This window comes from Pseudophryne corroboree, chromosome 2, assembly GCF_028390025.1.
Source record: "Pseudophryne corroboree isolate aPseCor3 chromosome 2, aPseCor3.hap2, whole genome shotgun sequence".
NCBI classification, from domain to species: Eukaryota; Metazoa; Chordata; class Amphibia; order Anura; family Myobatrachidae; genus Pseudophryne; species Pseudophryne corroboree.
This window is the reverse complement of record NC_086445.1, coordinates 606,888,472-606,960,560: the sequence shown is the minus strand read 5'-3', so window position 1 is coordinate 606,960,560 and position 72,089 is coordinate 606,888,472. Positions and strand designations below refer to the sequence as shown.

Here is a 72,089-nt window from a genome sequence, read left to right as displayed (position 1 = left end):
TGGAATTGATTAGGTCTTAATTTTAATCCTCCGCTGCTAACTCAGACTTATGACTTGTGGCAATGTAGCACTGATTGTATGTAAAGCTAATTTGTGATGTTTGTAGCTACATTAGTCCTGCTTCTAATACAGTATTCAGCATTTGGAAACAACAAATTCTGTATTTTTATAGCATTAATACTCCGATTATACAATATATTGCACAGAATATAAAGATTTTTTTTTTCTTTTGCAGAATTATCTCTTCTGCCTATTATCTCCTCTACAACATCAGCTACTAGTACTACACCAACAACTACCACCATGGTCCCCTTCCCTACAACTACTGAAACCACCACCACTGAAACTACTACCACCAGCATGACTACTGCTTCCACCACAGTGACCACCACCATTCCCACTACCATCATGTCGACCCCAACAACCAACATTCCCAACACCACCCCTGAAGCCAGCACCACAACGACTGCCACCACCATCCCTGAAACCAGCACCAAGACAACCACCACCCCTGAAGCCAGCACCACAACGACTGCCACGACCACCTCTGAAACCATCACCACATCCTCAGTGACCACAACTCCTGAGAAGACCAACATTATAACACACCCTGAACAGACCACTACTCCTGAAACCACAACCATGACCACCTCTCCCACAACTTCTAAAATTACCACAATAACAACAACCACAACGACCAGCCCCGAAACGACTGCAACAACTACCAGCCCTGACATCACCACCACCATAGCTGAAACCACATCAAATTCAATCTCGGGCAATACTTCAATAACAACCACAACTCCTACAGACATTACAACCCTGGCATTAAAAAGCACAAAGGCACCATGCACTAACACAACTATACAACCTGTTGTGATACCAACAATACACCAATATCCTGACCAGAACATAGCTGTCACAGGGGTGCAAAGCAAAGGTAAATTAAGTGTCCGCATTTTATCAAAATTAATAAACAATAAAGAAGTAAAATTTCTAGAAATTATTGATATTATAACTGTTACTATAAAAATGAAGACCACCCGCGCTAGAAATACCTATATTACAACCACAACCTCCAATTCCCCTACTACAATCCTTATTAATGTAGGTGGTGGAGAAGCTAGATACTCTAGTAACCAAACAGATAATGTGATTGACCCTACTGAAAACACAACTCCAAACAAAGAAAACTATTATCCAACGACCTACTGCCCTGAGCCAGCTCAGAACAACACAGCCATGGCTGGAAACAACTGCTTCAAGTTCATATCAGCTTCTAGCAGACCAACCATTACTACTACTAAGGAAATCATTGACCAAGCACATGATGGATTATCCCAGAGCTGCAGATCCTACTGATTTTGTTTTATTTGAGTGGCAAAATTCTTATTAATGTTTTTGAAACAGGTGGGATTATAGAGGACTGCCATATTCTTTCTTTCTAAAAGGTATATTAACAGCTTACATTTACTTTTCTGAAATATACTGTTGACATACTGTACATTAGTAATTAAGGTTATTTTATGATGTAATAAATTCATTGCTTTGTATTCCATGTCTATTAAGCAAAGAACTAATAGAAATATTTCACACAAAGGGGCATTTCTTAAATGCATTTTTCGTATGAAAATGTCCCAGTTCGCATTTCAGTCATCAAAATTTATCATTCTTCAGTTCTGTCCTGGCGAATAAGTACCTCTTGCTTAGAAAATGGACTTCTGTATTTGTAGTTTGCTGCATATGGCTTTATATAAATGTTTATATGCCAGCATTCATGCGCATGTACCAATTTTACAATCCCATACCAGCTTCAGCATCAGATGAGACTTTCTGTGTATTCAGGTCAGCTGCATTTGGCATGCAGTTGTTACTTGTGAGATTGTACTTATGGGGCCTAATTCAGACCTGATCACTAGGGTGCATTTTTTGCATCCCTGCGTCCAGGTAGTTGCCGCCTACAGGGGGAGGGGGTAGTTGCTGTGTAGAGGTGCAGAGCGCTGCACAAACAAATGTTTGTGCAGTCTCTGCACAGCTCAGGACTTACTCTTCCACTGCGATGATCCGACCTGGAGCTGACATCAGGAATCCTCCCTTCAAACACCTGGGCACGCCTGCGTTTTCACAGACACTCCCTGGAATTGGTCAGTTGACTCCCACAAACGGCCTCCTCCTGTCAATCTTCTTGCGATCGCCAGTGCAATCTCTTTTGTCGACCATCCCGCTACATTCTGGCGCTCCCCGGAGCTGGTGGGGCCTTGCTCCTGCGCATTCCGATGCAAGCACACATCAGACCCATTCGCTGCTGTGCGAAAACGCGCAGCAGCGATCGGGTCTGAATGACTCCCATTATCTGCTTGTGCTCAGAATCTTAAGGTGATGTCAATTCCGCATGCCCAAAAAAAAAAAGCATGCCAAAAAGACTAATAAAAAAATTAAATATAAAGAAGCAACCTGGAGAGGAGCAAAAAAAGTGAACTTGGAAAATGGCCAAATTACTTGGTAACCAGTGATTGGAATTGGCAATTGTGCTTGTGCTTTTGGAGGTTTGGAAGCAGGGCACAGAGGAGTCGCATGAGTAGGGGTAAGAAAAGATCCCTCTCTCACTTTAAAAATCAAGGAAAGCCTTAGCTTACATCATCTTCAGCATAGTAGATCTTCTTTAAAAACTAAATCAGAACCACCACCCCCACACCCCTAAAATGTTGGATTCTTGAAGATTAGGAATGATGGCATTTCCCACCAGAAGTATGGAAAATGTGATCAATAAATGGAACAGGTGTGATTTTTATGGAAAAATCTCCTGATGAATTCTATTGACGATTAAATTTAATGAAAAAAATGCAAGAACATTTGTTTTCACAAAATGTTAATGTAATATTAAAGGGTGTGTATGCCCCAAAGCCTTGTAAACATGTACCTTTAGTTATTCTTTTTTTCTAATTTTACTTTATTCCATCTCTCGTTTCATGTGCCTAAAAAACAATGTATTGTTTTAGAAGGGCTTTATCTTGCAACATTCATCACATTTTAGCAAAGTAATGAAACTATCAAGCAATAGTCTTACACACAGTACAGCAAAACAACTCTTAATATGAGTACAATGATAAATGATAGAACTATTCGTGCCACAGAATGGATTATTGAATACACATTAATTTTTTAGGGGTGCAAAAGCCAAAATAATGTAAGTAGTGTCTAATAATGACAGTATCTAAATAGTGCATACAATATATTTTTTTCTTTTATACATTGTATGAGTTTATAATACCATTCCTAATAATGAGTGTTACAACAATGATAACAATACCCAACAATCAAAACTATTCAAACATAAAATCATAACCCACTGTATGACCAATGATTACATTATTTGTATTACTAATGTATTCTAAGTATATCTTCCATTACAATGAATTTATGTGTGTGATGTTAATAATATCTTACTGGGTATAAATAAAGGGTCAATTCTTGCAGATTTATGTTTGACTGTCTATCCATTGGAAAAGTTATAGACATATACATTGCAACATCTTTCATACCTTCCTGCATCACACACCTTTATCCATACCATCTCCTCATTCCCCTCTTATTAATGCACACATTTTACTGCTTAATCATAGCTTCTACATTGGCCAATATTATTAACTGTATTCGAGGGGTGTAGCTTAGGCACAGTGGTGGCATGTCAGTATCATAGTGGGTGCAGCCATGTCCCTGGTCTGCACTCTGCACATAAAAATGCAATTTTATGGTGTTTTAATGGAAATACGTCCCAACAGTGGCAGAAGTACTTGAGACAGTAGAGTCAGTTGACTCTAGGCACAAGTCCTGAAGGTCACCTCCTCCATTGCCCAAGTGTCAGTGCCAGTCCAGATTACCTGCCACATGGGAACCCTGTACAGCTGTCCATTGGGAGGAAGCGGGGAGCAGCTCACCATGCTCCCAGTATACAGGCACCAATCTCTCTATGTGCTTCAGTCTCAGCAGAAGGTCCACCTTGCAGTCTGTTGAATTTTGTGGCAGTGAGGAGGGGACATCAGAGTAAAGGGTGGAGCAGAAGGGAGGTTGTGGTGTCTGCGTGAGGGTGGAGCACTATGTGTGTGTTTGAAGGGAGGGTAGCTGTGTAAGGGGAAGATAATTGGAGGGTTAATTGGAAAGGGGAACATGCCACATCTACAAGGATTTTTAATTTTTTGCTGCCATTTATCATCTACTCCACTAATTTCTAACTTAGCGGCATGTACCTATTTCTGACCACTACATAACCCCCCCCTTTAACCCATAAAGGGAATCTAGGTTACCAATCACCTTGTTGTCTAAATCTTTATCAGTGCCTCCACCCAAGTATCGGGAAGTATTTATGGGCCTACTTGAGAGAGCCTCTACAATGACCTGTTACCAGATACAGTAAAACCCTGAATGAGGTGCTATGTGAGAGATATTAGCAAGGCTTACATACAATTACGCTAAAATATAGACCTGCATTTTGGTTCCTGCCAGACATCTCTCCTTCGCCACTCACAAGGTGTCAGTAACAATAAAAATTTTATTGATCAATTCAATTAAAGTACATATATGCCAAGGTTTAAATATAGATAACCAGGGTGTTTATATTCTCACCACGTTTCGCTGATATAGCAATTAACCACAAATTGCATATAGTCACAAGATGTATGAATAATCTAAATCATACTCTAAATTATACTGCAATATAATAGCTGGTATTTACATGACTAGTAACTGTTGTACTGAAGTGCACTTGTTGGGGCCCTTTCATTTACAATATTGATGCGTGGTTATCTAAACCATATAGACATTATCCCAAGAGGAAAGATCAAATTAATCACATCTGCAGTAAGTGTTACACTTTACTCCAGGCTGGCATCTCTGAAAAGCTAATTTTATAATAAGCTGTAGTTTTTCTTTAAACATTCCTTAAGGTTCCTAGCATGTAGCACTCTGGATGTATTGCTACTAGTCTCTGCTACCAATCTTATTATGCTCAGTCTCTGCTACCAATCTTATTACGCTCAGTCTCTGCTACCAATCTTATTACGCTCAGTCTCTGTTACCAATCTTATTACGCTCAGTCTCTGTTACCAATCTTATTACGCTCAGTCTCTGTTACCAATCTTATTACGCTCAGTCTCTGTTACCAATCTTAATACGCTCAGTCTCTGTTACCAGTCTTATTACGCTCAGTCTCTGTTACCAATCTTATTACACTCAGTCTCTGTTATCAATCTTATTATGCTCAGTCTCTGTTACCAATCTTATTACGCTCAGTCTCTGTTACCAATCTTATTACGCTCAGTCTCTGCTACCAATCTTATTACGCTCAGTTTCTGTTACCAATCTTATTACGCTCAGTCTCTGCTACCAATCTTATTACGCTCAGTCTCTGTTACCAATCTTATTACGCTCAGTCTCTGTTACCAATCTTATTAAGCTCAGTCTCTGCTACCAATCTTATTACGCTCAGTCTCTGTTACCAATCTTATTACGCTCAGTCTCTGTTACCAATCTTATTACGCTCAGTCTCTGTTACCAATTTTATTACGCTCAGTCTCTGTTACCAATCTTATTACACTCAGTCTCTGTTACCAATCTTATTACGCTCAGTCTCTGTTACCAATCTTATTACGCTCAGTCTCTGTTACCAATCTTATTATGCTCAGTCTCTGTAGTGACTTTGACAGTGTCCTCCAGAAAAGTAAACTTTAGTAACTGAACACAGCCAAAAGTGCTTGTTAAAGACGCAATTGTTCACTACACTTGTGACAACTCTTAGGCCTTAGTTGGCGAGATTAAACAGATATTCCAGATGGACTAACTCGCTCAGTTAAATGTAATTAGTCTGTGAGCTGTTATTCCATAAAAGTCAATCTGTAACGACGCCAAAGTTCAGTTATATATGTCTCCTTTGTATAATATGGCAGCTGAATAACAGAGTTTCCCTTGCTTTATATATAATTTAGTGAGTGCTACCAGGTGGCTAATATCAATTGGCACTTAGATAACACAGGTCGCTTACATCAAATATTGTGCTATCATATGCGCAAAACAAAAGAAGGGTACAGATACTTAGGATTGAAATGTCTTTGCTCAATATCCGAATGAACAGTCAGAACGGATTGTCGTTTCTCTGTTTTCTTGTCAGTTTTTCTCCGACAGTTTATATATGAAAAAGACAAAAAAACAGATATTTCTCCAATGTGTAGTAAGTTCTTTGAAAGACAACTGTAGTCACATCCCTCTCACAGTTCTAAGGGATGTCTTCATAAAAATCTCCCACAAAGTGAGAGCAAAATGTAGTATGGGACCACCCAAAGTGTACGAAGGTCGTAAAAGTGATGCCCACTCTCAGGCTTACATCACACTATAGTATCCATGCTTATAAAGGTATATGTGCTTTATGTACTTCAAACAACAGCTTCCCAATGTCTTATCACATATTAATCAGGGACATCAAAGCTTACATGTATGCTTACTTGAAACATGCAGTATGGACTCCTGTAGTGGTTTCTTTTCCTCCCAGCATGGGTTAATATCACTCAAAAGACCTGTTTTGTAGGTTAAAAATGGAAAAAATAATTTTATTCCAGTGAGCAGTTATATACAAAAATAAAAATAAAAACACACTTGGACAAAAAAAAAATTACACTAGTGGATGTACCATTCCCACAGCTTGAATAGTAAAGAAGAAAGAGGGCCCAAAAGTTGACATCACTCTGCTGGGTAAACACTAGTCCAGGGCTCAAAAAAACATGCACCAACGCGTTTGGACTACTTTTGTCTTCCTCAGGGTGATTATGGATCCACTTATTACCCACATTATTGAAAGGAAGGGAGGAACCTTCCGGAGCCTAAATAGACTGTTCTGGGATACTACACACACCATCACACTGAGGAAGAACAAACTAGTCAAAACGCATTGGGAGATATTTCTGTTTAATTAACAGATATTTCTGTTAATTATACAGAAATATCTGTTAACCACTTCTGTGCCATAAAGAGCATAATCTCCTTATGCAAACTCTCACTGGGGCACATAAATATACTGTTAAAAAAAATAAAGGGAACACTTAAACAACACAATGTAACTCCAAGTCAATCACACTTCTGTGAAATCAAACTGTCCACTTAGGAAGCAACACTGATTGTCAATCAATTTTACATGTTTGTGTGCAAATGGAATAGACAACAGCTGGAAATGATAGGCAATTAGCAAGACACCCCCAATAAAGGAGTTGTTCTGCAGGTGGTGACCACAGACCACTTCTCAGCTCTTATGCTTTCTGGCTGATGTTTTAGTCGCTTTTGAAAGCTGGCGGTGCTTTCACTCTAGTGGTAGCATGAGACGGAGTTTACAACCCACACAAGTGGCTCAGGTAGTGCAGCTCATCCAGGATGGCACATTAACGCGAGCTGTGGCAAGAAGGTTTGCTGTGTCTGTCAGCGTAGTGTCCAGATCATGGCGGCGCTAATAGGAGACAGGCCAGTACATCAGGAGATGTGGAGGAGGCCATAGGAGGGCAACAACCCAGCAGCAGGACCGCTACCTCTGCCTTTGTGCAAGGAGGAACAGGAGGAGGACTGCCAGAGCCCTGCAAAATGACCTCCAGCAAGCCACAAATGTGCATGTGTCTACTCAAACGATCAGAAACAGACTCCATGAGGGTTGTATGAGGGCCCGACGTCCACAGGTGGGGGTTGTGCTTACAGCCCTACACCGTGCAGGACGTTTGCCATTTGCCAGAGAACACCAAGATTGGCAAATTCACCACTGGTGCCCTGTGATCTTCACACATGAAAGCAGGTTCTCACTGAGCACATGTGACAGACGTGTCAGAGTCTGGAGACACCAAGGAGAATGTTCTGCTGCCTGCAACATCCTCCAGCATGACCGGTTTGGCAGTGGGTCAGTAATGGTGTGGGGTGGCATTTCTTTGGGGGGCCGCACAGCCCTCCATGTGCTCACCAGAGGTAGCCTGACTGCCATTAGGTACCGAGATGAGTTCACCAGACCCCTTGTGAGACCATATGCTGGTGCGGTTGGCCCTGGGTTCCTCCTAATGCAAGACAATGCTAGACCTCATGTGGCTGGAGTGTGTTACCAGTTCCTGCAAGACGAAGGCATTGATGCTATGGACTGGCCCGCCCATTCCCCAGACCTGAATCCAATTGAGCACATCTGAGACATCATGTCTCACTCCATCCACCAACGCCACGTTGCACCACAGACTGTCCAGGAGTTGGCGGATGCTTTAGTCCAGGTCTGGGATGAGATCTCTCAGGAGACCATCCTCCACCTCATCAGGAGCATGCCCAGGCGTTGTATGGAGGTCATACAGGCACATGGAGGCCACACACACTACTGAGCCTCATTTTGACTTGTTTTAAGGACATTACATCAAAGTTGGATCAGCCTGTAGTGTGTTTTTCCACTTTAATTTTGAGTGTGACTAATAAATTTGATTTCCATTGATAATTTTTGTGTGATTTTGTTGTCAGCATATTCAACTATGTAAAGAACAAAGTATTTAATAAGAATATTTAATTCATTCAGATCTAGGATGTGTTATTTTAGTGTTCCCTTTATTTTTTTGAGCAGTATATATCAAACCTATGTAAATACATGAATTTAAATCAATTTACATACTACAGGTCAGAAAGTAAATTAGATTACTGTGGGATCTGAGTGAGTGGGGAGAGCTGTGTAAGGAGATTAGAGGTATATTAGGGGAATAGACATGTGAGGGGGCAGAGGTGTGTAAGGGGATGGAGAGCTGCGTAGGGATATCTAAGAAACTGGGGAGAGCTGTGTGAGGAGGGGATAGCTATATTATGGGATAGAGCTGTCTGTGGGCCTGACTGTATATATAATATATATATATAATCTCTCAATATTGGGCCCCAAGGCAGTATATTGCCTAAGTCCTTCTGGGGTATTTATCTGTATCTGTCCAGTCTCTAAAATATTTGCACCACTTGGAGTGGTAACAATGGTCCCAGAAGACACTATCAGGAGTGCCCATAATGTAGCACCTCTTCCCAGCACCTGACTACCCAAAAAGGCTACCGCTAGAGGGTAACTACTCCCAGCAGCAACTCCTATCATATAGTCTGCTCCTGGCTGTTTTTTCAGGTGAGATGTGATGACACACGATGATTCTCTCTCAGGGGAACCAGTAAGCAGAGACTGAGAACAAGAAGGTGATCTAAGGTAAGGGATGAAGTAAGAACACTAGAGAACGTACTGTTGGAGATTGAGAAATGCATTTAAGAATGGGAGTGCATGGAGCAAAATAAAGAATGCGAGTGAAAACCTGCCTCTCCCCTCCAAATACATACAATTTTGCTGATATCCCTCAAAAATGTATAATCCCAAAGCCGATGGATAGACAGACAGACAGACAGGCAGATAAATAGATAGATAGATAGATAGATAGATAGATAGATAGATAGATAGATAGATAGATAGATAGATAGATAGATAGATAGATAGATCCAACACCTGACCTTTTAAATATTTTTGCATCCTATACACATTCCATATCTGTAAAATACTTTTGACTTTGTTGTACTTACACTCTTTCTTTTTGGAGGGATGGCACCTTTAATCAAACAATCTTATGATCTCTTCTATATATATTATAATTGGTTTACTTAGTAATAGTTGTTTCAATACTGGATTTCTCAACAACATATTGAAATGTTTATATAGATTTTTTTTTCTAAGTAATTTGAATCTCTTTTTTACTTTATAATAAAAGGGCATGAAAAATCGTTCTTTTTGTGTGATTTTTTTAACAATGTATCTCTATCTACCGCCTAGACCTTCTGAAAGGCTTTATTTAGGGTCCCTGTATTATCTCCAGCTCACAGCACAGCATGCAGGGGGGAGCAGGATAGCACATATAAACATACATGCAGGGATGTATGTATCATATGTGCTGGCTGCAGGAGTCACATCAATATATGAGTTTATATTCTTTGGTTTACAAAAATGTTTTGTTTTAGTCATCCTAACTTTAGAGCAGTGGGTGAAGTGGGCAAGTATGCAACAGTATGGCATACCGGCACTTCGCCACTGACTCTGAAGTTTTTTGTTTGTTTCACTAATAGCATTGTGCAGTCTGCTATTAGTAGAGGCAGCGCTGAGCAGCAGGAAGATGGGGGAGTGGCCATTAGGAGCCAGGCGCCCACATGGGTTCCTTCACCCGATGCCACTGAAGCTCTCTGGATGCCCGTTTAGCTGCCACCACTGGTGCCGAGCCCAGACACTGCAACATCCCTCTCCTCTACCCCCGCCATGTCCCTGCTATAAAGGAGCGCTGAAAGCTTTTCGGGGTGGGGGGGTTTATAACATGTGTCAAGGTGCTGCACCTGGAGTAACGTGTGTCGAGGTGCTGTACCTGAAGTAACGTGTGTCAAGGTGCTGTACCTGGAGTAATGTGTGTCAAGGTGCTGTACCTGGAGTAACGTGTGACAAGGTGCTGTACCTGGAGTAATATGTGACAAGGTGCTGTACCTGAAGTAACGTGTGTCAAGGTGCTGTACCTGGAGTAATGTGTGACAAGGTGCTGTACCTGGAGTAACATGTGTCAAGGTGCTGCACCTGGAGTAACGTGTGTCGAGGTGCTGTACCTGGAGTAACGTGTGTCAAGGTGCTGTACCTGGAGTAATATGTGACAAGGTGCTGTACCTGGAGTAACGTGTGACAAGGTGCTGTACCTGGAGTAATATGTGACAAGGTGCTGTACCTGGAGTAACGTGTGTCAAGGTGGTGTACCTGGAGTAACGTGTGTCAAGGTGGTGTACCTGGAGTAATATGTGACAAGGTGCTGTACCTGGAGTAACGTGTGCAAGGGGCTGTACCTGGCGTAACGTGTGCAAGGGGCTGCACCTGGCACAACATGTGTAAGGGACTCTACCTGGCATAAGGGGCTCTACATCACGTAATGTGTATAAGTGGTTGTACCTGGCGTAAGGTGTGTAAGTAGCCATTGGCATAATGTGAAATTTGGCTCATTGCATGGAAATTTTGGCTCATTCCATGTGGCATAATGTGAATTTTGGCTCATTCCGTGGTATTGTGGTACATAATGTATATAAGGGGTATATGGTGAGGTACACTACACTTAAGACCATGCCCCTTTTAGTGGCCACACCCCTTTCTAGTGGTCACGCTCCCTTTTCCAGAGCGTGAGCACCTTCGGCGTGCGCATAAGCACAACCTACATTTTTCCATACCCCCACTTCAAAATTTCCACTTCGACCACTGCCGTAGAGTATATTGTAATGGCTAAAACATTAACACTTACATTGCTCGCTGTGTAGGTACAGATATGTCCTCATACATCTTTGCTGTAGTCACTCCAAACAGCCCCTCTTGGAATTCCAGGTCACGTGACAATCTTCTACCATTGGGCAACTTTTTGCTTCTTTTTACCCAAAAATGCATCTTAGTCACAACAGAGGATGCATTGTGACTAGGTTGCGCAAGAAGACTGTGCTGATTAATTTGATATATGACACTTGTATATTGTGTGTAAAAAAGTCTGTACACTGTATGGAGCAGAACAGAACTTGTGTTGGAAAGAAGCTGCAGCTACTACATTGTAGCATTTTGTATACAGATTCAGAGACTCAGTTGCACACAGATATACAAGTGTCAAAAACCTTTACATGCGCTGTAAAAGCCTCTTCACTTCCTTAGTAACTTTCATAGGGTTCATAAGAGCTGGGTTAGAGGTATAGATGAGTGGTGCAGAAATGTTTTGTGAATGAGTTTCCATTTGTAAAGTTTCCAATTTGTTGTGCCTGTTGCTTTTTGACTGTTTTCCTTATAGTTTTATCACATATTTGTAAATCCTACTTGTGTTGTTTATGAGTGAGTGAGGTATATTTTGTGTTAATGTAGGTGGTCTGGCTTGTTTGTGTTTTATTTTTCATGAATAAACTGGGAGTATGGTGGAGTAAGAAAGGCAGGTAGAACAGGAAGAGGCAAAGGAATTGAGGGAGGGATTATAGGATGAGCAAATCCAGAAGACTAAGGTCAGGTGTAACACATGCTTGGCATGGATACCTAAAATAATAATTTAGGGCCTGATTCAGGTTTTTGTTAGTAAAGCAAAGAAGCACAAAACTGGTCAAAAATGTGTTGCACTGCAGGTAGGGCAGATGTAACATGTGCAGAGAGATTTTGATTTGAGTGGGATATGTTCAAACTAAAATCTAAATTGCAGTTTACAAATAAAGCTGTCTAACATTTGTGGGCTACATGCAAAAGCATCCAGTATTTACCCTGCACAGAAACAATATAACCCACTTAAATCTAAATCTCTCTGCACATGTTACATCTGCCCCACCTGCAATACAACATGGTTTTCCATACTTGTGTGCTTTTTTGCTTTTCTAACAAACCTGAATTAAGCCCAGGATCCTAAAGTGGCCTTTTCATGTCTGAGATAAATGATATATTGTGCACTTTCCCCCCTATAATTGTTTTAATAAACATAATATTTTTATTTTAGCCATCCAACTACTGTATCTATCTATCTATCTATCTATCTATCTATCTATCTATCTATCTATCTATCTATCTATCTATCTATCTATCTATCTATTTTTGTTAAACAAAACAGTGCTGGTCTCCTGTATTTATGTACCTTTTCCTTTGTCTCTCCTGGCTGCAGCTGTCCTCAATTTCTAAATCTTTACAACTATCCACAATTTTATTTGTTTAACCAAGAAAGGTAAAAGGTTTACTAGGGTAGAATGAATGTTATGCTTCTTATGACTAGTATATAGATTATATAGTATATAGATATTGTGAGAATATGTGAATTGTAGAACAACAATTGAGTGTAATACAGTATATAGAGGTCTGAGTTATAGGCCCTACACACTGGGCGATATTACTGAAAGATATGAACAATCTCGTTCATTAATGAACGAGATACCGTTCATATCTTTCAGTGCGGAGGCAGCAAAGATGAACGATGCGTGGCCCCGTTCTCGTTCATTGCTGGTGCCCCGTTGCTTGTGCATGTAGGCCAATATGGACGATCTTCATATTTGCATGCACTGCTATGGAGCCGGGTAATGGGGGGAGTGAAGAAACTTCACTCCCCCGTCACCTCCCCCCCGCCGCCAGGTTGCCCGTCTGCCGTATCAGCGGTCGGGCAGCTTGACGGAGGGCCGCGCAGTATATAGGGCCCTTTATACAGTGAAGAAGCTCACTAGATGGCAACAGTGTAACAAGGAATGTGAAACATGTATCAAGACGATGAACATTGTGTTGTCTTTGAGCTATGGTTTGTAGAAAGAAATTTACTGTAGCAGTATGTGAATACTGGAATGTCGAATTGTTACATATTGGCCCTCATTCCGAGTTGTTCGCTCGCTAGCTGCTTTTAGCAGCTTTGCACACGCTAAGCCGCCTCCTACTGGGAGTATATCTTAGCTTAGCAGAATTGCGAACGAAAGATTAGCAGAATTGCGATTAGAATTTTCTTAGCAGTTTCTGAGTAGCTCGAGACTTACTCTGCCACTGCGATCAGTTCAGTCAGTTTCGTTCCTGGTTTGACGTCACAAACACACTCAGCGTTCACCAAGACACTCCCCCGTTTCTTCAGACACTCCCGCGTTTTCCAAGAAACGGCTGCGTTTTTTCGCACACACCCATAAAACGGCTAGTTTCCGACTTTCCGCCCAGAAAAACCCACTTCCTGTCAATCACACTCCGATCACCAGAACAAAGAGATTTCTTCGTTAAGCCGTCAATAAAATACCAAACTTTTTATAAAATTTACTTGGCGCAGGCGCACTGCGAACGTTGTGCATGCGCAGTTTGCGACTAATCGCACCGATGCAAAGAAAAATAACGAGCGAACAACTCGGAATGAGGGCCATTGTTCAAGCTGAACCATGTTAATGATTAATGCAGTAAGCTGTGAGCGATGCTTACTGAATATCATTATTGTCAGCTTTGAAAGAAGTAATCTAATCCTGTGGAAGTGTTTAGAAATATGCTTTAGTGTAATTTAGTATGCTGTATAGAAAACAGTTAATATGTATTAACAATATGTTTTAACACCATTATGGCAGACTAGTAAAGATCAGATTTGGCGGTGTAAATTGTATTGCAGGGACTAGTGCATGGAAGGAAAGCAGAAGCCCCTTTCTGCACAGCTACCAAAGTGTTCATTATAGACAGCATGGCTTAAACCAGAGGTTCTCAAATGCGGTCTGCAACGGACCAGGTATTAGGTATATTCATGGCTCAGGACAGATGGTTAAATCTAATTGACTGAGGTGCTAAATAGTCACCTGTGGCCAAGCATGGATAACCTAATACCTGGACCATAGGGGTGCCTTGAGGACTGCGTTTGAGAACCTCTGATTTAAGCAGTTACAAGTAAGGATATACAAAATGTCATTTGTACAGCCTATGTAATTAAAGCTACAGATAATCTTTAAAGGGTATGCTTTCATGTATATTATTCAGCTTTTGATATTTGTTAAAGGCAAATTTGTGGTTTTATTTCCTATTTAAATCCATTTTGCTCTAAAGCTGTGCTACTTACTAGGTAATTATTTTATTTATTCTTGCAAAGGTGCCGCCACTCACATTTCTCCCTCCCACACCCAGCTATTAGCAAGTATTACCATGCCTCAGTGTCAGATCTGCCCTTCTTCAGTGTGAACTTCCTGTAAGTATACAGCATTTGTCCAGTCTGCTGTGTCATAGTCTAAACTTATCTAGGTTATGTTATAGCCATTAGCCGAACAGCCAATCAGACACTTTTCTTCCAACTTGGGTCTAAAAACTTAGGTTGGATGTGACCACACTAGAGCCAACCCAGGTCACACCCAGGAAAAACCCTCATAGCGAGCAAGGTTATGGATCTGGGACATTTCTGTTCACACATAGCAAAAACTCGGGTTGATGCACGTTCATGGGGTAAAACCCATGTTTTGCTGTATGTCTGAAAGGCTTATGAAAGGGGTATTATTGGAGCAAATTAGTTTCACCATGAGCATCACTAATTTATAAGATATACTGTATAATCTAGACAGTTAATTTCTGTTCATCTATTTAACCCAGACAACAAATAGCAAGAGAGTTCTCATTAATATTTATTTAATGTGCAAAAACTCTAAAAAACTTGTTGGCAAGGTTATCAATAATAAATTGCATGCATGCTATTGGTAAAGGAGTATTTTGTTATGTGATTGTTTAGTAATATTGGGGGTGATTCTGAGTTGTTCGCTCGCTAGCTGCTTTAGCAGCATTGCACACGCTAAGCCGCCTCCCTCTGGGAGTGAATCTTAGCTTAGCAGAAGTGTGAACGAAAGATTAGCAGAATTGCGAATAGAAACTTCTTAGCAGTTTCTGAGTAGCTCCAGACTTAAGGCCCATACACACTTGACGATAAAATGAGCGACGTCGTTCATTTCAGCCCTCATCAACGACGTCGCTCATTATATCGTCAAGTGTGTATGCATCCGACGACCACCGATGCACGGCCCCGCGGGACGTTAACGACCCTCGCTTATCTGTGGAGCATGTATGCTCAATTTCCACTATGGTCGTTACCGACCAGAGACGTCGCTGAATGTGTATGGTGTGAACGAACAACGACCAAGCCACTGTTCACCAGCTCTGTTCCCAGCTCATTATTTTAATAAACTGTTCAGCTTGGATGCTTCAACAATTAATGGTCTTTGGTCGTTGGTCTTTGGTTGTTGGTCGTTGGTCTTTGGTCTTTGGTAGTGTGTATGCTCATGTCGTTTGCTCAGCTGTTCAAGGGAAGTTCAAGGGAAGTCGTTAACGACGGTCGTTAACGATGGGTGCATCGTCAAGTGTGTATGAGCCTTTAAGGCCTATACACACTTGACGATGCACACGTCGTTAACGACCATCGTTAACAACTTCCCTTGAACTTCCCTTGAACAGCTGAGCAAACGACATGAGCATACACACTATCAACAACCAAAGACCAAAGACCAAAGACCATTCATCGTTGAAGCATCCAAGCTGAACAGTTTATTAAAATAATGAGCTGGGAACAGGGCTGGTGAACAGTGGCTTGGTCGTTGGTCGTTCACACCATACACATTCAACGACGTCTCTGGTTGGTAACGACCACAGTGGAAATTGAGCATACATGCTCAACAGATAAGCGAGGGTCGTTAACGTCCCGCGGGGCCGCGCATCGGTGGTCGTTGGATGCATACAGACTTGACGATATAATGAGCGACGTCGTTGATGAGGGCTGAAATGAACGACGTCGCTCATTTTATCGTCAAGTGTGTATGGGCCTGCGACCAGCTCAGCCCTTTTCGTTCCTGGTTTGACGTCACAAACACACCTAGCGTTTGCCCAACCACTCCCCCGTTTCTCCAGCCACTCCTGCGTTTTGCAACCCGAACGCCTGCGTTTTTCCGCACACTCCCATAAAACGGTCAGTTTCCGCCCAGAAACACCCACTTCCTGTCAATCACACTACGATCAGCACAGCGATGAAAAAGCTTTGTTATGCCGTGAGTAAAATACCTAACTTTTGTGTAAAATAACTAAGTGCAAGCACTCTGCGAACCTTGCGCATGCGCAGTAAGCGACTAATCGCAGTATAGCGAAAATCGCCAATGAGCGAACAACTCAGAGTGACCCCCAATGTGAGGAAACTCCTCTCCTCTAACCTAAGCGAGTGACCACATGTCCTCTGTGCTGATCTTATAGAAAACAGGTCCCTCCTGAGCTCTGTGTATCAACCCCTTATATATTTGTAGATGTTGATCATGTCCCATCTTAGTCTCCTCTTTTCCAATGTAAACATGCCTAGCCTTGCAAGCCTTTCCTCGTATTTCAGCGTCTCCATGCCCTTGATTAGTTTGGTCGCCCGCCTCTGATACTTTTCTAGCTCCAGGATATCCTTTTTGTAATATGGTGCCCAAAATTACACACAGTATTCAAGATGCGGCCTCACTAGTGATTTATATAATGGGAGTATAATACTCTCTTCCCTAGCATCAATTCCCCGTTTTATGCATGCTAATATCTTATTAGCCTTCTTTGCTACACTCCTACTTTGGGTACTGCTTAATTATGTGAACCCCTAGGTCTTTTTCCAGTACAGAATCCCCTAGTATTACCCCATTAAGCAGGTAGGTGTTATTTTTGTTCTTGTTACCACAGTGCATTACCTTACACTTGTCTGTATTGAATCTCATTCTCCACAAATACAAATTGCAGTAATTAACTTTTTTTTTAAACACAAATTATTCAGAAAACATGGTGTGTGTGTGTGTGTGTGTGTGTGTGTGTGTGTGTGTGTGTGTGTGTGAGAGATTAAAAATTAAAATTTAGCCTGAAGGAGTGGCATGTGTTTCCTTAAAATTCGATATGTGCATAACTACTGTTGTACAATAGGACAAAATTACGTATAGTAGGTCACGCATGGTACTAATAAGTGTACCCGGAAAACATGGCACGTGTTCCCTGTTAGCAGACAAAAGTCATTGATAACAAGTCCAGATAGTGTTCAGATAGTGGGGGTCACTCCGACCCATTCGCTCACTGCGTTTTCACGCAGCAGAGCGAACGGGTCCCTGCTGCGCATGCGCCGGTGCCTTTGTGCGCCTGCGCATGCGGGATGGCTGACGGTCGTAGCAGGGCAGTGATCGATGGGCAGGAGGGTGCGACACAGCGGTGTTTGGCTGCCGTTTCGTAGGCGCAGTCTAGCCAATGCAGGCGTGGCTGGACCAAACAGGGGGCGCTGTGGGCCAGGGAGCGAGGAATAGCTCCCAGCCAGCACGCTAAAGCTGCGCTAGCCGGGAGTTACTCCTGAAGTGCAAAGGCATCGCCGCTGTGCGATGCCTTTGCACTTCTGCAAGGGGGGCCGGATTGACATGCGGTGTGGACTAGCCCCGTGCTGGGCATCCCCCTGCATGTCAGGAAAGTTGATCGTAGCGTGCAAAATTTTGCACAGCTGTGATCAACTCGAAATGACCACCAGTTTTCAGATTTCTTGAAATGTCCTTATTTGTGGATGTGGAGCCACTGGTGGTATAGCAGAGTGTTATCTGGAATCTTACACACTGCTGAGCTCCAAAGCAAAAAACGGGCAGTAACTCCACTGGTCCTCAGGGAGTCATTTGGTTCACCGGGGTGTTTCGAGCTGTGGTTAGCTCTTTTTCAAGGCAAGTGACTGTGCTGGCTGTATCTTTTAAAGTGAAAAAAGGGTGTGGGTCCCACCTCCAGAAAGTGGGTCCTCCTGTGTGTGTTGGCTTTATTTGGGTGCTGAATTGCTTGTTCTGTTACTTCCAGTTGCATTGCTGTTGGTCCCATATACTGTAATAAGGATTTCTCGCAAAACTACAACTCATGCTGAATTAGGCGCATTGTACACACTTGCATTTGTGTACGTAGTTCTGTCACATCTAGAAAGCTTGTACAAGAATGTAAAACACATCAATACAAAAGCCATTCCTAAAAATGACATTTCTGTACCAATGTTTTTACCCTAATTAAACCCATTATCAAATAAACATAACTCAAACACCTTTTGTATTAAGCTAAGAATAAAAAATAATATTAATTAAAATGTGATCATTATATATTTTTATGATCACATTTGAGTTATGTTTATGCATTCTAGCTTGTATTGTATTTAAATAAAAACAATATAAGGTTTAAGTCTCTATCTATCTATATTTCTCTCTATCTGTCTATCTATCTATCTATCTATCTATCTATCTATCTATCTCTCTATCTATCTATCTATCTGTAGCGGAACTTGTGAGTGATGGGCCCAGGTGAAAATTTAATTTTAACCTCCCTACTCCACCACAAACCAAGTTCACAATGTTCCACACGGATATCTGAAAGACAGGGAGATGCAGAGGGCAACAGGGAGAGGCAGTGGGTGACAGGGGTACAAGTACAATGTCCTGTGCAGTGCAGAGAACAGGGATCAAGTACCTTGGTGGGGACAGGAACACAGTGGCCTCTGCTCTGTCTGTGATAGGGCCCCCTGTCCATTTTGCTTTACTCAGTTTCAGTGCCGTTTCTTGCGGCGTGCGAGCCGTGCAATCGCACGGGGCGCTCGCCGCGGCACTTCTCTGGCTCTCTGGCTCCCTGCTTTCCCCTCCTCCCGAGTACTCCGCTCGCGGGGGCGGAGTTTTGCGCATTGACGCGGTTGCGTTGTGACGTCATGACGCAACCGCGTCATTGCGTGAAACTCCGCCCCCGCGAGAGGAGTGCTCGGCATATGTGTCACGCATGCAGGGGGTCGGGTGAGCAGTACCTTCCGGTGAGGCGAGCACTCACTGTATTCCACTGTGTGGTTTGTGGACTACATTTCCCATAATGCTCTGCCCTTGATTCCTCCTGTGTGTGCATCATGGGAAATGTAGTCCAGGGAGACAGTGCTGACAGTGCAGGGACACTACGAACTAGCTGATGCCTCTCTCCCTCTCTCCCTCTCTCTCCACACACCCCTCTCTCTCCATATGACTCTCTCTCTCCCCCCATGCCCCCACACTCTCTCACTCCCCTTGCCCTCCTCTCTCTCCCTCCCAATGCCTATCTCTCCCCTTGCCTCCTTTTTTTCTCCCTCTCCCAATGCTCCCATCTCTCTCCTCATGGCTCTCTCTCTCCATCTGTCGCTCTTGGGTGTGTGTGTGTGGGTGTGTGTAAAAGAGCCGTTTCTTGTGGCGGGCGAGACGTGCATTCGCACGGGGCGCCCGCCTCGGCTCTTGGTGGCTCAGTTTGTGCTCCCCCTCCTCCCCATCATTACTACTCCGCTTGGGGGGGGGCATTTCATGAAATGACGCATTTGCATCGTGACGTCACGACGCAAACGCGTCATTACACGAAACTCCGCCCCCGAGCAGAGTACTGATGACGGGGAGGAAGGGGAGCCAGGACAAGGCGGGCAAGCCAAGAGGAGGAAGAGGCGTGCCGAAGAGCGGGATGCGGGATGGAAATGGACCTCTGGCCGGCGGATGCCGCTGCAAACGTAAGTGTAACACCCTCTCTCTTTTTTTTCTCTCTCTCTCTCTCTCTTTGTAGAAGGGGACTCTGCCTGCTATAATGTGTAAAATGGGGACTTTTGCCTGCTGTAATGTGTAAAATTGGGACTCTTGTCTGCCGTAATGTGTAAAATGGGGTCTCTTGCCTGCCATAATTTGTAAAATGGGGTCTCTTGCCTGCCGTAATGTGTAAAATGGGGTTTCTTGCCTGCCGTAATTTGTAAAATAGGGACTCTTGCCTGCCGTAATGTGTAAAATGGGGACTCTTGCCTGCCGCAATGTGTAAAATGGGGACTCTTGCCTGCCGCAATGTGTAAAATGGGGACTCTTGCCTGCCGTAATGTGTAAAATGGGGACTCTTGCCTGCCGCAATGTGTAAAATGGGGACTCTTGCCTGCCGTAAGGTAGTCTTTTCAGTTGAGGCCACACCCATTTTAACGAGGCCACACACCCTTACCGGGTGCGCAAATTAGTTAGCTTTATATCTATGGGGGGGGGGGGCATTATTTTTATGTCAAGGGGGGGGGGGGCGCATTTTTAAATCTCGCACTGGGAGCCAAATTGGCTAGAAACAGCCCTGCTCAGTTTGGCACTTAGTCAGTCAGACTGTGACACTGTCAGGTACACTTGGTGTGAACTGCCTTTAGTTCAGAGAAGGGTGGGTATAAGAAATAATGTACAACAGTCTGTTAATTAGAGGCACTAAGTGGCTGTGATCTTCTGCACAGATAGGTGGCAGGACTCATCTATCAGTCTCGCGCACACAAGGTCAGTCCTGTCTACGTAAGGTTAGGGGCACGTCCCCCCAGGCAATGAAGCCCACCCTGCTTTCTGCTCTGGGCCATTAATCTGACATTGCTCGAAATGGTCTGCATGGGGGCAGCAGCGGGCCCCTTGCTGGTCTGAGCAGCAGCGGGCCCTATAGTCCTCAGAGGCTCTGGTGCAATGCACCTGCTGCACTGATTGTAGTTCCGCCCCTGATATATATACTGTGTATGTATATAAATATATATATATATATATATGTGTGTGTTAAAAGAGAGAGGGAGAAATCATCAGTGCCAAGGTAGGATGTGCTAATTGTCGTGATTAGGATTAATAATTGTCCGGGTGTGACAATCCCTGTATTAGGGGTCGTGGTGAGTCGCCTCTTGTAAGGGTATATAATAAAAGAGATAGGTTATAACGAATGACCAATGGTGTCTTTTTACCTTATCATAAGACAGTCTAAGGAGTATCTATTGTGTGAAACATATATTTATTAAAAAAGAAAAAGAAATGACACTATATATAAAAAATGACAATATCTTTCAGGGGTGAGGTCTGGTCAGAGTCTCCAAGGCGGTTTGTCCATCAGACTACTTGACAAAGTCTGATGGATGAAATGCATTGGGAATTCTGACCAGACCTCACCCCTGAAAGATAAGCACTTTAATATATAGATCTTTTATGTCTCTTTTTAGTCTTGATATTTTTATTTTTTTACTTTCATTTAAGTTCATATTCCCACCATCAATGTCTTAAATACTTTTTAAAATATTAGTAATATCTATTTTTTGCATTTGATTGTCTTTTTGATATACATTGTTATTATTTATATATATAGTAATTTCTTGGTATTCGGACTCCAGGTCGACAACAAAAAGGTCGACACACCTTAGTTCGACGCCAGATGGTCTACACACCTTAGGTCGACATGGACAGAAGGTTGACATGGACAAAAGGTCGACAGGAACAAGGTCAACATGGAAGAAGGTCGACATGAGTTTTTCACAATTTTTTCTTTTTTTGGAACTTTTTAATACTTAACGATCCACGTGGACTACGATTGGAACGGTAATCTGTGATGAGCGAAGCGGAGTGGAGCGAAGGCACCATGCCCGAAGCATGGCGAGCGAAGTGAGCCATGCGAGGGGACGCGGTGCACTAATTGGGGTTCCCGGTCACTCTACGAAGAAAACTACACAAAAAAACACATAAAAAACTCATGTCGACCTTTTTCCATGTCGGCATTGTTCCCGTCGACCTTTTGTCCATGTCGACCTTTTGTCCATGTCGACCTAATGTGTGTCGACCAATTGGCGTCGACCTAAGGTGTGTCAACCTTTTTGTTGTCGACCTGCAGTCCCAGACCCCATTTCTTTTCCTTTTTTAATAAATATATGTTTCACACTATAGATACTCCTTAGACTGTCTTATTATAAGGTAAAAAGACACTGTTGGTCACTCGTTATACCCTATCTCTTTTTTTATATATATATATATATATATATATATATATATGTTCAGTAGGGATAAAGTCTCTGCGCCTTCAGTGCTCTGGTGTGGAAAATTCCTTCAATGTGCAGCTAATAATTTATATGCGTACCAGAGATATGATCAAGATGTGCCTGTAGTGGTATCTTTATATGGTCGTCTTCCCTTGTCCTCTTACTCCATGTACGGACACCCTCTGCGAGGGGTTTAGGTACAGTTATATATGTAGAAAGGGAAGATATGTGTCAGCAAAAATGCTCTTAGTATTATAAAGTGACCAGTGACTTGTTAGTGCAAATATTAAAAAAATATATATTTATAACAAAGTGCTATGTGCCTATAGTGTCTCAAAAACCACTATATTAAAATGTGATTTCTAATATAAATAATCAGAATCACACCCGAGTGATAAAGTTTAAAAATAAGGAAAGGAAGGTAATGACTCACTCCTTTTTAGAATGCAGCTCCTATAAGGTACTCCTTGACAATGTATAGTACCTTTGAAAAAAAGTTTTTTTCTCCATTCAAGGAAAAAAACAGAAAGAAAAGGGAGCTAATAGTGTGATATAGTTTTTCACAATTTTTAATCACACACATATACATAAAAATGGAATCGTACAATTTAAAAAGTTATAACAAGCTTATCTGTTGTAAATGCCGTTGGAGAGGTAGTGGAAGCTGGCCCAACGCGTTTCATCCCTTTATCAGCTTTTATGGGACTTCCTCAGGGGTTATAGTGCATCACCCTGCATTCCCATGTCTTTTTATACCCTAAATCACTATTTGGAGCACACTTTCGGTAACTCGCGACCGGAAGTGACTTGTGCGCATGCTCCCGAATGCCCCGATGTCATAGTTACTCCCGCGTAAGCGCTAGGGAACTACATGTCCCACAGTGCTTTGCGCTCAACGGGAAGTGCCGGTATCTTATTCTTGAACATTTTTACCTATGACTTATTGAAATATGAGTTTTACATCCTTATTGCATATATATATATATATATATATATATATATATATAAAATCGCTGGAACGGCGGCACTCAAGGATAGAAATAATCACAGCACAAGAGGGCTTTATAAAAGTACTGACAGGCACTGAAACATTAGGCCTAATTCAGTAAGCATAGCAAATTTTGCTAATTAACAGAATTTGCTATCCTTTGGAGTGCATGCTGGGGGCCGCCCATCACTGGGCAAGGCCACCCAGAATGCTGACCGGAGACTCCCCCACTTCAAAAAGCATGACATATGCATTCATTATATAAATGCCACTAAGATAACATTGATAATCAGTCTTGGTGCAAATAAATGTACTATTAGATAAACTGTATACTGTATGTATTCTAATGGGTTACTAAATTAGTACCTACTAACAAACAACGATATTTATGAGATGTACTCAGATTGTCATGCGAAGTAATAGATAGGCATGAGTTCTCCTACTTAATATAAACCAATAAGATTAGGGGTGAGACAGTCGACAGAAAATAAAAAAATGGTAAAAAAATGTACGGGGAGAAGATATGTCAGGATCAGAGGACATTCCAATTATTTTTTTCATTTAATCCATGTGGATGGATGGTGTTTGATTTAAAAATCCATCTCGATTCTAACTTCTGTAAAGCGGCTTGTTTGTCTCCTCCTCGTGGCATTGGTGACAATTGACCAATGATTTGATATCGTAAAGAAGCCAGTGTATGGTTGGTCTCGCGAAAGTGCCTCGCTATTGGCTGGTCCATTGCCTGTCCTGTTAGAGCTTTAGTAATAGCTGAACGATGAAGAGCCATCCATTCCTTAAACATGCGACTGGTCATTCCTACATAGTAGAGTCCGCACGGACACACTATGTAGTATATTACATTTCTTGATGTACATGTAAGGATATTGCATATCTCAAAAGAACAAGCTCTATGTGACTGCTTGAAACATGATCCTGTAACCAGATAATTGCAGGTTGTTCATAAACAAGTAGCGGTAGCAACCCGGTTTTTTAGTAAAAATCTGAGGGTGGAGATGGAATAGAAGTTGGATGCAGGAAGCTGAGTGGCCTAATGAATTTCCTACTCATATATGGGAACTGAAGAAACAAGTACAGCAAAGCTGTCTGAGATACTAGAACCAGATACCTGGATTTACAGTGGAAAAAAAAAATATCCACAGGCAGGCCGTAGCAGGAGAAGACTAAGAATCTGGCTGATATAGAGTAGTAATAAGTACTGGCTAAGATCAGTATGGCTTGTAATTAGGCTAGTACTGGAATCCACCAGAATCTGGCAAATCTAGGAGTGGCACTGCAGTGTCAGACAGGATGGCACTTCAAAAAATACTCCCCAAACAGCACATGATGCAAAGAAAAAAAGAGGCGCAATGAGGTAGCTGTGTGACTAAGCTAAGCGACCCAAGTGGCCGACACAAACACCTGGCCCATCTAGGAGTGGCACTGCAGTGTCAGACAGGATGGCACTTCAAAAAATAGTCCCCAAACAGCACATGATGCAAAGAAAAAAAGAGGCGCACTGAGGTAGCTGTGTAACTAAGCTAAGCGACCCAAGTGGCCGACACAAACACCTGGCCCATCTAGGAGTGGCACTGCAGTGTCAGACAGGATGGCACTTCAAAAAATAGTCCCCAAACAGCACATGATGCAAAGAAAAAAAGAGGCGCAATGAGGTAGCTGTGTGACTAAGCTAAGCGACCCAAGTGGCCGACACAAACACCTGGCCTATCTAGGAGTGGCACTGCAGTGTCAGACAGGATGGCTGTTTGGGGACTATTTTTTGGAAGTGCCACTCCTAGATGGGCCAGGTGTTTGTGTCGGCCACTTGTGTCGCTTAGCTTAGTCACACAGCGACCTTGGTGCGCCTCTTTTTTTCTTTGCATCATGTGCTGTTTGGGGACTATTTTTTTGAAGTGCCATCCTGCCTGACTTATTGAAATATGAGTCAATAAGAAAGTCTATGCTGCAGCCCCTACACCTAGGAGTGCTGATGGGAATTGACATAAATGTTTATTCACGAATTATGTTATATTAATTCACCCATTTTAAACGTATAAGGTGTTTAGCGCTTGTTTTACATCCTTATTGCATATAGATATATATATATATATATATAATCGCTGGAACGGCGGCACTCAAGGATAGAAATAATCACAGCACAAGAGGGCTTTATAAAAGTACTGACAGGCACTGAAACATTAGGCCTAATTCAGTAAGCATAGCAAATTTTGCTAATTAACAGAATTTGCTATCCTTTGGCGTGCATGCTGGGGGCCGCCCATCACTGGGCAAGGCCACCCAGAATGCTGACCGGAGACTCCCCCACTTCAACAAGCATGACATATGCATTCATTATATAAATGCCACTAAGATAACATTGATAATCAGTCTTGGTGCAAATAAATGTACTATTAGATAAACTGTATACTGTATGTATTCTAATGGGTTACTAAATTAGTACCTACTAACAAACAACGATATTTATGAGATGTACTCAGATTGTCATGCGAAGTAATAGATAGGCATGAGTTCTCTTACTTAATATAAACCAATAAGATTAGGGGTGAGACAGTCGACAGAAAATAAAAAAGATGGTAAAAAAATGTTCGGGGAGAAGATATGTCAGGATCAGAGGACATTCCAATTATTTTTTTCATTTAAATCATGTGGATGGATGGTGTTTGATTTAAAAATCCATCTCGATTCTAACTTCTGTAAAGCGGCTTGTTTGTCTCCTCCTCTTGGCATTGGTGACAATTGATCAATGATTTGATATCGTAAAGAAGCCAGTGTATGGTTGGTCTCGCGAAAGTGCCTCGCTATTGGCTGGTCCATTGCCTGTCCTGCTAGAGCTTTATAATAGCTGAACGATGAAGAGCCATCCATTCCTTAAACATGCGACTGGTCATTCCTACATAGTAGAGTCCACACGGACACACTATGTAGTATATTACATTTCTTGATGTACATGTAAGGATATTGCATATCTCAAAAGAACGAGCTCTATGTGACTGCTTGAAACATGATCCTGTAACCAGATAATTGCAGGTTGTTCATAAACAAGTAGCGGTAGCAACCCGGTTTTTTAGTAAAAATCTGAGGGTGGAGATGGAATAGAAGTTGGATGCAGGAAGCTGAGTGGCCTAATGAATTTCCTACTCATATATGGGAACTGAAGAAACAAGTACAGCAAAGCTGTCTGAGATACTAGAACCAGATAACTGGATTTACAGTGGAAAAAAAAATATCCACAGGCAGGCCGTAGCAGGAGAAGACTAAGAATCTGGCTGATATAGAGTAGTAATAAGTACTGGCTAAGATCAGTATGGCTTGTAATTAGGCTAGTACTGGAATCCACCAGAATCTGAGTTGGTACAGGAATACCTGGAAGCTGGACTTTTAACTGGAATTGCAGTAATTTGGGCTGGGAATATAATATTATTATTATTATTATTATTATTATTATTAATAATATTATTATTACATTTTATTTATAAGGCGCCACAAGTGTTTCACAGCGCCGTTCAAAGGACAGTACAGGGAGACAAAACTTAGATTACAGTAAATAAATAACCAAAATAGAGTGCAGGAAACAAAGAGCACCACAATTCTCAAGACATAATACAGCTAAGATGTAAGTAGGGAGGGAGTGACCATCGTACTACTAGGGTCTTGTGGACATAGATGGAGATGAGCCTTTACCAGCAGGAGAAAAAGCGGGTAAAGATGGTGACTGAGTAGGAGAGAGCTGCGAGTGAAATGTGTTGAGAAAACGGCTTAGATAACAAGAGGAAGAAGGCCATACTCTGAAGAGCTAACAATCTAGTGGGAAATGGTGACAGACAGATGACATGAGGTGCAAGCAAGCGGGAGGTAGCCTGATGGCAGTATGTAAGCAAAGCAGAGATGTTCAAGGCATGAGGCAGGGGGATGGAGGAGCAGCCTCAGTACTAGGTTATGCATCGGAAGGGTACGCATTGATGAATAGGTGGGTTTTCAGTGCCTGTTTGAAGCTTTGCAAGGTCGGGGAGAGTCTAATGGAGCGGGGTAGCACGTTCCACTGAAGGGGTGCAGCACGAGCAAAACCTTGAACTTGAGCATGGGAAGCAGTGACCAGGGCAGAGGAGATGAGACGGTCATTGGCCGACCGTAGGGGGCGGGAGGGAGTATGAAAGGAGAGGAGGTTGGAGATGTAGGGAGCAGGTATGTGGTATGATCATGAGTTGCCAATTCATTCATTAACTGCTGCCATGAGTGCTTCTTCTTCATTCCAGAATCTGGGTTGGTACCAGAATATCTGGAAGCTGGGTTGGAACTGGAATTGTGGGATTCCAGTCTGGAACTAGAATAGCTGGAGTCCAGGCTGGAACCAGAATTGCCTGAATGCCGCCTGGAACCAGAGTAGCTGGAATGCAGGTTGGAACTGGGATTGCAATATGAGCCAGTTTGAATAATAGGACTCCCAATAGCAGACACTGAGTATACATGCTGGAAAGCACAGAGCATGTGGACTCAGAGTACACTGCACTTGTAACTTGCTGATTCCCCAGTATTCCTTTTATAGAAGTGGACAGCTGGGTATTGCCTGCCCATGTCAGGTGAGCAAGTACTGGTTTGCCATTGGTGATACAGTGGTCTGACCCAGACCAACATGGCTGTGCCCAGCAGCCATAGCTATCAGAAGCTGCCTCATGTGGGACGCCAGAGACACAACTACAGTGGTGGAGGATGAACAAATACCATGGCCAGCAGCAACCAACGGGAAAGAGCAAAAAAAAAAAAAAACCCTATGCAACCGAGACAATGCAAGGAGAGGCAGGTAGCTGGATCTGCGGCAAGGAGCTTTGATATCTTTTGTGACAGATAGGTAATGTGTTTTGTTTTGCAATGAATAGTGCACTTATAATATATCTAATATAACCTATAAAAATTGGTGACTTGTGCCTTTAAAATGTTTGAATATGCTAACTTGCCTTGCAATTTAGGTGAGTCAGTGGAAAACACTGCATTTTTCTCTAAGTTGAGGCAAGTGTACGCAAGTGTCTTAAGACTATAAACTCAGAGAAGCAGTAAGGAACTCATAAGTATCATAAGTAGAGATGAGCGGGTTCGGTTCGTCGAGATCCAAACCCCCCCCCCCGAACTTCACCTATTTAGCGCGGTTCCGAGGCAGCCTCGGATCTTCCCGCCTTGCTCGGTTAACCGAACGCAGCCGAACGTCATCATCCCGCTGTCGGATTCTCGTGAGATTGGATATTGAATGGAGAGGACATGGCTGCGTTCTCTCCCTGACAAGCTCTGTATCTGTGCTCAGTGTGCTGCAAATATCTGTGCTCAGTGTGCTGCAAATATCTGTGCTCAGTGTGCTGCATTGTGGGGACCACCAGTTAATAATTATAGTAGTACAGTACAGTAGGCCATTGCTGTATCTTGCAGCTCTATGTCAAGTATACTATTCATATCTGTGCTGCATTATTGTGAGCAGTATATGGTAGGAAACTGCAGCATTTTGGTGACCAGCAGTATACATATAGTACAGTACAGTACAGTAGGCCATTGCTGTATCTTGCAGCTCTATGTCAACTATACTATCCATATCTGTGCTGCATTATTGTGAGCAGTATATAGTAGGACAGTACAGCATTTTGGTGACCAGCAGTATACACATAGTACAGTACTGTAGGCCATTGCTGTATCTTGCAGCTCTGTGTCAAGTATACTATCCATCAGGGGCGGATTGAGAACAAAAAGCAGCCCTGGAAAAATTTGTACTAGTGGCCCCACATGGGCAGCTCCAGAGGTGTAAGGTCTAGCCATGGGCCATGGCAGCAGCAGCCTCCCCCTAAGACTTTCCAGATAGTGGGCATGTCCAGCATCAAGGGAGAAGTTAAAAAGAAATAAAATTAATTATTATGAGCACATTATATGATACACCTTCAGAATTTAGGAAACTATATCATTCTTTAGAACAGTATATTTTCTTGCTTATTACACCAACCGTATCCCAATCACTATTCACTCAATCTTATATGTCATCCAAGCAGGCAGACAGAGCATACACTAGATCATCTGCAATCACAGGCTAAGTGACAAAGTAATTTTCATATATGCAAATTATTTAGCATCTTATTCATTATGTCTATAAAAAGGACCACATGTCCTCAAACAAAACAGGCCCCACAGGTGCGTCAGCCCACCGGGAATCTTCCCTGTAAGCCCTGTGGCCAATCTGCCTCTGCTATCCATATCTGTGCTGCATTATTGTGAGCAGTATATAGTAGGACAGTACAGCATTTTGGTGACCAGCAGTATACATATAGTACAGTACTGTAGGCCATTGCTGTATCTTGCAGCTCTGTGTCAAGTATACTATCCATCAGGGGCGGATTGAGAACAAAAAGCAGCCCTGGAAAAATTTGTACTAGTGGCCCCACATGGGCATCACCAGAGGTGTAAGGTCTAGCCATGGGCCATGGCAGCAGCAGCCTCCCCCTAAGACTTTCCAGATAGTGGGCATGTCCAGCATCAAGGGAGAAGTTAAAAAGAAATAAAATTAATTATTATGAGCACATTATATGATACACCTTCAGAATTTAGGAAACTATATCATTCTTTAGAACAGTATATTTTCTTGCTTATTACACCAACCGTATCCCAATCACTATTCACTCAATCTTATATGTCATCCAAGCAGGCTGACAGAGAATACACTAGAACATCTGCAATCACAGGCTAAGTGACAAAGTAATTTTCATATATGCAAATTATTTAGCATCTTATTCATTATGTCTATAAAAAGGACCACATGTCCTCAAACAAAACAGGCCCCACAGGTGCGTCGGCCCACCGGGAATCTTCCCTGTAAACCATGTTGCCAATCTGCCTCTGCTATCCATATCTGTGCTGCATTATTGTGAGCAGTATATAGTAGGACAGTGCAGCATTTTGGTGACCAGCAGTATACATATAGTACAGTACAGTAGGCCTTTGCTGTATCTTGCAGCTCTGTGTCAAGTATACTATCCATATCTGTGCTGCATTTGTCAGAACTCTGGTATTTTGTGAACCCAAGTTTGAATCTATGTGTGGATCAGTGATAGGCACACGGTGCAGGAAACTCGGTGGATGTAGGTATGTCTTGCGCATGAGGTACACAGGGAGATGGTAATATCTTTAGGGATATTTATTGAAGAATGGCATAGAAAATATACTGCAATTAGTTAAACTTGAACAGTTGACAAATGCAAGAAAGGATTAACTTGAACCAGAATAGCAGTACAGACAAGTAAACACTGGATGGATTGCTCTGGGACTGGAATTGCAACACACTCTAGCACTCACTGGAGAGATAGCATAGCTCCTGAAATCACAGTACATGTGCAAGTACTTAATGCTGGAAACACTGAGCTGGCAATGCTGCTGTAATCACAGTACAGGTGCAAGTACTTAGTGCTGGAAACAGTGCTGGCAATGCTGCTGGAGTCTTTGTATAGGTGATATACCTGGAGCTGAATCACAGTGATGGTAATGCTGCTGAAGTACTCTGAGCAGGATCACAGTGCTGGTAGTACTGCTGGAACTTGGGATCGCTGGTATAGAACAAGGCAATAGGAACATGAAATGATCACTGGAGTCTGAGCCTGAACATAGCTGAAACAGCGATGTTGATCTGGGCAATTTACTAGAGCTCTGTCTAGCCCTTTTATTCCCCTTGCTGGTTAACCATTGGACAGTGGAATCATGTGACTAACTGATGCTTGTGGTTGGAGAACTTGTGATCAGCTGATCCACAGCAACATGGCGGCGCCCGTGACAACGGGGGGCCAGAGTCAGTGCAGCAGAAGGCAGAATGGGGGGCAACATGGCCTCCACGGGACCTCCGGAGTTGGACCAGAGTGCGCACTGGCAAGGTATGAAATGCTAAGTACCGGTTCCTGACAGTACCCCCCCTTTTGAAGGTGGACACCGAACACCTTTTAGGCTTTGAAGGGAAATTACTGTGGAAGGCTTGGATTAAGCGAGGAGCATGTACATCAGAGGCATTGATCCATGCTCTTTCTTCAGGACCATATCCACTCCAATCAATTAAATATTGAAGATGACCATAATGACATCTTGAATCAAGGATTTTCTCAACCTCGAATTCCACACTACGGCTAGTAAGGACCTTAGGAGTCTTTGGCAGTGTTTGTTAAAAATGGTTGAGGACCAGAGGCCGAAGGAGTGAAATATGGAACGAGTTTGGGATTTTTAGATAAGTCGGCAAAGTCAATTTGTAAGCCACTGGGTTAATTACCCGTTCCACAGTGAAAGGTCCAATAAATCATGGAGCAAATTTCATAGACGGAACTTTGAGTCTAAGATTACGAGTGGACAGCCAGACTCGATCTCCTGGCTTTAATCTGGAAACAGCTCCTCTCTTTCGATCAGCAAACAACTTATAACTGGCAGAAGCTTTTTTCAGAGACTGGTGAATTGACTTCCAAACTTTAGAGAATTGTTGCAAAGAAGCAGAGGCTGCCGGGACATCAACTGCTGACAAGGACTGGAAATCTGGAACCATAAACTGCAAAGAAAGGCGTTGAGTCAGTAGCAGTATGATAGCGGAAGTTGTGGGCAAATTCAGCCCAAGGTAGTAACTCTACCCAGTCATCTTGTGACAAAGACACATATAGTTTAAGAAATGTTTCAAGCTCTTGATTCACCCTTTCAGTTTCACTGTTGGTTTGAGGGTGATACGCTGAGGAGAATTTCAACTTGACCTGAAGTGCTGAACAAAGAGCCTTCCAAAACTTTGCCACGAACTGTACCCCACGGTCAGAGATTATTTCTTTTGGAAGTCCATGGAGACAAAAGATTTCACATAGAAAATGTTGAGCTAATTTGTTTGCTGATGGAAGACCTGAAAGAGGGACAAAATGAGCCATCTTAGAAAACCAGACGACTATTACCCAGATTGTATTGTAGCCACGGGAAGTAGGTAACTCGGAGAAGAAGGCCATGGAAATATGGGACCAGGGTCGAGTTGGAATAGATAATGGCTGTAAACTCCCTGCTGGAGACTGTCGAGAAGTTTTATGCTGAGCACATCTGGAACATGATTGTACAAAATCTTGGATATCGGACCTCATATTAGGCCACCAATAGGTTCTCTGAAGATTCTGATAAACTTTTAAAATGCCAGGATGCCCAAGAACTGAGAAACATGTGCCCAAGTCAATAATTTTTTCCGAAGCTCGGGTGCTATAAATATCTTGCCAGGAGGAGGAGTAGGATATGTCACTTGAGTGGTAGCTAAAGAGACAGGATTAATGATGGGATGCTCTTCTTGAGAATTTGACTCTGTATCTGGAACCATGGAACGTGATAGAGCATCAGCTTTCACATTTTGAGAACCAGGACGAAATGTAATTAGGAAGTTGAATCTAGAAAAAAATAAGGCCCACCGGGCATGACGTGGGTTAAGACACTGAGCAGACTTTAGATACAACAAGTTTTAATGATCAGTAAGAATCGACACAGGAAACTTGGCTCCCTCTAGAAGGTATCTCCATTCTTCTAGAGCTAACATGATTGCTTATAATTCTTGATCTCCAATGGAATAATTTCGTTCAGCAGAAGAGAATTTCCTAGAAAAGAATCCACAGGGATGTGATTTCCCATCGTCTGAAGTCTGTGAGAGTACGGCTCCCACACCTACTGCGGAGGCATCCACTTCTAATACAAAAGGTTTCAGGATATTAGGCTGGTGGAGAAGTGGTGTAGAAGTGAAAGCTTTCTTGATGAGATGGAAAGCAGACAAGGCCTCCTCAGACAAATGAGCTGGATTAGAACCTTTACGGGTTAAGGCAGTAATTGGAGCGACCAGTGTTGAGAATCCTTTGATGAACTTTCTGTAGTAATTAGCAAATCCTAAAAATCTATGCACTGCTTTCAAAGTTGTAGGAAGAGTCCAATTGAGTATCGCATCCAGCTTAGCAGGATCCATACGGAGTTCAGAACCGCAGATAATGTATCCGAAGAAAGGAATGGACTGAACTTCGAACGTACACTTAGAAAATTTTCCGTACAAATGGTTTTGACGAAGACGACCAAGAATTTCTCTGACTTGTTGATGATGTGTTTCAAGATCTTGAGAGAAAATAAGATTATTGTCCAAGTAGACAACAACATACTTGTATAGAATGTCTCTGAATATCTAATTTATGAAATGCTGAAAGACTGCAGGAGCATTACTCAAACCAAAAGGCATCACTAGATATTCATAATGGCCATCTTGGGTGTTAAAAGCAGTTTTACATTCGTCTCCTTCACGTATTCTGATGAGATTGTAAGCACCTCTGAGATCCAGCTTGGTGAAGATGGTGGCTCCTTTTACTTTATAGAATAATTCTGTAATCAATGGTAATGGATAGCTTGACTGTGATATCATTAAGAGCATGATAATCGATACAAGGTCGAAGACCGGCATCTTTCTTTTTAACAAAATAGAATCCAGGACCTACAGGTGAAGAAGAAGGCCGAATAAAACCCTTTTGGAGATTTTCTTTAATATACTCTGACATTGCTTGAGTCTCAGGAACGGAGAGTGAATATGTGCGCCCCTTGGGCGGAGACTTCCCTGGAATGAGGTCAATGGGACAGTCCCACTCACGATGAGGTGGTAACACGTTTGCAGCTTGCTCGCTAAATACATCAACAAAGTCTTTACAGGCACTTGGTAGCACAGAAGAAGTCGCAGTCTGACGGAGAGGAGTAACATGCTGTAGACAGGACTGGAAACAGGAAGCACTCCAAGCACAAATCTGAAGAGTAGACCAATTAATGGATTGATTGTGTAACTGGAGCCATGGAAGACCTATTACCATCTCATGGTTAGCTTTGGGTATCACGAGGAACTCAATCTGTTTAGAATGGAGAACTCCAATACGCAAGGTCAGAGGTTTTGTCTGAAGATTAACGTTGCTTTCAGGTATACAACTTCCATCTACTGCAGTCAGAGCTATGGGATTGGACAGTAATCTAGTAGGCAGTCCCAATTACTGAACTACAGAGAGTGTAATGAAATTGCCTGCCGCTCCAGTGTCTAACAGTGCAGAAAGAAACCTTGTACCATGGGAATATTCCAAGGTTGCAGGCAGAATACAGTCTTTATGTGAAGAAGCTTTCCCCTTTGCAGGCTAGGATCTGGCGTTTCCCCGGTGAATGGGACAAGCAAATAGGAAATGTCCAGGATTGGCACAATAGAGACACAACCTCTCTCGATGTCTCTGAGAACGTTCTTCAGAAGAGAGGCGTGAGTCATTAGTTTGCATTGATTCATCTGCGGATACAAAAGAAGACACACGAGGAGCAGACTGTACTTTAATGTGGTCACTTTTGAATCGCTCCCTGATTCATTCCCGCATCCGTAGATCAATTTTAATGCACAACGATACAGGTCATCTAATTCAGTAGGAAGGTCACAAGTCACTAGTTCATCCTTTAATTTATCAGAGAGTCCATGCAAAAAGGCTGCCACCATGGCATCATTGTTCCAACTTAACTCAGAGGTCAGAGTCTGAAACTGGATCACGAATTGCCAAACAGAGCGGGATCCATGCTCGTCGAAGATTTTCCGGAAAGTGTTCACAAAGTTCTTGTATTTAAATAATAGGGAATCAGCACGCTCCCATAATGGTGATACCCAATTCAAGGCGGAGCCGGACAGCAAAGAAATAATATATGCCACTTTGGTTCTATAGGTGGGAAAGTTATGAGGCAGTAACTCAAAGTGTACTTTACAGACATTTAAAAAGCCTTGGCAGAGTTTTGGGTTGCCATCAAACTTGCAAGGGGTGGGCAGCTGAAGTTGTGAACCCCTGGTGGCGATCGATGCTGGCTGTGTTGAAACGACTGGTGTAGGACTGGATATAGGAACAACTGGGTTTAAGGATGACTGGAAACAATCCATTTGTGTAGAAACCTCTTGCAAGAACTGTACCGCTTGCCGCTGGAAGGATTCCTGACCTTCAAGTCTGGTTAAAAGACTTTGAAGAGCCCCCCGGACCAACACTCTGATCTTCACTTCGGGAATCTTCCCTGTAAGCCCTGTGGCCAATCTGCCTCTGCTATCCATATCTGTGCTGCATTATTGTGAGCAGTATATAGTAAGACAGTGCAGCATTTTGGTGACCAGCAGTATACATATAGTACAGTACAGTAGGCCTTTGCTGTATCTTGCAGCTCTGTGTCAAGTATACTATCCATATCTGTGCTGCATTTGTCAGAACTCTGGTATTTTGTGAACCCAAGTTTGAATCTACGTGTGGTTCAGTGGTAGGCACATGGTGCAGGAAACTCGGTGGATGTAGGTATGTCTTGCGCATGAGGTACACAGGGAGATGATAATATCTTTAGGGATATTTATTGAAGAATGGCATAGAAAATATACTGCAATTTGTTATACTTGAACAGTTGACAAATGCAGGAAAGGATTAACTTGAACCAGAATAGCAGTACAGACAAGTAAACACTGGATGGATTGCTCTGGAACTGGAATTGCAACACATTCTAGCACTCACTGGAGAGATAGCGTAGCTCCTGAAATCACAGTACATGTGCAAGTACTTAGTGCTGGAAACACTGAGCTGGCAATGCTGCTGTAATCACAGTACAGGTGCAAGTACTTAGTGCTGGAAACAGTGCTGGCAATGCTGCTGGAGTCTTTGTATAGGTGATATACCTGGAGCTGAATCACAGTGATGGTAATGCTGCTGAAGTACTCTGAGCAGGATCACAGTGCGGGTAGTACTGCTGGAACTTGGTATTGCTGGTATAGAACAAGGCAACAGGAACATGAAATGATCACTGGAGTCTGAGCCTGAACGTAGCTGAGACAATGATGTTGATCTGGGCGATTTGGTAGAGCTCTGTCTAGCCCTTTCATTCCCCTTGCTGGGTAACCATTGGACAGTGGAATCATGTGACTAACTGATGCTTGTGGTTGGAGAACTTGCGATCACCTGATCCACAGCAACATGGCGGCGCCCGTGACAACGGGGGGCCAGAGTCAGTGCAGCAGAAGGCAGAATGGGAGGCGACATGGACCCCACGGGACCTCCGGAGTTGGACCAGAGTGTGCACTGGCAAGGTATGAGATGCTAAGTCTCGGTTCCTGACAGCATTATTGTGAGCAGTATACATACTTGCCTACCTGACCCTCTCCATGAGGGAGAAAATGCTCTGTTCCTGGACTTTCCTGGTAATGTATGATTGCCATCACCTGTGCTGATCTAGTTAATTGATAAGAAAGGTGTTTCACCACAGGTGATAGCAATCATACATTACCAAGAAAGTCCAGGAACAGAGCATTTTTTCCCTCATGGAGAGGGTCAGGTAGGCAAGTATGGCAGTATATAGTAGGACAGTGCAGCATTTTGGTGACCAGCAGTATACATATAGTACAGTACAGTAGGCCATTGCTGTATCTTGCAGCTCTGTGTCAAGTATACTATCCATATCTGTGCTGCATTATTGTGAGCAGCATATAGTAGGATAGTGCAGCATTTTGGTGACCAGCAGTATACATATAGTACAGTACATTAGGCCATTGCTGTATCTTGCAGCTCTGTGTCAAGTATACTATCCATATCTGTGCTGCATTATTGTGAGCAGTATATAGTAGGACAGTGCAGCATTTTGGTGACCAGCAGTATACATATAGTACAGTACTGTAGGCCATTTCTGTATCTTGTACTTGTTGTGGTTAACTGCGCACCGAGACCTAATGTGTGGACGAGCTGCTACACTCTTAGGTGACCAAACTAATAGTTTCAGAAGTAATGGGATATGGTGTTGCGCTCAGCCCTAACTGGTGTAAAAATATTGTTTCTAATCAATTAATCATATCGTGGACCCCTTAAATATTATACACAATAAGTGGATATCTCCTATGGCAATAAATGAATTAAACATGCAGTGTGTAAATTTCTGTTACTCAACTAATAACTGGGACAACTGACAAGCTGTAAGTAATTGGGTAATAATGTATTGCTATATTTATTAAGATTAAGATGACTAGAAACAATACCAAACAGTATAAACAGCAATAATGTCTCTCTTGGCAGATGGCGACTCAATATAGGTTGCAGCGTCCCGTGTCAAGTATACTATCCATATCTCTGCTGAATTGTTGAGAGCAGTATATAGTAGGACAGTCCAGCATTTTGGTGACCAGCAGTATACATTACAGTACAGTAGGCCATTGCTGTATCTTGCAGCTCTGTGTCAAGTATATTATCCATATCTCTGCTGCATTGTTGTGAGCAGTATATAGTAGGACAGTGCAGCATTTTGGTGACCAGCAGTAGTAGTACAGATAGTACAGTAGGCCATTGCTATTGATATATTACTGCCATATAATTCCACACATTAAATTATGGAGAACAAAAATGTGGAGGGTAAAATAGGGAAATATCAAGATCCACTTCCACCTAGTGCTGAAGCTGCTGCCAACGTCGTCGGCCAAGGCCGATGCCCAATGTCATAGTAGAGAGCATGTAAAATCCAAAAAACAAAAGTTCAGTAAAATGACCCAAAAATCTAAATTAAAAGCGTCTGAGGAGAAGTGTAAACTTGCCAATATGCAATTTATGACACGGAGTGGCAAGGAACGGCTAAGTCCCTCTCCTATGTTCCTCATGACTGGTGGGTCAGCTTCACATGAGGATGGAAGCACTCATCCTCCCGCTAGAAAAATGAAAAGACTTAAGGTGGCAAAAGCACAGCAAAGTACTGTGCATTCTTCTAAATCACAAACCCCCAAGGAGAGTCCAATTGTGTCGGTTGCGATGCCTGACCTTCCCAACACTGGTCGGGAAGAAGTGGTGCCTTCCACCATTTGCACGCCCCCTGCAAGTGCTGGAAGAAGCACCCACAGTCCAGTTCCTGATAGTCAAATTGAAGATGTCACTGTTGAAGTACACCAGGATGAGGATATGGTTGTTGCTGGCACTGAGGAGGAAATTGGCAAGGAGGATTGTGATGGTGAGGTGGTTTGTTTAAGTCAGGCACCCGGGGAGACAGCTGTTGTCCATGGGATGAATATGGCCATTGACATGCCTGGTCAAATTACAAAAAAAATCACCTCTCGGTGTGGAATTATTTTAACAGAAATGTGGACAGCAGGTGTCAAGCCATGTGTTGCCTTTGTCTATCTGTAATAAGTAGGGGTAAGGACGTTAACCAGCTAGGAACATCCTCCCTTATACATAACCTGGAGCGCATTCATCAGAAGTCATTGACAAGTTCAAAAACTTTGGGTGACAGCGGAAGCAGTCCACTGACAACTAAATCCCTTCTTCTTGTACCCAAGCTCCTGCAAACCACACCACCAACTCCCTCAGTGTCAATTTCCTCCTTAGACAGGAGCGCAAGTAGTCCTGCAGGCCATGGCACTGGCAAGTCTGACGAGTCCTCTCCTGCCTGGGATTCCTCCGATGGATCCTTGAGTGTAACACCTACTGCTCCTGCCTCTGCTGCTGTTGCTGCTGGGAGTCGATCATCATCCCAGAGGGGAAGTCGGAAGACCACTTGTACTACTTCCAGTAAGCAATTGACTATCCAACAGTCCTTTGCGAGGAAGATGAAACATCACAGCAGTCATCCTGTTGCAAAGCGGATAACTCAGGCCTTGGCAGCTGTGTTGGTGTTAGACGTGCATCCGGTATCCGCCGTTAGTTCACAGGCAATTAGAGAATTTCTTGAGGTAGTGTGTCCCCGGTACCAAATACCATCTAGGTTCCACTTCTCTAGGTAGGCGATACCGAGAATGTACACAGACGTCAGAAAAAGACTCACCAGTGTCCTAAAAAATGCAGTTGTACCCAATGTCCACTTAACCACGGACATATTAAACCATTAATTTAAACACTTAATAGAATCTAAAACATGTTATGCATAACTATAAAAGCCTATTACCTTAGTGATTATTATCACTGCTACCCTCTAATTACACTGACAAACAGTGTTTACTTGCTGATTGAAACAATATAACATTAAATGAGTAGTATAATTAACTCCACAGTGAACAATTCTCAATACTTAATACTCAAACTCTGTTAATCGGCTTCCTACTGTAGATACTTAATTATAACACTTGTAGAACACTTATACCACTTTTACACTCGCAGTGAAGTTCATTCCCGGGAATGTGTCCCGGTATATTTGCCGGGACACATTCCCGGGAATGACCCTTTCACATTAGCGGGCTGACCCGGCATATTGCCGGGTCAGTGACGACACCGCTGAGTCTCCCAGAGGCGGTGCTTGGAGATAATCTTCTCCAAGCACCGCCTCCTCCTATGAAGCGAACGGGTGCCGGGTCGCCTTGACCCGGTATACCCATTTACACTGCCAGCTTCCCGGGACGGTCCCGGGTTCAACCCTGGTCGAGACCTGGGATGAAATCCCGGGATGCTCGTCCCGGGAAATGGACCCTGTACCCATTCACACTGAGAAAAATCCCGGGATGATGCGCATTCACGTTCAATATCCCGGGATTTTTCTGCGAGTGTAAAAGGGGTATTAGTTTCACAGCCCAAACATATCTAGGGGAAATGCACACAATTAGTAATGCCTTTTTTCACCTCCCGCTGGGACAGCGTTGTGATAGAATGTGTCCAAAGTGTCTCTGATGTATAGCCAAGTTGAATTTGTAACAGAGAATCAGATCTCCTACAGAAGCCTTTCAACTGATTGGCTTCTGACGGGCGTCCCCGTCTGTATACAAGTGGTTACAAATGCAGATTCTGTACGGAATAAAGTTTATGGGCACAGTAGCTTGAATGTTCACTGCAGCTGTAGCATAGATAAGCTTATCTCACCAGTGTTTACAGCTACCGCATCTCCCGCCGGGCTCCATCTCTATGCCACACACAGCGCTCAGCGGCTCCACCGCTAACGTCAGTGCTGTAATCCTCCCGTTTGTATGGGTTACGTGCAGGCTGCTTGGAGCACAGAGATCCTCCGGCCAGTAATTCCAAGCTCCGTTAGATGTTAGGCCCTCGGCTCGTAGCGGCGGAATAGCACAAGTTCTCACCGGCACTGGGAGAGATGATGTCGGCTTGTATAGGCTTATGTCCATATACAGGGGTATACACTTGACGCATTTCTCAGCCTATTACCAGTGGCTGTTTCTGTACATCCCTGCGGTAGGAGAGCTTTGCTTAAGTAATACTATCACAAGTGTTTATTTACAAACAGTCTGTCTTCACTAATTGTGACAATTATTTAAATACAACTGTATCCTTTTTTAACAGACAGACAGCTGCTTTTGCAGCTCATGTGCTGGATTCTATGTGAATTTTCATGTTGTTATATGAGTCAGCATTTCTGCAACATATTCAGCAACTCATCACTGTGACAATTATTTAAATACAATTGTATCTTTCTGTAATAGACAGACAGCGGCCTATGCAGCTTATGTGCTGGATTCTATGTGTATTTTCATGTTGCTATATGAATCAGCATTCCCGCAATATATTCAGCAACTCACTACTGTGACAATTATTTAAATACAATTGTATCTTTCTGCAACAGACAGACAGCTGCTTAGGCAGCTCATGTGCTGGATTCTATGTGAATTTTCATGTCTTTGTATGAGTCAGCATATGGTATTTCTGCAATATTTCTGCAATATTTCTAGACTCATTTTCAATTTTGATATTTCCATATCACCTACTCAGATTATATTATCAGGTTATATTATTGTGTTGATATACTCAATGTTTATAATAATTTTTTTACATATTTAATGTGTCTTCAGAAAATGATGTAAAGGTTAAATCTTTACTGTTTAATCAATACATGATATACCTCAGTAATTAGGACATACCACTCTTTTTATTGTTTCACCACAATTCTTTTGTGGGGAATTTTGTATGTGCTCTTACCACAATTCTTGTGTGGGGGATTTCACACGGGGGAAAAAAATCTCTCTGCTCCTTTGAGGCCTTTCTTTTTACCCATTTATATCTTTGTTCCCCTTAAACCTGCTTTTTGGGTAATAATTGGCCATTGACAACGTTATTCTTTAGACCATTTTGTCTCAACTTGCTCAAGCAATAGCTATCCCCCATGCTGATAGGTATCTACTTGACTCTCTACAGTCATACCATGCTGGACATGCCCGATCTCATCTGATCTTGGAAGCCAAGCAGCATTGGGCCTGGTCAGTACCAGAAAGGGTGACCCTCTGGGAATACTGGGTACTGTAGTATTAAGGAACATACCTTCCACCGATCAGCAAATTCCACCGCAAGTAAACATTGCAGTGTATTTACCTTAGCTGACTAGTCCAGTAGGAGTCCGGATTCGTAAAAGCCGTTTTTTTCATGAATCTCTCTTATGAATATACAGGTGTATATCAAATCATAAGTTGATAGAGATAATAAGAATTTTCAAACTTTCGCTTCTGACAAACGTCAAACATTAATACTCGCTCAAAATCCAGTGGGTGTGCAGACAAATTTTCTGCCACCTACTTCACATCAAGTGAGTGACATATCACCATATTGTTATTTAATACTTGTTTTTATTAATTTTGCTGATTTATACAGCACCAGCACAGTCTGTCTTCACTAATTGTGACAATTATTTAAATACAACTGTATCCTTTTTTAACAGACAGACAGCTGCTTTTGCAGCTCATGTGCTGGATTCTATGTGAATTTTCATGTTGTTATATGAGTCAGCATTTCTGCAACATATTCAGCAACTCATCACTGTGACAATTATTTAAATACAATTGTATCTTTCTGTAATAGACAGACAGCGGCCTATGCAGCTTATGTGCTGGATTCTATGTGTATTTTCATGTTGCTATATGAATCAGCATTCCCGCAATATATTCAGCAACTCACTACTGTGACAATTATTTAAATACAATTGTATCTTTCTGCAACAGACAGACAGCTGCTTAGGCAGCTCATGTGCTGGATTCTATGTGAATTTTCATGTCTTTGTATGAGTCAGCATATGGTATTTCTGCAATATTTCTGCAATATTTCTAGACTCATTTTCAATTTTGATATTTCCATATCACCTACTCAGATTATATTATCAGGTTATATTATTGTGTTGATATACTCAATGTTTATAATAATTTTTTTACATATTTAATGTGTCTTCAGAAAATGATGTAAAGGTTAAATCTTTACTGTTTAATCAATACATGATATACCTCAGTAATTAGGACATACCACTCTTTTTATTGTTTCACCACAATTCTTTTGTGGGGAATTTTGTATGTGCTCTTACCACAATTCTTGTGTGGGGGATTTCACACGGGGGAAAAAAATCTCTCTGCTCCTTTGAGGCCTTTCTTTTTACCCATTTATATCTTTGTTCCCCTTAAACCTGCTTTTTGGGTAATAATTGGCCATTGACAACGTTATTCTTTAGACCATTTTGTCTCAACTTGCTCAAGCAATAGCTATCCCCCATGCTGATAGGTATCTACTTGACTCTCTACAGTCATACCATGCTGGACATGCCCGATCTCATCTGATCTTGGAAGCCAAGCAGCATTGGGCCTGGTCAGTACCAGAAAGGGTGACCCTCTGGGAATACTGGGTACTGTAGTATTAAGGAACATACCTTCCACCGATCAGCAAATTCCACCGCAAGTAAACATTGCAGTGTATTTACCTTAGCTGACTAGTCCAGTAGGAGTCCGGATTCGTAAAAGCCGTTTTTTTCATGAATCTCTCTTATGAATATACAGGTGTATATCAAATCATAAGTTGATAGAGATAATAAGAATTTTCAAACTTTCGCTTCTGACAAACGTCAAACATTAATACTCGCTCAAAATCCAGTGGGTGTGCAGACAAATTTTCTGCCACCTACTTCACATCAAGTGAGTGACATATCACCATATTGTTATTTAATACTTGTTTTTATTAATTTTGCTGATTTATACAGCACCATTTTTTATATTATCTTTTCTTCTGTATAGAATATTAAAAGTTAAGTTTTATTCTTGCATATACATTGTATAAGTTTCACTACTTCACCAATCAGTCAATTAAAACAAAGTGTGCCCCAGAGAGACACAATAAACAGTCTTTCTTTTGCTTCTCTGCAAAACAACCCTCTAAATGTTTTAGATTCTATTAAGTGTTTATATTAATGGTTTATATTAATAGAAAATAAATATAATTTTTATCTATCCTTTATTTTGGACAGCGCTTTCAATTCAGTTTTTTATTTTGCTATATTAAATCATTGGGAAGTAACAACCCACTACTTTGAGAGCAGCAGTCCTGAATAAGGCGAGGAGTATTAAAGAATAATTAAATCATTCTAGCATTTTGAGTGGGACAGCTGACACACATTTTTAGTTTAGCGCTTTGTTTTTTAAAGCCTATACATCTGCCTTTGATATAGGCAAAGGAGGGGGAATGCACAAGACTCAAGCGCAGTAGAGAATGATTTCAACATTGTGCAAGGTTCTGCATCCCTTTGAACTTGCCACACGTGAAGTCAGTTCAAACACTGCCAGCCTGAGTCAGGTCATTCCCCTCATCAGGCTTTTGCAGAAGAAGCTGGAGACATTGAAGGAGGAGCTAAAACAGAGCGATTCCGCTAGGCATGTGGGACTTGTGGATGGAGCCCTTCATTTGCTTAACCAGGATTCATGGGTGGTCAATCTGTTGAAATCAGAGTACTACATTTTGGCCACTGTGCTCGAAACTAGGTTTAAAGCCTACGTTGTATCTCTCTTTCTGGCAGACACAAGTCTGCAGAGGTTCAAAGACCTGCTGGTGAGAAAATTGTCAAGTCAAGCAGAACGTGACCCATCAACAGCTCCTCCTTCACATTCTCCCACAACTGGGGCTGCGAGGAAAAAAGGCTAAGAATTCCGAGCTTACCCACTGGCGGTGATGCAGGGCAGTCTGGAGCGAGTGCTGACATCTGGTCCGGACTGAAGGACCTGCCAACCATTACTGACATGTCGTCTACTGTCACTGCATATGATTCTGTCACCATTGAAAGAATGATGGAGGATTATATGAGTGACAGCATCCAAGTAGGCACGTCAGACAGTCCGTATGTATACTGGCAGGAAAAAGAGGCAATTTGGAGGCCCTTGCATAAACTGGCTTTATTTTACTTAAGTTGCCCCCCTCTAGTGTGTACTCCGAAAGAATGTTTAGTGCAGCCGGTCACCTTGTCAGCGATCGGCGTACGAGGTTACTTCCACAAAATGTGGAGAAGATGATGTTCATCAAAATGAATTATAATCAATTCCTCCGTGGAGAGATTCACCAGCAATTGCCTCCAGAAGGTACACAGGGACCTGAGATGGTGGATTCCAGTGGGGACAAATTAATACTCTGTGAGGAGGGGGATGTACACAGTGAAAGGGGTGATGAATCGGATGATGAGGAGGAGGTGGACATCTTGCCTCTGTAGAGCCAGTTTGTGCAAGGAGAGATTGATTGCTTCTTTTTTGGTGGGGGCCCAAACCAACCAGTCATTTCAGCCACAGTCATGTGGCAGACCCTGTCGCTGAAATGATGGGTTCGTTAAAGTGTGCATGTCCTGTTTATACAACATAAGGGTGGATGGGAGGGCCCAAGGACAATTCCATCTTGCACCTCTTTTTTTTAATCTTTGCATCATGTGATGTTTGGGGCTAATTTTTTAACTGCCATCCTGTCTGTCACTGCAGTGCCACTGCTAGATGGGCCAGGTGTTTGTACTGCCCACTTGGATCGCTTAGCTTAGTCATCCAGCGACCTTGGTGCAAATTTTAAGACTAAAAATAATATTGTGAGGTGTGAGGTGTTCAGATTAGACTGGAAATGAGTGGAAATTATGGTTATTGAGGTTAATAATACTATGGGATCAAAATTACCCCCAAATTCCATGATTTAAGCTGTTTTTGAGGTGTTTTTTTTTTAAACTACCCGAATCCAAAACACACCAGAATCCAACAAAAAAATTTCAGGGAGGTTTTGCCAAAATGCGTCCGAATCCAAAACACGGCCGCGGAACTGAATCCAAAACCAAAACACAAAACACAAAAAAATTTCCAGTGCACATCTCTAATCATAAGCAAAGTATAAATAACACAAACCACACAATTATAAAACAAACCTTCATACCACTGGTGTATTTATAATGGATGCAGTGTGTGCAGTGCACATGAGCCCCCGGGATCCAGAGGAGCCCACAACGCACAACTGGCACCCATTATTTTCAATACTTTCCCTCCAAAGACTTGTGCCAGCAGCAGCAGTGCTGCTGAAATCACCAGAATTGTGCATATGCAGTAAAGAAATCATTGGGAAAATGGCCACAGCTAGAAGCGGTACTACCATTGGTGCAGCAGGTGCATTGCACCAGGGCCCTGAGTACTAAGGGGCTCACTGCTGCCCAGGACAGGAATAAGTTATCCCAGATCACCTCCCCCCCCTCCAGCCCATTTTGAGCAATGTGAAGTGAATGGCCCAGTGCATAGAGCATAGTGGGCCCCCCTGTCTGAGGGACCTGCCTCTTACCTTAGGTGGGCTGGGCTAAACTTGTTTGTGCTGGACTGATAAAAGAGTCCTGCCACCAATCAGCGCTGATGATCACAGCCACCTACTGCCTCTAATTAACAGACAACAGAACAGAAGCCACTGTGTTCCTTCCCCCACCAAGGTACATACCCCCTGTTCTCCACCCCACACAGGACTTTGTGTTTGTACCCCTGTCACCGACTGTCTCTCCCTTTCACCATCTCCCTGTCCCCCACTGTCTCTCCCTGTCACCCTCTGCTCCCCTTGCCTTTCACTGTCACCTCCTGCCTCTCCCTGTCATCCATTGCCATGTGGCATACTGTATTGTAAACTTGGGTTGGGGTGGCCACGGCGCATGCGAACTAGACTCTCGGACAGCGCTAGGCTCCCCTAGTGACCTTAGTGACCCTATTGCCCAGAGCTACAAAACTGCCAGCTAGAGAAGAAGGGCCCCAGATGGAGCCCACACATACGCCTCCTCCTCTGTAGGTGCGCCCCTGCAGATGTGCCCCTGCTTCATACACTCCTTTGTTGTCAGAATTCATATACTGTATCTGCATTACCAGAAGAGAAAGAAAAATAGGAAACCATTGCACTGCAATTAAACTCAGCTGCATGCATGGCTAGTCGTGTATGGGACTCAGGGTCGACAGTGTATAGTTCGAAACACATTAGGTCGACACCTATTGGTCGACAGTGAGTAGGTCGATACAGGAAATGGGTCGGCGTGGTCATTAGGTCGACATGAACAAGGTCAACATGGAAAAAGGTTGAAATTAGGTTTTAATGTTTTTTATGCTGTCATTTTCTTCGTAAAGTGACGGGGAACCCCAATTAGTGCACCGTGTCCCCTCGCATGGCTCGCTTAGCTCACCATGCTTCGGGCAAGGTGCCTCGCTCTGCTACGCTTGGCACAGGTTACTGTTCCAAATTGTAGTCCACGTGGATTGTAAAGTATGAAAAAGTAAAAAAAAAATGAAATAAAAATTGGAAAAACTCATGTCGACCTTTTTCCACGTCGACCTTGATCCTGTCAAGCCAATGGACATGTCAACATATTTTCTGTGCCGAGCTAATGTGTGTCGACCTAATGAATGTCGACCTAGACACTGTCGACCTAGAGTCCGGATACCGGCTAGTTGATGTGGATTAAACATCAATGTTTTCCTTATGTACTCATTTCTGGGCCAGCCATCATCAGTTTGTATGTCTGCACAGGTTCAGAGGCACACAGAGAAAGTGCAACAATAGCATGATGCTAATGATACATCAGGATGCACTTGCTGGCACCTGTAGTCCTTCGGTAATAGACCATATTACTTCTAGCTTTCACATGAATTGCTTTCAACTTGGCACACACTGCACAGGGGTGCCGGGGATATCCCTGGTCTTCAGCCCAGGTTATGTGTACCCTGGAGGGTGGGAACCCCTTTATTGGGGGGGTCCTCCGTTCCCCAGGAAACCCTGTTAAGTGTAGCCCCTGGATATAGAATTACTCCTCTGCTCGTGGAGCCTGTTGCTGGTTCTAAAAATATGGGGCCTAATTCAGATCTGACCGCTGGGCTGCGTTTTTTGCTGCCCTGCGATCAGATAGTCGCCGCTACAGGGGGATGGTAAAATCACTGTGCAAGTGTGCGTTCCTATGTGTTCCAGAGCTGCACAAAAATCAGTTTGTGCAGACTCCGCACAGCCCAGGATTTACTTATCCAGTGCGATTGAATCCTGCTGACCGGGGACGGAGCTGACGTCAGACACCCTCCCTGAAAACACTTGAGCCCGCCTGCGTTTTTCCAGCCACTCTCTGAAAATGGTCAGTTGCCACCCACAAATGGCCTCTTCCTGTCAATCACTTTGTGAACACCCGTGCGAATGGATCCTTCGCACCATCCCGACACTGACCACCGATGCCTGTTGTAGCCATCTGACGCGCTGATGCATTGCGGCTCATACGCATGTGCAGTTTGGATCTGATCGCCCACTGTGCGAAACCGCACAGCAGCGATCAGATCTGATTTACCCCCATGGACTACTCACTTTATTCCCTGTATTTGTAGAACAAGGGCCTGCTCCAAGAGCTTGGTGCTGGTTCATTAAATCCAGGGGAACCCTACACAATTATTTTCCTGTATTTTTTAAACCAGGGTTGGCTCAAAGAACCCAAAGCTAATTCTGAATTAATTTTAAAAAAATTGGGGGGAGTGCCACTTTCTTTTATTTTTTATTATTTGATAACTTTTACACTGAAGCTTATATGGCTCTTGCTGATCTGTGCATGCTTCCATCAAATTTTCCTATCTGAAGTTAGTCTATTTATTTGTGATTTTTTTAAAGTAATTCTGTAATGCTAAACTCGCACATTTTTAGAACTCTCACCCTATTACATTTAGCCCATAGACTTAGTTTCAATTATTTTAAAATACAGTATTATTTCAATAAAAGTTACATTTTAATTTAAGTCAAATTTACTGTACCTAAGAATCAAGAGTGGCCCCCAAAACGTCTTCTTCCTCTCTTTTCCGGCACTGGAAATTCTATACATATACTTGTGATATTAGACTTTTGGGAGCACTACCAACACCTGAAATTTATTTTGTTATGTAGGACCATTTACACCACTATTTACAAGTTCTTATTGGTTTTGAATATATACAGTATGTATTGATAATACTGTATTTGCTAGTTTCAATTTGAGAAATCCTGTGTCGGATATACCAAACAATCGTTTATTCAGTTCAAAAAGTTGACAGAAAGGTTCAAAAGGGTGACAGGGTCAAAAGGTCGACATGAAAATGGTCAACACAAAAAAAGGTTTTTTTAACTGTTTTTGGGTGTAATTTTCAATGTTTTAACATATGTGACCACAATTATTACAATCGTATACCCTCACGGGCTCATTTTGGGGAGGTTGCTATTCCCAGATGTGGTCCACATTGATGTTAATCCAAGCAAAAGTTGAAAAATATGTAAAAAAACATAAAAAATGGTATTGACCATATGTGAGTTGACCAATTCTCATATCGACCTTTTGAACCTGTCGACCGTTTGTATCAAGTCAACCTTTAGCACTGTCTACCTTTTACCTGACAACTTTTGACTGTCAACCTATTGACCATGTTGACCTGGATACTATCTATACATTGCTACTCTTGTTAGTTGGTGGTTTTTCATGCCTCAGTCCATTGCTCCTGGGCTTGTGGTTCACTGTGTACATTTTCAGAGTAATCTTTCAATGGTCTCTGGCTACTGATGCTGTGCTGACACCTAGTGGTTCATTATTGATACTGCATGTCAAAATGGGATTTATTAACTAAGTAAATGTGTTGGAGTTTGGATTTGCAGCATTTTACAAGTCGCTGCAAATCTCTGTCATTTTTATGTAATTTCAACATGGAAATTTCACATTCACAGCATTCCAATTCATTCACATTGCAGCGCTGTGAATGACCTGTCATTAGCAACTGAACTTCTTTTGTGATACAGTAGTTGCTTTGTCCCATATTTTTTTTATGTTACCAAGCATGATGGATGCCTGCTATGGAATATCTGTCTCTATGTGTATAATAATGAGTGGGTTTGGTGGAATAATTATTTAATAAAAGTAGTTTGTGTATTGATCTTGTTTATACTCAAACCTTTGGTTTGAGAATTCAAAAAAAAGTTGCTTGTATATGGTATGTGTCCTCTCTTTTTTGTAACACAGTATGTTATTTACAGATGCTCTTCAGGTACAAACATGCACTGTTTTCCATGTTGAAACTGGTGGTTCTTCAAGTGGCAACATGCACTGCATAGTTGACTACATTTAGGTGGCAGGACTGGGCTGTCGTCAGTGGCAAACGCAGGATTTGCATGGGGGTGTTTCCAGAACTGGGCGGAGCCAATCACGGGGGTGGGGACTGAGGTGACCCAGTATATGCTGGGTCCGTAAAACTAGTGTGTCTGTGTGTGTGTGTGTGTGTGTGTATATATATATATATATATACATATATATATATATATATATATACATACACACACACATACATATACACATATACATAGCATATTAAACATGCATACATATATATATATATATATATATATATATATGTGTACACACACATACAGTACACATATATATACACATGTATATATATATCATATGTGTGTGTGTGTGTGTGTTTATATGTATGTATGTATGTATGTATATACATGTGTATATATGTATGCACATGGATATATATGTACTATAATTAAAATAAAGTAAACTTTTATTGCACTTACAAGTGCCACCAGGAAGACAGCAGGCTGCAGTGGACGCTAGACAGTCATTAATAATACTCATGCAGCTAAAAAAAAAATAAAAAAAATTTTTTTTTTAGTGGAGGGGGTTTCTGGGTACTCGGAAACCCCCCCTGGGTGCGCCACTGGTCGTGTCATTAGGCCCCTCACCAACTTGCTGTGATTTGCTGTTCATGGTTAGTGAGTGGGGCTAAATAATGCACATTTGTATAATTAAGCCCTGCCCCTCCTTGTGTCGATGCAAATTCCCTGTATAATTTCCTCATCCTGCCCACTTCATTAGGAAACATGTGGGATGTGGGAGATCTGCCCATTTCTCCCACAATTTGCAGCAGAGTAGGCAAGTATGATACATTGACAGGAATTTGATTTGGAAATTGCAGGCAAGATGGAACCTGCCGTGTGCCTGTGGTAACTCAGTGGCACTCAGAGAGGGGGGGAGAGGGTACAAATAACCCAGGCCCAGGTCTAATAGAGGGGCCCAGTGGGGGCCCCGGGCTTCCTCCCCCTTAACTTGCAGCAGCAGCTGCAGCTTTTCTCCTCAGCGCAGCACACAATGTGGTCATAGTGGCAGTTAAAATACAATATTCTTCTGTATTTTTTCTAAGAATGCATGGCCACACCTCGTGTGATTAGGCCACGCCCCCTGAAAAGTACCTGGGCCCAGCCAGGCTCTCGTGTAGAATATTATTTATTTCCTTTAAACAAATGTATTAACAAATCATCCAGACCCCACCCCCATCTGCCCTATCACTGTGTTGGTTATTCGTATGGCTAGGGCCTGCTGTTTTGTGGGCCCTACTTCCCTAGAGATACCAGCTTTGTGCTCATCAGTCTAGGGCTTGTTGGAGACCCCCATACCAAGCCTAACATTTTTAATATTTAAAGCCATGACTGTGGCTTTTTTTTTTAATTATTCTACACACAGAGTTGGGTCAGCCAGAGGGACTTCTTTTGTTGGTGAGGTTTTCAGGAACATTAAGAGCAAATTTACAAGCTATTATATTATATTATATAAGTATTATATATGGTAAATTTATGTTTGTTATTAAAATAATCAATATAATTGATTCTGGCATGTTACTGGTGACTTTGCATTTATTTGTAATCTATTACTTATAGCAACTTGAAATTCATGAAAGAATCACCGGAATCAGAGGCTACTATATTTCCCCCCTATTTATGCATGGCCTCCCAATGCGGCCTTTCTGCTGTATCTTGATATAACTACTGACGGACCATGTGGAGTTACAAACCTAGAGGCACATAATTGTTGCCTATGCCAAATTTATCAGCTCCCTATATTCTGAAACAAAAAAGTTGATTAAATCTGACCCTCCTGTGAACATTTCTGGTACTGATATATACAAACAGAGAAACAAAATCATGCACCAGTAAATATATGTTGAGTATCTATAGTATTATTATTGTCCTCTCTCAAATTTCCTCAATATGGGCCAGGGAGTGCCCGCAGAAATAAGGCTTCTTGTGAGGAGCTACCCATTACTTAATATGAACATCACAATATAATAGAAGAAGAAAGTAAGTAGTTTACGAGGGTGAACTGGGACTCAAACAATATTAATTAACCACTTACAGTAACTGACAATTTTTTAAGCCAAAAACCGCTCAGAAATTGTCAGGGTTTTTTATGAGTGAATTAGGTGAAGAACATGAATTTAACCCTATCCAAAATGATTTTAGTTAAAATATATATATATATATATATACATATATATATATATTTTAAATATTTTTTTCAAACATCGGAACATTGATCGGGAACATTGAGACCACCGGTAACATTGCGATCATCGTGAATTTAGTTTTTGCACCCAGGGCAGCTGGCAGGTACACAGGGGGGGTTGGTTTACACTTCCCAGCGGCTGCTATTGTCTGCAGCCGCTGGAAGTGGGGGATCCTGCCGTGCTGACCAATCAGCAGTGATTGGCAGCATGGAAATCAGTGGGGGAGAATGCAGGGAGGTAGAGGGACCTTCCGGTCTCTCTGACAGCAGCAGCGGAGGGGTTTCACTTACCGGCCGCTGCAAACACTCTCTATCTGACTGGTCGCATCCTGTGCAACCAGGTCAGATAAAGCACTTGCAGGCATGGTCGCATCTGATGCGACCATGATAGGCAAGTGGTTAAAAGTGTATCACTTTATTGGCATGCATTAAAATATCTCATTATTTAATTCTTAAGACAGTGAAATATAAAATAAAAGATAGTGAGACAGAGGAGAAAAAGTGTGTATAATAAAATTACCCAACATTAAAACCACTTTCAAACAGAGAAATCACAAAATCCCTGTTTTTAAAAAAAAACTTGGGTTAAAGTTCCTAACCCCCTTTCACACAGCACATTTAACCCGGATTATTCCCGGGTCAACCCCTTTCAGACAGAACCTGTGTCAGCCCTGCAATAGACTTGTGTGTCTAAAGAAATGGACTGTTTCTTTGGCACAGAGAGATGAGGTCATGAAAAGTGGGTGGTGACTGCTCACCGCATTGCATTAACCATGGCCGACAAATTACTGCTGAGTAACCCTGAGTTCTTGCTCTTTTTTGCTGTTTCATACAGCAAATGAGACCCTGTTGCAGCTGCTTGCACTGTGCTACCTTGCACAGTCTTATGCCAAGAGGAGAAGGGAGCAATTTCTGGTGGAGAGGGCTTATATTCAACGCCGGTATTTGCGCAGGAGGAGCACTACATCTACCCTGAGATTTACCAGCGCGACTAATCAATCGTTGTGGACCAGATACCGCAGGCATGGACAAGCTTTCTGGGCAACTGTGGAAGCTTATATTGAAACATTGTTTAAGAATATTAGAGACAGTGAATAAAGATTAAAACACAGTGGCAAAGTTTTTTAATTCACTTTATTATTTTTCACACAAATTATTACACTTGCACAATATTTCGCTAATGTTTTAATGACGACAATAAAAGATATATTTTAACATTATTGGTCATCTATTGTAAGGATATTTGACTATAAGAGAAAATTTCAGTCCATGTGTGCCCACAACAGGGAATACTTTTCTTTTTTGGTTTTGTACATTTACGCTATTCCCAGGAACACCTTCCAATACGTTAAAGGTATACATTTATATTACTGATTAAAAGGGAAAGGACATATATATGATAATATAGAATTGGAATTTGAACAGAGGGTGTCAGTGCGACTTTTTATCTATATTACAAGTGGAACTAAACCTCCCAGCATGCCCCTGCCACACATTTTCTGTTTGGAGGTGCTGCAACTGTGGCGTGGCATGGCATGCTGGCATGTGTAGTTCCACAACAGCTGGAGGGAGGCCTGCAAGTTTGACACCCCTGTTTTGTTTCACCATGGAATATGGGAAATGTTTGCGGTGAAGATCCTCACAGCTGTGACCCCGAAGGTGGGTATGGATGGATGGAGGGTAGGGTTAAGCACCAAGGGGGCAGGTTAGGGTTAGGCTGCGGAAAGAGAGGGTTAGGCGGTAGGGGAGGAGTGGGAGGGTTAGGATACTTACCTCAACCATGTCAGAATCACATTGTTGGTATTCCTAATTATTCCCTGTACTTTCCTGAACATTATGTATGCCACCTATACTATATGTTAATATTTTTTTACCATTACAGAAATCCAAGTTTGTTGATGGGATGGAGATCCTGGTACACCTTACTGGAGATGCGGCGTACCCTTTGAGGTGATGGCTCATCAAGGGCTTCACACAGCATCTCCCACTCTCTCCGGAACAAGTGCATTTCACCCACTCTCTCAGCTTGGCCAGAATGGTGGTGGAAATGCACTGGGGAGACTGAAGGGGCACTGGCGGTGTCTACTAAAGCGCAATGACATTGCCATCACCCTGGTGCCGGATGTGTTTGCTGCTTGCTGTATCCTCCACAACTTTCGTGAGATACAGAAGAAACACTTTTTTACCAGAGTGGAATGTTGTGGACTCTGAACTGTGCGATACTACAGTAGAAGCAGTAGCCTATGAGGGGGAGTGTGAGGAAATCTGCAACACCCTCACTGCTAACTTAACTACTTTGACACCGTAGAAGACACAAGGGATATGTTGCAAAAAAGATTTGTTTTTATTGTTTTTGAAAAAAGTTTTGGTTTTATTGTTTCTGAAAAAGTTTATGTACATGTTGCCTCACATGTATCATTTTAAATATAACATCTTTACAGTTTAAAATGCTTCTTACAGTTTTGAACATAAATAGGCCATAATGTGCGTAGACATTAGACACATAAATATAAGGCATAATGTGTGTAGGTAACGGACAGGTGAGGCCTGGGCACTTGACAGTCCTGTAAAGTGCTGAATACACATGAACATTTTAAAACAGACAAAATATAAAGAAAAAAAATAGGATTTTAATACCTACCGGTAAATCCTTTTCTCCTAGTCCGTAGAGGATGCTGGGGACTCCAAAAGGACCATGGGGTATAGATGGGATCCGCAGGAGCTTGGGCACACTAAAAAGACTATGACTGGGTGTGAACTGGCTCCTCCCTCTATGCCCCCCCCAGACCTCAGTTATAGGAACTGTGCCCAGGAGAGTTGGACATTTCGAGGAAAGGATTTTTGTTAAACTAAGGGCGAGAAACATACCAGCCCAAACCACAAACATACCGTACAACTGGAGTAGCATGAAACCAGATAACAGTATGAACTAACAACAACAACAAGCTGAATATAACTGATACACAAACCACGTGTAACCGAAAATGACCAGTATCAACACAACTGCAAGGAACAGTCCGCACTGGGATGGGTGTCCAGCATCCTCTACGAACTAGGAGAAAAGGATTTACCGGTAGGTATTAAAATCCTATTTTCTCTTACGTCCTAGAGGATGCTGGGGACTCCAAAAGGACCATGGGGTCTATACCAAAGCTCCAGAGCGGGCAGGAGAGTGCGGACGACTCTGCAGCACCGATTGAGCAAACATGAGGTCCTCATCAGCCAGGGTATCAAACTGGTAGAACTTAGCAACAGTGTTTGAACCCGACCACGTAGCTGCTCGGCAAAGTTGAAGTGCCGAGACCCCTCGGGCAGCCGCCCAAGATGAGCCCACCTTCCTGGTAGCATAGGCCTTTACTGACTTCGGCAACGGTAGCCCAGCCGAAGAATGAGCTTGCTGAATCGTATTACAAATCCAGCGTGCAATAGTTTGCTTAGAAGCAGGATTTCCAATCTTGTTGGAAGCATACAGGACAAACAGAGCCTCTATCTTCCTAGTAAGAGCCGTTCTGGCGACATAAATTTTCAAAGCTCTTACAACATCAAGAGATTTTGGGACTGCCACAGCATCCGTAGCCACAGGTACCACAATAGGTTGGTTTATGTGAAACGAAGAAACCACCTTCGGCAGAAATTGTTGACGAGTCCTCAATTCTGCTCTATCCGAATGAAAGATCAAATATGGGCTCTTGTGAGACAAAGCCGCCAACTCGGACACTCGTCTGGCCGATGCCAGAGCCAAAAGCATGACCACTTTCCAAGTGAGAAACTTTAACTCAACCTTACGCAGAGGCTCAAACCAGTGAGACATAAGAAACTGCAACACCACTTCAAGATCCCACGGCGCCACGGGTGGCACAAATGGAGGATGGATATGCAACACTCCCTTCACGAAAGTCTGTACCTCAGGAAGGACGGCCAATTCCTTTTGAAAGAAAATAGATAAAGCCAAAATCTGCACTTTGATGGAACCCAATTTCAGGCCTGCATTTACGCCTGCCTGCAAAAAATGGAGGAAACGACCCAAGTGAAACTCCTCCGCAGGAGCTGCTTTGGTTTCACACCACAACACATACTTTCTCCAAATACGGTGATCACGTTTTGCCGTGACCTCCTTCCTAGCCTTAAGGAGAGTGGGATGACCTCCCCGGGAATACCCTTCCGAGCTAAAATCTGGCATTCAACTTTCACGCCGTCAAACGCAGCCGCGGTAAGTCCAGAAACAGGCAGGGCCCCTGCAGTAACAGGTCCTCTCTTAGAGGAAGCTGCCAGGGATCTTCCACTAGTAATTCCTGAAGATCCGGATACCAGGCCCTCCGTTGCCAATCTGGAGCGACGAGTATTGCCCGAACCCTTGTTCACCTTATGATCCTCAACACCTTTGGAATGAGAGGAAGTGGAGGGAAAATATACACCATCTGAAAGACCCACGGAGTCACCAGGGCGTCCACCGCAGAGCCGGCCCTAGGCATAGGCAAACTAGGCAACTGCCTAGGGCATTTGGCATGCCTAGGGGCACCAGCAGCTTCTGCTGATTAAAATGATATGCGACATGCCTGTATTCTGTGTGTAGCATTTCGTATGCAGATACAGCCACAGTCGCACACAGTATATAGGCATGCCGCATATCATTTTATTCAGGAGAAGCTGCTTGTGCATCCTAGCCATACATAAATGCAAATAAGATGCATTTTCATAAAAAAGTGCCTGACGTTAGGAGAGCTGCCAGCTGACTCACACAAGGCATCTCCTGCTGAATGGTGTATTGAGGCAAGATGTATGAGGACACATCTGTAACCAAGCAGAGGCAGAGGTCACAGTGTTAGCGGCCATGTAAATGCTGTGTACAGGTAGGTTGATTGTGCAATAGTGTTCGGCATAAGAGGCATTATGTGTGTCGTATAACTGCATTAATAATGTGCAGCAAATGTGTAAGGAACATTATGTGTATAAGGGCATTAATAAAGGATGGCAGAATGTGTAAGGCGCATTATGTTTATAAGGACATTAATAATGTGTGTCATATGTGTGAGGGGGCATTACTGTGTGGTATTATGTGTATAAAGTGCTCTACTGTGTGGCATAATGTATAGAAAGGGCACTACTGTGTGATCTAATGTGAATAAAGAGCAATATGATGTGGTGTAATGTGAATAAGGAGCAATTCAGTATGATGTTATGTGAATGAGGGACACTACTGTAAGGAGTAATGTATATATTGTAAAGTGGTACCACTGTGTGATGTAACATGAATAAGGGACACTATTGCATAATAAAATGTTAATAAAGTTGCACCACTGTGTGGCACAATTTGAATTAAGGGTACTATTGTGTGCCCCTTGCAAGCAAAATCACACCCCTCTTTGGGCTGCGCGCCAAATGTGCACACTGTTCCTATTTTAAATATAGGAGGTAGGAGCACCAAAATGAGGACTGCTATGGGTGAGGGGTGATGGTGCTGGAAAAGGGGTACAGGGTCAGAGGCGGAAATAACGGTGGTGCTAGGGGGCACCAGACAAAATCTTGCCTAGGGCATCATATTGGTTAGGGCCGGCTCTGGTCCACCGCACAGGCTTAGGGGGTCCCTTGACCTGGAACAATACTTCAGAAGTTTCTTGTTGAGGCGAGACGCCATCATGTCTATCAGAGGAGTTCCCCAACACCTTGTCACTTCTGCAAATACCTATTGAAGAAGAGCCCACTCTCCTGGATGGAGATCGTGTCTGCTGAGAAAGTCTGCTTCCCAGTTGTCCACGCCCGGGAGGAAGACTGCTGACAGAGCGCTCACGTGCTGTTCTGCCCAGCAGAGAATTCTTGTGGCTTCCGCCATTGCCGCCCTGCTCCTTGTTCCGCCTTGGTGGTTTACGTACACCACACTGTTATGTTGTCCGACTGGATCAGGACAGGGAGACCCTGAAGAAAGCTCTTCGCTTGCAGGAGGCCATTGTAAATGGCTCTTAACTCGAGAACATTTATGTGGAGAGAAGATTCCTGGCTTGACCATTTTCCCTGGAAACTTCTTCCCTGCGTGACTGCGCCCCAGCCTCGGAGACTTGCATATGTGGTCAGCAGGACCCAGTCCTGGATTCCGAAATGGCGTCCCTCTAGAAGATGAGAGCCTTGCAGCCACCACAGGAGAGAGATCCTGGCCCTGGAAGATAGACTTATTTTTCGGTGCATGTGTAGGTGAGACCCGGACCATTTGTCCAGCAGGTCCAACTGAAACACCCTGGCATGGAACCTGCCAAACGGAATGGCTTCGTAAGCCACCACCATCTTCCCTAGCACTCGAGTGCATTGATGAATCGACACTCTTGTCGGTCTCAAAAGCTCCTTGACCATAGTCTGTATTTCTAGAGCTTTGTCCTCCGGAAGAAACACTCTCTGAAGCTCCGTGTCTAGGATCATGCCCAGGAAGGACAGCCGAGTCGTCGGAATCAACTGAGACTTTGGCAAATTTAAAATCCAACTGTGATGTTGCAGAACCATCAGGGAGAGTTCCACATTCTTTAACAATTGTTCCTTTGACCTCGCCTTTATCAGGAGATCATCCAAGTATGGGATAATTGTGACCCCTCGCTTGCAAAGCAGTACCATCATTTCTGCCATAACCTTGGTGAAAACCCTCGGGGCCGTGGAAAGCCCAAATGGCAACGTCTGAAATTGGTAATGACAATCCTGCACCGCAAATCTCAGGAAGGTCTGACGCCATAAAATCCCCCCCTTCTAGGCTGGAGATCACAGCTCGAAGAGATTCCATCTTGAACTTGAAAGTTTTCAAGTATGGATTGAGGGATTTTAGGTTCAGAATCGGTCTGACCAAACCGTCCAGCTTCGGTACGACAAAGAGGCTCGAATAGAACCCTTCCCCCTGTCGGGATGGCGGAACAGGGACAATGACCCTCTGTTGACACAACTTTTGTATCGCAGCATTTACCACTTATCTTTCTGGAAGAAAAACTGGCAAGGCCGATTTGAAAAAGCGGCGGGGGGAATCTCCTGAAACTCCAGCTTGTACCCTTGGGACACTATGTCTAAGACCCAAGGATCCAGGGCTGATTGAAACCAGAACTGACTGAAGATTCGGAGAAGGCCCCCCACCGGCACGGACTCCTGCAGGGGAGCCCCAGCGTCATACAGTGGACTTGGTAGAGGCGGGGGAGGACTTTTGGTCCTGGGTGCCTGACACTGCAGTCGACTTCTTTCCCCTTCCTCTACCCTTTGAAGCGAGGAAGGACGAGCCCTTACCTTGTTTGTATTTATTAGGCCGAAAGGACTGCATCTGCTGATGGGGCACTTTTTTCTGTTGAGTGGGAACATAAGGAAGAAAAGATGACTTACCCGCAGTAGCAGTAGACACCAGGTCAGCAAGGCTGTCACCAAACAAGACACTACCTTTGAAGGGGAGAGCTTCCATATTTTTCTTGGAGTCGGCATCAGCATTCCATTGATGGATCCACAGCGCCCTCCTGGCCGAGACCGCCATGGCATTGGCTCTTGATCCCAAGAGGCCTACATCTCTCGCCGCATCCTTTAGGTAATCTGCAGCGTCCTTGATATAACCAAGAGTCAAAAGAATATTATCCTTATCAAGGGTATCCATATCAGAAGCTAAATTATCAACCCATTTAGCAATAGACTACTCACCCATACCGACGCCACAGCAGGTCTGAGCAATGCACCAGTATTAACGAAAATGGCCTTCAAAGACGTCTCCAGCTTGCGATCCGCCGGATCCTTGAGAGCAGCCTTGTCAGGGGACGGAAGCGCCACCTTCTTGGACAAACGGGATAGAGCCTTGTCGACATTTGGAGACGACTCCCATTTTTCCCTGTCATCAAAGGGGAAAGGATACGCCATAAAAATTATCTTGGGAATCTGCCACCTCTTGTCCGGTGACTCCCAAGCTTTTTCACAAAGAGCATTCATTTCATGAGAGGGGGGTGAAACTTCACCTCAGGTTTTTTCCCTTTAAATAGGCAAATCCTTGTGTCCTGAACAGCAGGTTCGTCAGAGATATGTAAAATGTCTTTAATAGCACAATCATGTACTGAATACTCTTAACTACCCTTGGGTGTAAAGTAGCCTCATTAAAATCGACATCGGAATCAGAGTCCGTGTCGGCATCTTTATCTACCATCTGGGTAAATGAACGTTTTTGTGACCCTGAGGGTGTCTATACCTGAGCCAAAGCATCCTCCATGGATTTTCTCCATGCTTGTGTCTGAGAATCAGATTTATCAAGCCTCTTAGACAATAAAGCCACATTAGCATTAAGTGTACTTAACATAGTAACCCAATCAGCAGTCGGCTGTGCCGACAGAACCATTTCCAGCCCCTTTTCTGCGCCCCCAGTATCTTCCTCCAGGGAGGAACACTCAGCCTCAGACATGCCGACACGTAGTACCGACACCCCCACACTCACACTGGCCAAATTAAGGGGACAGCCTACAGGGAAGCCTGGAGAGAGAAACACAGAGGGAGTATGCCAGCTCACACCCAAGCGCCCATATACCACGCAACTATAATATATGTTAGTAGCGCTGTAAATAATAAGAAAGTACCAATTTGTCTGTGCACCCCCCCCCCCCCTGTTTTGCTCCCTTTTACTTGTGAGGAGCTTGGAGGTCCGGGCCAGCATCTCTGCAGCGGCTGTGGAGAGAAGAAAATGGCGCTGGTGAGCTGTGCGGCTAAGCCCTGCCCCTTCCCGGCACGCTTCAGTCCCGCTCAAATTTGAAATATTTATACTGGCGGGGGTATTATATACGGTGCCCGGGCACCAAATATGCCTTTAGCCAGTCCTATTGACTCCAGTAACTCAGGGCCGGATTAACAATGGGGCTAATGGAGCTGCAGCTCCAGGCCCACTCTCCAAAATAGGCCCACAGCTTCCTCAAATTGTGGAAAGTTAAGGAAACAATTAAAGGCACTGTGGTCGGGCACACATGTGACAAATCCCGCCGCAAGCCGCCAACTGGTCACCCGCATGTGCCTCTGCCCAACCACCCACCCGTAAGGGAGATAGCGCGTGCCGCGCGGCCAGCACTGCAGCGGTGACAGAGAGGGAGGGGAGAGAAAGAGCGCACGGAGGTGCCTGCCACTGGGGCCATTCATGCCAGGGCAGAGGTCACGGACAGAAGAAGAGACGAGCGGCTAGCAGCCAGGGAGGGAGCGGAGGCGAGCCTGTGCTGCTTACCCGATAGCAGCCAGATGTTAAAGACCGGACGGAGCTCTCTGAGCGGCCTGACCGGCAAAATCATCTTATCACCCAACTGCTCGGGGCTGAGGCAAGTGAGCAAGGTGAGGGGAGAGGGAGGCCAGGCAGGAGAAGCACCCTGTATAGTCCCTCTTCTCTATTTATTAGTATTATGTTGTCTCCTATCATTATATGCTTTTTACACAGTGGCCATCGAGTCTGATTTATATATATATATATATATATATATTGATAATGTCAAATATTACCTTTAAACATGTAGCTATATACTAATACCGTGAAGCCGTAATGGCTGCTAGACCACGTGCACGTGCTACGCACTTTGCACGCTATTTGCGTACAGAGTCCTGCACGTGGTACGCACTTGGCGTATGCGCGCTGCGCTGTGTGTACGGATTACACACAGCGGGCGCACACACAGTGGTTAACCTTTTAAACCTTGCTAATGAAACACAGTGAGGATACTTAAGCTTTAAGCCTTAATAACCAAGTACTAAAAAGATGTGACGATTAGAACCTTTTAAACAATGTGTATGGTGTTTGAGCAATTGAGTCACTAAGAAAAGCCCTTTGCAATAAACAGTGAAAACACAAGACCTGGTTTGGATTTAAAACCGCAGCAGTTCTAACACTGTTATTTAGAGAAAAAGGGGAAACATAATACAAGTTATACACTACAAACTAACAGAGAAATCTAAACAGAATAACAGAATATACATGAACAATAGCGAACGATCGCAAACAAGAGCGGACAGAATGAGAACACAATGAGAACAAATGGCGAACAAAATGGATAACAAAATGGCCACAGAGAATAATACATACGTGGGGATGATTCGCAAGCGCCTCCTGGATCCAGCCCTCAGCATTCAGAGAGAAAGCCTTCAGAGAGAGTGAGTGACTGGCCCAGGCAATGGTGGTCCTTATATACACAGCATACAGTAACAATACAATGGTCCCTATAATCTCATTGTTCATTGGACACAGGAATGTGTCTCTGCATTATAACAAAAGGTCATAGGTGGGTTTGAACAGGTGGGCTGTGTCTTTCTCCAACTGCTCAGGTGGGAGGTATCCTCAGGATTCCCGCCGCATGGATAATGAACAGCAAATACAGTAAATGTCCATAAACTACTTTTATACATAACTATACGCAGGAGCGAGCAATCTTTTCCTAACCAACACCGAAATGTTACTCATAAAATACCCTACAGCTGGATACTAAACACCACCTTTCAACCTTTGTCTGACCCTTCCTATCATGCAAAGAGGAATCTCTCTGTCCAGGAACAGTTTAAACTAAACATACTTACTGACATTGTCTAGGGGAATATTTACTACAATATACGCTATATGGGTTAAATATGTTATGATCGAGTCGCACGCTAGACGCTTACAAACTCTACCGTAAATGCGCATACACCGCGCGTGACCGCCGGAGCGATCTTACGCAAATTGCGGATATGTGCACGCACGGCAGAGCGTGTGCACGTGCAGCGGGCATGTGCATGAGGGGTTAGTACAAGGCATATGTATCAGGATATTTTTCGACTTTGACAGTCCACCCTTTGGCAGTCAACAATAACTGCCACTATCTAAACAATTAAGCAGAAAAATATATAAAACCGTGAAACACCTATTTATGATTGGGTGTGGGGAGGAGAGGAGAAGGTGGGAAATGTATGACCTAGTGGGATAGTAAAAGCATGTATGTATGAAATTCGTGTCTGAGGGGTCATGTATCATCGTGCCGTACATGTTCTAAAATAAGCTTCGAGGTATTGCGAAGTGTACATTGAATCCTTCTTATCCCGTATTAAGGGTCTGTAAGTGGGCTAACAAACTCTACCGAGCTCTTTTCGGCCTTTAGTTCCAAACAAATGGGGTGCACATTAGTTGATGATACATGATGGGGGAAAATGTGTGAGTGCTAATATATGTGCCTATATTTCCTGTCGACTATGTGTGTCACTACCTGAAGATCGTAGAGATGAAGATATGAAACATGCGTTATAAATGCACTCATATGATATTGTATGTGATTGTCCTTGGATGTCTTGTTGAAGTCCTGTTGAAGTCTTGTCCGGGTTGCTGTATCTTTGCTGTAAATGGCAAGCAAAGTTTTTCAAGTGTCCATAAAGTTAAAGTCTCTAAAAGTTCATCAAATGTCTGTGAAAGAGTTCATCAATGGTCTGTATAAAAGGTCATCAAAATCTTCTTCCGAGTGGATGTCTTTTTACCTTGGAGAAAAACAAAGAAGAAACGGGTGAAAGAAACGGACCGTGGAATCACGTCTTATCACAACATTGTCTCGATTGATGGGTCATAAATTAAACCAGTTGTTGTTACAATGCCCTCGCTCCTTAAACTCATCAATTTGGTACTGCGCTTGCAATTTATTAAAATCCGAACACATCTGAATATCAAACCAATCATTATGACAACTCCTAGGATACATAAGAGAAATTTCCCTACAGTAACGATAACATTTTGAGCCCATTCTCCTAAACCTGAGAACCAATTGCGTGGGTTCAACCATGATACCCAGCCGGTCAGTTCATTACTCACAGAAGTAAGGGTAAGGTTGTGCCTCCTTCGGAACTCCCACTTCAATTGCAAGATATCGTCCATCTTTTGATCTATGACCTCGGTTGGGTCATCAGTGCTGTTTGTGATATACGTACAGCACTTTACACCATACTGAGTTGCTAGGGTGACACAATACCCGCCTATTACTGCTGTGATGTAATTTAGAACCATCCTGTGCTGGATCAGTTCCGTTTTTGTAAGCTTGCAATTCTCTCCCAGTATACCTGAAGGTGTCATCATACATCTCGGTGATATTGTCTATCAGGTTCGCTAGCGCGGTAATATACCTAAAATTTATAACTCCTCTGGCGGTACGGGTGATATCTAGCGCGAGTAGGAGTTGAATCCCGGTGGATTCGTGGATCAAATCAGAGGCTGCATGCTCTGTCCTATCTATAAGGTGTCTCTTTACAATGTGTTCGTAATGGGTGTGAGTGTAAGGAGCTTGAGCATTGTGGTGAACGTCTTTCATTCTATCATGGGTAATGGTCATTACTTCCGGTAACACTCTTCCAATGTAACACAATCCCTCTGAGTTTGGGGCAAGCCACTTATACGCCTTCCTCCCACATATGAAATATGCATCATCGGGGAGGACATATGGTACAGAATATGACATCACCATATTACAAACCTTCCAGGTGAAAAATCCTATCCCTAACTCTCTCATTTGTCTAGTACACGTATGAGGCTGTATGATATGCGCACAGTATCCTGGTGATACTTCTCCAACTCGCATGGTCCTACTTCCTAGAGTGTACCTATACTGAAAATATCTCCCACCGTTGGCTATTTGGCGTATAAGCTCTGAGTCTACGGGCATTCTATCAGCTCTGTGTGAGAATGTCATGGTTTGGTTGTTCCATGTCACTTCCCAATTTCCCGGCTTTCGGGGATTGGAAATGTTAAAACATGTTAAGGACCTATCCACATGATATTGGTGGAACTTCAAACTAGGAGGCTTAGAAATATTAAATTTCTTGTCCACCGGTCTCCCATCCCTTAATTCGAGTACCTCATCTATCGTTAAAGCATATGGCACTAGTCCTGACTTTCTATGACCTTGAGGTACTTGTGAGCACACCCAGCATTCCGTTTGGTTTAAAACCTTACCCACTAATGAGTGATAGTCACTCAATGGATGACGGTCCATGTTGATATTAATGCTGGACTGACAACTCTGGATGCACCCGTCCTCAACTATATTTTTACAATTCCTACAGATACAATTCTCTTCAGCTAACAATCCTTCACAATGTCTCTTAGTGTCATGGCTACCAGATCGTTTTCTGATACTCGCCTTTGCTCGGTGATTGTATTGCTCTCGGAATTTTACGAATCCATCCTGGTCATCAGAACCCATTCCAGATCCTTTCTCGACCTCTCTGGTACTCTCACCGAAACAGACTGCTCTGGTCAACAACAGGGTCAACAGGAAAACACGGAATGCAGTCTCTTGGGGCAAGTCCATCTTGCAGGAGGAGAAAGAAAGAGTTGTAAAGGGGGAAAGAAAATAATTAGGAGGGAAAGAAAACTTGGCGCGACAACCGCCTCTGATCCTGTAGATCTCTGTGCTCAGGTGCCGTGACAACAGTCCTGCCTCTCAACCTTCCCGGAACAGACACTCCAGTGATATGGTTTCCTCCACACTCTGCTCTTTGTCACGGGCCTTCTCTGGGTCAGCGACCCTCTTACAGTGGGACGAGTGGACCCAAGTCTCTCTCTCGGCAACCTTCAATGCTGTCGTGCTGGTCAGTAAGACTTGGTACGGTCCTTCCCAACGGTCAATCAGGCAACCTGATCGTAGAAAATTCCGAATCATTACATAATCCCCAGGTTCAATGTCATGACAATTACTGTCTGGCAGATCAGGAATCACCAGCTTTAGATTGCTATTCTGATTCCTCAACTGCTTGCTCATCTTAACCAAATACTTTACAGTGACTTCATTGTTACATTTCAAATCATCCTGGGGGTCAATCATTACATGGGGTTGTCGACCAAAAATTTCAAAGGGGGACAGATTAAGAGGGGACCTGGGAGTGGTTCTGATGCTGTATAATACAATTGGCAAAGCTTCTGGCCACAACAATCCAGTTTCAGCCATTACTTTGCTCAACTTGTTCTTAATAGTGCTGTTTACTCTTTCCACTTTCGCACTCGCCTGTGGGCGGTACGGAGTATGCAGCTTACTATTAATTCCCATTAACTTGCACATTACCTGAAAGACTTCACCTGTAAAATGGGTACCCCTATCACTTTCAATTATCCTAGGGATACCATACCTGCACACAAATTCCTGCACAATTTTCTTTGCAGTAAATGTAGCGGTATTTGTGGCAGTGGGGAACGCTTCAACCCAATTTGAAAACACATCAATACAAACCAATACATACTTTAAATTTCTACAAGGTGGCAATTGTATGAAATCAATTTGTATTACCTGAAAAGGGCCGTCCGTTGGCGGGATATGGGATGGTTCTGTTGGTATTGCCTTTCCAATGTTCTTCCTCAAGCAGGTGAGACATGTCATTGCCCTCTTACCCGCATGAGAAGAAAATCCTGGTGCACACCAGTAGGCTCTTACCAACTTGCACATACCTTCTTTGCCAAGATGAGTCAGCCCATGTGCCGCCTCTGCTAAACTTGGAAGGTATGCTCTGGGTGCCACTGGCTTACCCTGTACATCTGTCCAGAGTCCTGAGGCCATATCCTGGCCATATCCTTTTGACCTCCAAACTGCCTTTTCCTGTGGAGAACACAAATTTTGCATTTCACTCAATTTCTGTGTGTTGACGGTATTGAATACCATCAGTTGTGTGATGTCTGTCTGTATGGGGATACTGGCTGCTAAATTTAGCAGCTTCGTCTGCCCGGCTGTTACCAAGTGACACTGGGGGGTATATTTACTAAGATTCGTATTAGTACCGATTTGGAGTGAGAATCATCACGAATGACATCGAAAGTGTATTTGTGCAACTTTTTGAATTTGTTACGCCTCATTTACTAAGCTGTCGTATTTGTATTTTTCGTGTTTTACGATGTCGATGTCATTCGTGGTTTTGTAAGGTATAATGCGGCCGATTTAGAGGTTTGTCGGCCGTGTTCTGAGGTTTTTGTTACGACTGCGTCACATTTCGGTTACGGCAGTGTTTGTTAGTTCACTGCCGCGTTTTTTTCCTAAGTTTCGTTTTTGTCACTCGTCCGTGATTGGTTTGATTCGTGATGGAGGAGTGTCTGTGCACATTACTATAAAAACGCCCCAAACCGGCCGCACCTCGTGGGTTTAGCTAGTGGAGAGGAGAGAGGAAGGTGTGTTAGGAGTTGGAGAGTTTTGTGGAGTTTGTGGAGGATTTGAGGCGGAGTTTTGTGATTGTTGAGTGCTGTACTGTGTGTGTAAGTAGTCTTGTCATACTAGTTGTGTAGTTATTTAAAAGTCTGTCTATTTTTTTGTCTATTTTTTTTTGTTACGTCTATTGTCATTGTTTGTGAGTGAGTGAGTGAGTGTGTGTGTGTGGTGTGTAGTGGTAGTGGAGGAGTGTGTTATTTGTTTTATTTTCTCAGTGTTATTTGTGGTTTGTCCAGATTATGTCCCAGTCAGAGGTGAGTGTGGTGGAGGAGGTGAGTGAGGTGGAGGAGGTGAGTGAGGTGGAGGAGGTGAGTGAGAGGGAGGAGGTTAGTGAGGTGGAGGAGGTGAGTGAGAGGGAGGAGGTTAGTGAGGAGGAGGGGGAGGTTGCTGCTGCGGCTTCCACTAATAGTGATAGTGATGGTGTTGTGGCTCCGCAGCCACGCACCACTACAAAGACGGGCCGCAATGTTAAGTTCAGTTACGCTGAAAATATGGCTCTGGTGCGGGAGCTGATGAGGCATCATCGCCAGTTGTTAAGGTCTGATGCAGCAAAGGTGTCGACCCGCAGGAAGACTGTTCTGTGGAGGAAGGTTGTTGCTGCTGTGAACAGTGAGGGTGTGGTGAGGCGGACCGAGGACACCTGTCGTAAACGCTTCTACGACATCAATCGCCGTGTGAAGGCGAAGATGGCGAAGGAGGCAAAATCTGTTCGCCAAACCGGGGGTGGACACCCCTTCCGAGCGTCTTATAGAGATTGGGAGGAGCCTGTGCGTACGCTGATTCCGCCTGAGGTGGTTTGTGCCACTCATGTCCGGGATTCGGACCGCCCAAGGCAGGATGGTGAGTTTTTTACAATTCTGCCATTATTTGAAACATCTGTGCTTTGTCCTTAGTTGTGTGAAATGTATTTTCGCTAATTGTGTTTGTAATTTGTTTATTTCTTCTAATGTGTTGGTGATGTAGTGCAGGCCTGGCCAACCTGTGGCTCTCCAGCTGTTGTCAAACTACAAGTCCCATCATGCCTTGCCACAGTTTTGAACTTAGTGAATGACAAATGTGTTGTCGGCCATGCTGGGATGTGTAGTTTCACTACATCTGGAGAGACACAGGTTGGCCCGGGCTGGTGTAGTGTGACTCTTAATTCTGTTTTTTTTTGCCATTTTGTATTGTCAATGTTTCTGGTTGTGTTGGCCATTTTCTGCTGTCTGCTTTTCCAAGTTAATGTTAGTCGGAGTTTATTAATGAAGTGTGATGACTGTGTTTTATGCATATGTTTTATAATAATTGCATTTTCAATGGATGTATGCTTATTTAGTGTTGTTCTGGGTTTTCATTTGTGTTGATTATGTGTATTTGCATGCATTTGTAGGTTTGTGGATTTCATTTTAGTGCAGATATTTGTGGCTACTGTTTTTTTTTTTTTTTTTAGAAAAATTGGTAACTGAGCATGCAATATTGTGGCTGTGTAAAGCTACGACGTATGTGTTTTAAGTAGTATAATATTGGCCATTATTTGCCTTTGTGTATGTATTGTATGGTTAATTTGTTTTGCATTTAAAGTATACACACCCAATGTAGTCATGCATTCAAGGCTAAGCATCGCTTAGTTTAAGTCACAGCAGCTACCACATATGTTTTAATCCCAAAAAGAATTTTGCATAAACAGAACAACCAAAGAGTATGTTCATATCGACATTCTTCTTCTTTCTACAGTACGCCAGAGAAGCAGCACAGCCAGGCCACATCCAACACTGCCTAGAGCTGCAGATGGTGGGAATGCAGGTAAGATTTAACTGTAACCACATATTCTGCAAACACATAGAAAAACAAAATGATAATGAAGATCTTATCACACAGGTTCTTCGTCTGTTCCGCCTCCACTAAGGCGCCCATCACAGGGCACCGTTACTGTGGCTCCAAGGCCACCCAAGAGGCCCCGTGTTGATGCTCCAGCTCCTGCTCCAGCACCAGCATCACCACCCCAAAGGCGCATCTCTGCAGTGTCTGCCGTGCCACCACTCGCTCTTTTGGCCAGCCCCCAAAGTGAGGATCCACAATCCCCACAGTTGTCTGGTGAGTAAATAGATTTTATTATTGAAATTAAGTGAGAAAACAGTGGAGTAGATTTAATAACCAGGAGAAGGCATAAGGAAGTGAAAAAACACTGTTATGTGCAAGATGATAAAGGCAGCAGTACAAAATTTAATAAAAATGTGAAGGTACATTTTGGAGCTGCTTGCCTTGTGCCTTTACCACCTTGCACATATCACTGGTTTCTCACTTCCTTATGCCTTCTCCAGGTTTATACATCTGCACCACTGTTAGTACTGTAAAAACAAAACTCAAAATGACCACTCATACTTGCAATAATAAACAACTACAAGCAGATGGTGTTAACGTAATTTTAGGATGTTAATTGTCAAATTTGTGGATGCCCATAACAACACATTTACGCAATAGCTTTTTTGCTACCTAAATAAAAAAAAAAAAGGTTTGACATGGGCAAAAATACCACTTCTAAACATAGGGCACCTTAAAAATGTGAATAACATTGTTAATGTGTACATTTTATACCACTATATTAGTAAAGTTTTGGACAGACCACTGACTGCCTTGACCAATGTATGAGTGTATTGTTCCTAGTGATGAGCGGGTTCGGATCCTCGGAATCCGACCCGCCCGAACTTCACCTTTTTTTTACACGGATCCGAGCGACTCGGATCCTCCCGCCTTGCTCGGTTAACCCGAGCGCGCCCGAACGTCATCATCCCGCTGTCGGATTCTCGCGAGACTCGGATTCTATATAAGGAGCCGCGCGTCGCCGCCATTTTCACACGTGCATTGAGATTGATAGGGAGAGGACGTGGCTGGCGTCCTCTCCGAGTCCGTTGTATTATATTAGAACTTAGTTAGTTATAATTGTGGGGAGGATTGGGGACGGGGAGCAGCTGTTAGGGAGTACAGTGCAGGGTTTTGAGTTTAATCCGTTGTTTCTCTGCCTAAAAAAAAACGCTCCACCATATCTGTGCTCACTCAGTGTGCTGCACTGCTGCATGATATATCTGTGCTGAGTGCACTGCTCACACTGCCTAATTGTGGGGACTGGGGAGCAGTCTTAGCAGGAGTACAGTGCACAGTTTTGCTGACAGTGACCACCAGTCCAGTATACGTTTGTCTGCCTGAAAAACACTGTGGTGTTTTTTTTTTCTTTCTTCATGCTAGTTTGTTTAGCAGTCTGCTGACACTGCAGTGTCCACCAGGTCCGTTATACAGTATATTATATATATAATTAAGCACTAAGCAGCAGTACGGTAGGCCACGGCTGTACCTACCTCTGTGTCGACTCGTCACTCGTCGTCCATAAGTATAAGTAATACTATCCATCCATCTACATTGTATACCTGTGGTGTTTTTTTTTTCTTTCTTCATACTAGTTTAGCAGTCTGCTGCTGACACTGTCCACCAGGTCCGTTATACAGTATATTATATTTATATATAAGCACTAAGCAGCAGTACGGTAGGCCACGGCTGTACCTACCTCTGTGTCGTCACTCGTCCATAAGTATAAGTAATACTATACTATCCATCCATCTACATTGTATACCTGTGGTGTTTTTTTTTTCTTTCTTCATACTAGTTTAGCAGTCTGCTGACACTGTCCACCAGGTCCGTTATACACACAGTATATTATATTTATATATAAGCACTAAGCAGCAGTACGGTAGGCCACGGCTGTACCTACCTCTGTGTCGTCAGTGCACTCGTCGTCCATAAGTATAAGTAATACTATACTATCCATCCATCTACATTGTATACCTGTGGTGTTTTTTTTTCTTTCTTCATTCTAGTTTAGCAGTCTGCTGACACTGTCCACCAGGTCCGTTATACAGTATATTATATTTATATATAAGCACTAAGCAGCAGTACGGTAGGCCACGGCTGTACCTACCTCTGTGTCGTCAGTGCACTCGTCGTCCATAAGTATAAGTAATACTATACTATCCATCCATCTACATTGTATACCTGTGGTGTTTTTTTTTTCTTTCTTCATACTAGTTTAGCAGTCTGCTGACACTGTCCACCAGGTCCGTTATACAGTATATTATATTTATATATAAGCACTAAGCAGCAGTACGGTAGGCCACGGCTGTACCTACCTCTGTGTCGTCACTCGTCGTCCATAAGTATAAGTAATACTATACTATCCATCCATCTACATTGTATACCTGTGGTGTTTTTTTTTCTTTCTTCATACTAGTTTAGCAGTCTGCTGACACTGTCCACCAGGTCCGTTATACACACAGTATATTATATTTATATATAAGCACTAAGCAGCAGTACGGTAGGCCACGGCTGTACCTACCTCTGTGTCGTCAGTGCACTCGTCGTCCATAAGTATAAGTAATACTATACTATCCATCCATCTACATTGTATACCTGTGGTGTTTTTTTTTCTTTCTTCATACTAGTTTAGCAGTCTGCTGACACTGTCCACCAGGTCCGTTATACACACAGTATATTATATTTATATATAAGCACTAAGCAGCAGTACGGTAGGCCACGGCTGTACCTACCTCTGTGTCGTCAGTGCACTCGTCGTCCATAAGTATAAGTAATACTATACTATCCATCCATCTACATTGTATACCTGTGGTGTTTTTTTTTCTTTCTTCATTCTAGTTTAGCAGTCTGCTGACACTGTCCACCAGGTCCGTTATACAGTATATTATATTTATATATAAGCACTAAGCAGCAGTACGGTAGGCCACGGCTGTACCTACCTCTGTGTCGTCAGTGCACTCGTCGTCCATAAGTATAAGTAATACTATACTATCCATCCATCTACATTGTATACCTGTGGTGTTTTTTTTTCTTTCTTCATACTAGTTTAGCAGTCTGCTGACACTGTCCACCAGGTCCGTTATACACACAGTATATTATATTTATATATAAGCACTAAGCAGCAGTACGGTAGGCCACGGCTGTACCTACCTCTGTGTCGTCAGTGCACTCGTCATCCATAAGTATAACTAATACTATACTATCCATCCA

General features: G+C 43.1%; 2 pseudogenes; both read left to right on the top strand.

Moving 5' to 3' along the window:
• The first annotated feature begins 41,445 nt into the window (after positions 1–41,445).
• On the top strand, positions 41,446–41,564 carry LOC135052650 (5S ribosomal RNA; annotated as a pseudogene).
• Positions 41,565–42,811: 1,247 nt separating this feature from the next.
• On the top strand, positions 42,812–42,930 carry LOC135052643 (5S ribosomal RNA; annotated as a pseudogene).
• Positions 42,931–72,089: the final 29,159 nt, after the last annotated feature.